This window comes from Tripterygium wilfordii, chromosome 12, assembly GCF_013401445.1.
Source record: "Tripterygium wilfordii isolate XIE 37 chromosome 12, ASM1340144v1, whole genome shotgun sequence".
Lineage (NCBI taxonomy): Eukaryota > Viridiplantae > Streptophyta > Magnoliopsida > Celastrales > Celastraceae > Tripterygium > Tripterygium wilfordii.
Genome location: NC_052243.1, coordinates 9,067,047 through 9,139,135, shown reverse-complemented (window position 1 = coordinate 9,139,135; position 72,089 = coordinate 9,067,047). Strand labels below are relative to the sequence as shown.

The 72,089-nt window shown below is 39.4% G+C and overlaps 5 protein-coding genes across 8 annotated transcripts; 2 read left to right on the top strand and 3 right to left on the bottom strand.

The window, feature by feature from the left end:
- Positions 1–9,891: 9,891 nt before the first annotated feature.
- On the bottom strand, positions 9,892–10,749 carry LOC120010530. Its single transcript, XM_038861319.1, has one exon. The coding sequence runs from the start codon at positions 10,747–10,749 to the stop codon at positions 9,892–9,894; it is 858 nt and encodes a 285-aa protein (XP_038717247.1).
- A 7,557-nt stretch (positions 10,750–18,306) lies between these two features.
- LOC120011228 (putative calcium-binding protein CML23) lies at positions 18,307–18,934 on the bottom strand. Its single transcript, XM_038862292.1, has one exon. The coding sequence runs from the start codon at positions 18,851–18,853 to the stop codon at positions 18,425–18,427; it is 429 nt and encodes a 142-aa protein (XP_038718220.1). The 5' UTR covers positions 18,854–18,934; the 3' UTR covers positions 18,307–18,424.
- An 8,377-nt stretch (positions 18,935–27,311) lies between these two features.
- LOC120010529 lies at positions 27,312–28,048 on the top strand. The gene is made up of 2 exons (XM_038861318.1): positions 27,312–27,377; positions 27,470–28,048. The coding sequence occupies exons 1-2, from the start codon at positions 27,312–27,314 to the stop codon at positions 28,046–28,048; spliced, it is 645 nt and encodes a 214-aa protein (XP_038717246.1).
- Positions 28,049–43,058: 15,010 nt separating this feature from the next.
- LOC120011226 (probable adenylate kinase 7, mitochondrial) lies at positions 43,059–45,721 on the top strand. Its single transcript, XM_038862290.1, has 4 exons — positions 43,059–43,461; positions 44,126–44,266; positions 44,520–44,696; positions 45,268–45,721. Exons 1-4 carry the CDS (start codon positions 43,111–43,113, stop codon positions 45,400–45,402), a joined length of 804 nt encoding a protein of 267 aa, XP_038718218.1. The 5' UTR covers positions 43,059–43,110; the 3' UTR covers positions 45,403–45,721.
- A 17,089-nt stretch (positions 45,722–62,810) lies between these two features.
- Positions 62,811–69,790, bottom strand: LOC120011024. 4 transcript variants are annotated; one of them, XM_038862032.1, is made up of 10 exons: positions 69,656–69,779; positions 69,050–69,159; positions 68,132–68,912; positions 66,434–67,569; positions 65,421–65,718; positions 64,984–65,208; positions 64,484–64,657; positions 63,683–63,880; positions 63,478–63,591; positions 62,811–63,301 (listed from the first exon to the last, which is right to left on the bottom strand). In XM_038862032.1, the coding sequence occupies exons 3-10, from the start codon at positions 68,831–68,833 to the stop codon at positions 62,987–62,989; spliced, it is 3,162 nt and encodes a 1,053-aa protein (XP_038717960.1). In that variant the 5' UTR covers positions 68,834–68,912; positions 69,050–69,159; positions 69,656–69,779; the 3' UTR covers positions 62,811–62,986. The 4 variants fall into 4 exon arrangements, with proteins under 4 accessions (XP_038717960.1, XP_038717959.1, XP_038717962.1 ...); XM_038862031.1 differs by lacking the exon at positions 69,050–69,159 and having other exon boundaries at positions 69,656–69,790; XM_038862034.1 differs by lacking the exon at positions 69,050–69,159 and having other exon boundaries at positions 62,811–63,298; positions 69,656–69,790.
- Positions 69,791–72,089: the final 2,299 nt, after the last annotated feature.

Here is a 72,089-nt window from a genome sequence, read left to right as displayed (position 1 = left end):
CAACTTTTAAGTTTTGTTCTTATGGATAAAAACCCCAAAAAAGAATATATATCTAATAGAAATTTTGTGTTCAGTTGGGGCAGTCTGCGTAAGTTCATGGACTGAAATAACAGAAGGAAAAAAGTGTAGGATTGATAGTTCATCAAAAACGTTCTTCTTTTCGGTATCATGATTATATTTTTATAGTGTTTGGTCTTGTGGTTAGAGCTAATCATGGTTGGATTGGTCGAGAACTTAGTTTATTTTATGTACTTCTTTGTAGTAAGTTTTGAACTAGGTGAATTTGAACAGGTGTCCAAACATTGTCATATAAGGATGTTTCAATTTATTTAATAAAGTTCGTTTCCATTTTGAAATGATAGATAGAGTACTACGTTAATTATATTATTAGATTTTGAGTTCAGTTTAAGAGATATTTTTCAGCCTTGCGTGCTTATGGGGTTACCAATTACTATTTGGTGTTGGCCCGTCTTTGACTTTCGAGTTGGGGGCGTGACACTCTGAGCCAGCCAAGGTGATATCCCTCCTTATGAGAAATTGAGGGAGCTAATTAAGATATTTAATATCATGACAAGATGAAAAGCTTCTTTGTGTCTTCGTGATCTTTGTTGAAGGTTCTGCAACATTCTAGGTTTCCAGCTTGATGAAGTATCGAATCAATTGTGGGCTTTGTTTATTTCAAGGCTCACTTATTTTATTCTAGTCTTGGGCTTCATGGGGCCTGCTTTCTTCTAGATGGCTTTCTGGTTTAAAAGTCTAATATCATTTTTTTTAGTACAAGTACAAACACAATATACGACATACCACCAGATCAAGCCTATGAAAGTACAGGTGTCAACAAGCCCCACGCAGGAGGCACAAATCAAGCCCACGCAGGGGCAGATTATCAAGCCCACGTAGGGGCAGACTAAGCCCACACACTTCCTTGTAAATATTTGGAAAAGGTGAGACTAGAACCCATGACCTCAGTCAGGGACATGCAAAGTCATTGCCACTCAACCAATGGCTCATTTGCAAAGTCTAATATCATTACATTTACTTGGATTAGATAAATGATATTGTTTTTCTACTGGTTATTGCTTTTGATCGTTTGTTCTTGTCGGCTCTATGCGCTTGCTATTTATAGTTTTATATCCTGTAATTTTCTATCTGCTAACAAGTTGAATCAAGTTCAAACTTGTTTATGTTCTTCTCTGAACTCCTCTCTATTTCTTCTTCCTCTTCTACTCCTACCAATCGTCTTATTCTGACCTGCACAAGGCAAATATAGAAAATCAATTTATATCATCTCAGTATAGGCAAGCCAGGTCATACTTGTTTTTGTCAATCTATGTATACTGCCTAGATTATGTAGATACCCGAATCTACAATCGTTGAATAGTCAACGTAATTTATATGGAGGCCTTCTACAGTGGGATCCTGAGAAACAAAGTAAGGCTGAGATCAAAGAACTTGGGGCACCGGTGGGGTACTTGCCAAAGAACCTCCGATGCTCAAGTCAGTCAACTGAAACCAGGTTGGTCAAAGCATAGATATAAGAATCGTAAATGCAAATGCTGGTATGGAAAACGAAGGATGCAGGGTGCAAGAGAGCTCTGAATGAGTTGAAGGTTGAAGAAAGTGAGAGAGTCAAGAGTTTTAGTGTTCCCCCTCGCGTCCCCTGCTCCCGAGGGGGAGGGAGCCTTTTATAGTGGGGTAACCAGCCGACCAAGACTGACATACTGGTACTGTAGTATAGTTCGCAGGAAGATATGGGGAGGTGGTGTCGAGTGTCAGGACACACGGCCTATTTTGGTTGGTTGAAGTCAGGGTTGTATAGTGGTCAGGCAGCTCGGTGTCTGGAGGTGGCTACAGACCGTCTGATACAGCTTGCTAGGCTGTCTGATTTGTCGGGGCCAGGTTTGACAACGATCTCAGACGACCGTTACCTCAGGGGAGCGGAGGCACGATGGCAAATAGTGGTTTAGGTGCACGATCAACATGGTACGGGGTATATGCATGTACAAATATATGTAAATATGATGCAGGACGTGTACTTGAGGTGTGCATGGTCTCTGTCTCCTGATTATCAGTCGTGTTAGACGTCTCCGGCTGGGGCACTCCTTCATGGGCCGCCAAGGGCGCTAGATGTAGATGGGCTCGTACGTCCTTCATGACACACCTATTGAATGGTTAAGCATAAATTTGGCGTTGGCCGTCCTATATTGTGTTGACCGTATTCTAATGTGTTGACCGTCCTGTATTACGTTGACCGTCCGGTATTGCGTCGAGTCAAATGACGATTTTTGGCCACTACAGTTTGTCCCCCACTCTTGGAGTAAGACGAAGTCTGTCTACGAGAGTAGCTCGTTGTTGTTTCGATGGGGTTTGCCGAAGTGACGGTGTTAATTAACCTGGTTGTTTAAATGATCGCGTCAGACCCAATTGGGTCGCTCAAGTGGTCCTGTTGACTGACTTGGATTGCTCAAGTGGCCCTGTTGACCGACTTGGATTGCCCAAGTGGTCTTGTTCACCGACTTGGATTGCCCAAGTGACCGTGTTGACCGACTTGGATTGCTCAAGTGGTGCTGTTGACCGACTTGGATTGTTCAAGTGTTCAAGGTTTGGAGATAGTAATGGTATGCATTGAATGACATACGTTATGAAGGGATAGGCATTGAATGCATCGAGGGATCGTGTCTTGAAATTTGGGGGCGTTAGCGATGAGGTTGACTGACGTGGCAAGCTGAGATTCGTGGTTTGCTGAAAAGACGGGTTGGAAGAGATGAGGATTTCGTGGGACGTGATTGATGGGCACCGTTTCATGGAACGACGTGCCCCATCATGGAATTTGATTAAGACCGTTCTGCCCCTGGTTTCTTTAGTATAAATAGTGGGGTCCTCCTCATTTTTACTTCATTCGTTTTAACTTTCACCTTTCTAGAAAGAGAAGGAGAGCGTTTTTAGAAAGAGGAAGTGTATTTCCCTTGAATATTATCCAGCCGTAGTTTCCCTTGTTTTCTATGAAGACGAAGATGTTGGGGCGCAAGAAAAGTTCGTCCGTCAAAGTTCGTGCATCTCCGAAGGAGGGCGGTCAAGTTAAGGCGGGATCTACCGCCGAGGAAGTGGATATACTAGAGTCTCTAAGGATTCTTCCTTCAATCCTCAATCCTGGGTCGTTGGTGGACTCAGAGTTTCTATCGACTTTAAGATCAGCGGCTAAGATACCGGATATCATAAGGCTTCGAGTGCCCAAATCATACGAGAAGGTTGACACTGATTGTGGGATGGAGGTGTCTCTTTACGGGGTAATGTTCAGGATAGGTTTTAACTTCCCAGTTCCGCCGTTGTTGGGGGGGATTTTAAGTGAGTTAGGCATATCACTTGGTGAATTCATGTCGAATTCTCTGAGAGTGATTTTGGGCGTTCAACATCTGAGTAGGAAGTTCAGCATCGAATTCGACGTAGAAGATTTCCTCTCGATATATGGTTTCAAAGAGCACAAGGACGAGAAGGGGCAGTGCATGGTCGTCACGCGGAGGAACGTTCCTCCTATCATATTGGACTATACTTCAAATGATCACGATACTTGGAAGACTGAGTTCTTCTTTGCCCAAGGGGCGGCCATATTCGGTGCTGAGAGTTTCGTGATGCGTTGGGTAAAACCTTCAAGTAAGTACGTTCATTTCGCCGTTCAATGAATAATTTCTACAGTATCCGACTTACATTTTGTTCGTTCCGTAGTTCCAAAGGATCCGCCGAGGAAGAAGGGTCAAGAGGATCGTCCTACTCTGGCGGCCAAGAAGATGAGGGATCTTCCAGACCATGAGAGGAGTTTAAAGAATATCATGGCGGAGCTTGTGCCTGATGTTGAAAAGTTTCCCAAGATTGTTGGTAAGGGCCAAGTCGAAATTAAATATGCATTGCACATGTTTAGATTGTCCCTAAAAGCGCGTTGTCTTACAAGAGTCAAGAAGGCGTCTAAAGAAAGGGTGTTAAAGGCCAAAGCTATCGTCGATCGAGGGACGTCACCACCTGGGGCGACCAAGGCTGCTAAGCGAGTTTTGGGTGAACGGGCATCCAAGATAAACGAGGCGACCGAGAGGGAGACTTTGGTTGGGGAGGATGACATCTACTCGATGGAGAGTTCTGCGCTATGAATAACTGTTGTAGCGTTGGAGGCGTCGAAGCATCTTTCACAGAAGTCAAAGCAGAAATCTGACGTTGGTAGAGGCCAAGTGTTAACTTCTCCCAAGGTGTTTAAGCCGTTCTATTCATTCAAGGAGTTAGCAAAGATGGCTCGATCGGAGGAAAGGGCGAAGGAAAAAGAGAGAGATTCGTTTCCAGTTTATGAGGAGATTCCTATGGTTGAGGACGTCGAGGGCATGGCCGCGTGGGAGTCCAAGATGAGGGCAGAAGCAATGGTTAGTGAGGAGGAGGAAGCGGCAATGAAGCGGAACGAAGAAGTTTCGCTTGCCTCTGCACGGGGGTCGTAGGGGAGATAGACATTTCGACGAGCGGTCCTGAGTTAGAGATTACAGAAGCAGTTGCGGATGTGGACAAACAGGATGTTGATGAAGGGATTGTGCGGGCAATGGAGGAAGAGGAAGAAAAGAGAAGAAAGGAAAGTCGGACGAAGAAAGGGTTAGATAGGGGAGAGGGTATAGTGGAGGATCAAGAGAAGGAAGCAAGGAAGAAGCGGAAGCGGGGATCCGAGGGTTATGTTAGGGCGAGCAAGAGGGCTCGCATTTTCAGAAGAATAGAATGCTCGTTTCCTGCGCTGGCATCGGTCCACGATCATTCCCCGATGCTTCCTACTGACACACGCCGCCTTCTTTTTCCCAGAGATAGACAAATTTTTGAGCGAAAGGGTTTGGCTAGGGTGGTTCTTGAGTCAGTTCATGATTCCTTTAAGCTTCTGCAAAGTAGCCTCTTCGTCGAGGATGAAATAGTACGGTTGCGGGCTGAGCTAGGAAAGTCTAAGGAAGAGACAGAAGAATTAAGGATATCGGTTGACCAAGCCAATAGTCGCGCGGAAACAGCAGAGGCCACTCTCACTTCGATCGCCACAAGAGTTGCACTGGAAATGGAGAAGTTAAGAGCGGAGGTCGAGCGCGTTAGGGCGGACGAACAAAGCGCGAGGGTGAATGAAGCCAGGGTCGTAGAAGAATTGAAAATTGCTGATGAGCAAATCCTTGCTTTCAAAAAGTATATGTCTGAGATGGACGTTGTTCTAGAAGAGTACCAGGCGACGAAAGACTTAGCAGAGGAGATGCGGAAAAGGCTGACGAATCAGCTCTTGATTTTTGAAAGGGAGAGAATAGAAGTCTTAGCAAATGCTCAGCGCGCAGAATCTGATTTGGCGGCTCTTACAAGCAAAATGGCGAAGAAGACCAAGAAATGGCACAAGCGAAAGGCTAAATTTGACAGCAAACTTAAGGTGGCGGAGGCCGCTAAGTTGGCTGTTGAAGCTGACCATAATGAGAAGGTGAAGATTGTCGGGGGTGTGGCAGGTGCCTTGGCTCGTCTTGAAATGCTAAAGGATTATAGAGATGGACGGGAAGCAACTTGGGATTGACGGAGGAGATAGCTGATTGTATAAGGCCATTGGAGGCGGCGAAGGGCACAACGAGGAACCTGGAGAAGGTGCTGAAGGGGAAGAGGAAGAAGTTGGTGTAGACGAAGGCGACGAAGGTGAAGGCGATGAAGGTGCTGATGATGGCGGGGATGATGACGGCGATGAAGGAAATGCAGGTGGCCCTAGGGGTGATGAAAGAGTGGGTGGTCAAGGCAAGAGCGGAGTTGGGGATCGGAATGATCCTAAGTAAATTTGTACTTAGCAATACTTTGTGCCTTTGTACTTAGCAATACTTTGTGCCTTTGTACTTAGTAATTTTGATATATGACAATGGCTTTTGTTTATTTGATTGGCTCTCGATATCTATTACCAACCATTATGGTATCGATATTTTTCGGCGTTAGAATTGGGTTTTAATAAATGGCTTGTAAATATAACATATCTATAAATGAAGTGGAATTTAGTGATACTTAGCTTGGGTTACCGCTGCCAATTTCGTTGTGCGTCGTTATCTCGTATCTCCGTCATTTTCACGCCTGCGCTCAAAGAAAAAGGTGAGGCTGGTTGACGGCGAACCGTCGACCCTCCGACGCTCAAGTCAGTATGACGCTCAAAATGAAATTGGAATCGAAACATAAGTTCAAGAGTTTGAAGATAATATTGATGGGCGTCATAGTCTTTAAGTTTTGTTACTCTTGTGCCTGCGCTCAAAGAAGAAGGTGAGAGTCCGTCGACCCTTCGACGCTCAAGTCAGTATCGTGCTCAAAATGAAATTGGAATTGAAACACAAGTTCAAGAGTTTGAAGAGAATACTGATTGGCGCCATTGTCTTTGAGTTTTGTTATTCTCGTACCTGCGCTCAAAGAAAAAGGTGAGAGTTCACCGTCGACCCTCCGACGCTCAAGTCAGTATAACGCTCAAAATGGAATTGGAATTGGGATTGAAAAAATGAGTTAAGTTTGAGGAAGATAAGTGTATATGTACTATCACCCCTTTTTTTTTTCTTTTTTTTTAGAATTTAAGAGTGGTACAATTTCAGGTGGATGGCGTTCCAGCTATTGGGAATGTTTCGGTTGTCCTGGTCTTGAAGTTTATAGGCGCCGTGCCCTACAACTTTAGTAATCTGATATGGAACTTCCCAGTTTGGTCCCAATTTTCCGGCTCCAACTTCTTTTGTATTCTGAAACACTTTCCGAAGGACTCGATCCCCAACCTTGAACTCTCTGGTACGGACATGTTTGTTGAAGTGTTGGGCAACTCTGGTCTGATAGGCCGCCATTCTGGTGAGTGCAGATTCCCCTAATTCATCGATGGTGTCAACTTGGTCATTCAATTGTTCCCAGTTAGTTTCTTCGTTCGCCCATTGATATCTAGCGGAGGGTAATCCAGCTTCGACGGGAATGACTGCTTCAGAACCGTAAGCTAACGAGAATGGGGTTTCTCCTGTCGGTGTTCTAGCCGTTGTTCTATATGACCAAAGAACTCCACGCAGTTCCTCTGCCCAAGCTCCCTTTGCTTGTTCTAGTCTTTTCTTCAAAGTGTTGATCAAAGTTTTGTTGGAAGCTTCAGCCTGCCCGTTTGATTGAGGGTGACGAGGTGTGGAGAAGAACAACTTAATTTTGAAGTCGGTGCAGAACCTCTTGAAACCGTAACTGATAAATTGGGAGCCATTGTCGCATATTATTTCCTTTGGGACTTCGAACCTGCAAATTATGTTTTTCCAAATGAATTTCTTGACTTCCGTGTCTCTAACTCGTCTGAAGGCTTCGGCTTCTATCCATTTGGTGAAGTAATTAGTGAGTGCTAGGAAATATATGCATTGACCAGATGCCGCTGGAAGGTGCCCAACGATATCCATTCCCCATTTCATGAAAGGCTATGCAGATAAAGTAGGTGTGAGCTTTTCTGGCGGTTGATGCTGTATTTGAGCAAACTTTTGACATTTATTGCATTTTCGGGCATAATCGGTGGCGTCGGCTCTCATCGTCGACCAATAATAACCCGCCGAAAGTGCACGGTGAGTTAGGCTTCGACCGCCGGAATGATTCCCACATTCTCCTTCATGTAGCTCGGCCAACACGTATTGGGCTTGCCTCGGCGTCACGCACCTGAGTAATGGGCCAGAATAAGATAGTTTGTAGAGCAATCCTCCGAACAAGGTGAACCTCACGGCTTTCGATTGGAGGCGACGAGCTTCATTCCGGTCATCAGGCAAAATCCCTTCTTGTATGTACTTCGCGATGGATATCATCCAATCATCACCGTTTTCACTGACCACTTCGGATGGGACAGACTCGATCGTCATTGTCCCTCATGAGTTTAGTATTGTTTCCAAATAGACGACCATTTCAAGTATGTTACCGGGATTGGTTGGCACTCCGTTGTTTGAATCGAGGATCCTAACTTTGCGAGTGCGTCCGCGTGGGCATTGTTCACCCTCGGTATGAGTGTTAGCGAGAACTCGTCGAACTGCTTCTGTAGTTCCTTGACTGTCTCAAGGTAGCTTGCCATCTTTGGATCCTTCGCTTGGTAGGACCCTCGCAATTGACTGACGATCAGTTGAGAATCTGAGTGGACTGCCAGGTTCTTAATCTTCATGCCCTCTGCAAGCTGAAGGTCGGCGATCAAAGCTTCATACTCGGCTTCATTGTTCGTCGCTGTAAATCCACATCATACGGATCTTTGAATGATACTCCCTTCTGGTGATATCAAGACTAAGCCTAGCCCGCTACCTTTACATTGCTCGATCCATCTACGTAGAGGGTCCACTTTCCCAGGATTGGCATGGCGATGCAGAGCAACTCTTTTTCAGCTTCATCTTGGATGGGTGGAGTGAAATCGGCGACAAAGTCTGCCAATACCTGAGATTTGACTGTTGTGCGAGGATGATAAGTGATATCGTGCTCGCTTAATTCGACCGCCCACTTCGTTAATCGTCCGGACAGTTCAGGCTTGTGTCGTATATTTCTCATAGGGAACGTGGTCACTACCACGAAGCTGTGGCTTTAGAAGTACGGTCTCAGCTTCTGGCGGCTGTTACGAGGGCAAGCGCGAGCTTTTCTATCTGGCTGTATCTGGTCTGGGCGTCCAAGAGGCTTTTGCTCACATAATATACGGGAAGTTGCCTCAATTCCTCTTCTCTGACCAACACTGGGCTGACGGCTGTTTCGGACATTGCGAGATAAACATACAGCTGTTCGTTTTCTCTAGGCTTGGACAAAAGTGGCGGTGAAGTCAAGTGCTCTTTCAGCTGCTGCAGCGCTTTCTCGCACTCGGCAGTCCATGCGAAGTCATTGGTTTTGCGAAGCGTTGTAAAGAACTGATGGAATTTGTCAGATGACCTAGATACGAATCTGTTGAGCGCCGCCACTCTCCCCGTCAATTTCTGCACTTCTTTTACTCATTTTGGCGAAGGGAGGTCGAGGATTGCTCTGATTTGGTCGGGATTTGCTTCGATGCCTCGTTGACTTACGATATTGCCCAGGAACTTCCCAGCGGTTACCCCAAATGAGCACTTGGTGGGATTCAATTTCATGCCATATTTGATCAATAAGTCGAACGCCTGCTGCAAATGATGCAAGTGTTGCTCGGCGACCAATGATTTGACTAGCATGTCGTCGATGTATACTTCCATTGTATCTCCTAGTAATCCGACGAACATTTGGTTGGCAAGTCGTTGGTATGTCGCGCCAACATTTTTTAAACCGAAGGGCATCACCTTGTAACAAAAAATGCCCTTCTGTGACAAACGCGGTTTTTTCTTGATCATCGGGATGCATGAGGATCTGATTATATCCAGAGAAGGCATCCATGAAACTCAACAGTTCGTGGCCAGCCGTGGCGTCGACCATCATATCAATGTGAGGTAGGGGGAACGGATCTTTTGGGCAAGCTTTGTTGAGATCGGTAAAGTCTATGCCAACTCGCCATTTGCCATTCTTCTTCTTCACTACCACCACGTTTGCCAACCAATCGGGATAGTTCACTTCTTTGACGAAACCATTATCAATCAGGTGCTGAACTTCTTCGTTAATGATTCGATTTCTTTCAGGGGTGAACTTCCTCCGTTTCTGTTTGACCGGCAGGTGATCAGGGTCTACTCTTAAGCGGTACATGGCCACATTTGGGTCAACTACCGTCATATCCGCATGAGGCCAAGCGAAGTAATGTCAGTGCTGGGACAGAAAGGTAATCAATTTTTCTCGCAACTCGGGAGGCAAGCGTGCTCCAATTTGAACCTTCTGTTTGGGGAACTCAGGAGAGATCGAAACTTCGTCTAACTCCTCCATTTCGGGCGTGCTTTGCCCGTCGGAGTCGGACGATTGCTGTAATTGCTATAACTGCTCTTTCTTCTTTTTGAGGCCATTTTGGTAACATTCTCTAGAGGCCAATTGTTCATCGTAGATTTCTTTGATACCAGCGGCCGTTGGGAATTTGACAACTTGATGATAAGTTGACGGGACTGCTTTCATCTCATGAATCCACGGACGCCCAAGGATTATGTTAAATGGTGAGTGACAGTCAAGGACGAGAAACTTTGTTTGGCAATTGACCCCTCCGACATATACGGGCAATGCTATTTCGCCTTCGGTGAATTTTTGTTCTCCGCCAAACCCGATTAGGATCGTCGATCGTCGTACAACATGATTTTCATCAATGTTCATCTTTTTTAGGGTGCTCAACATCAAGACGTTCGCCGAACTGCCGTTGTCGATCAACACCCGCTTGATTATACAATTTGCTACCTGGATGGAGATGACAAGGGCATCGTGGTGTGGATCTAACAGATCGGTGGCTTCACTATCGGTAAACATGATCACCTGATCGGAAGGAGTCTTCGTCGGCCGCCCCTTCCTTGCATCTAGATTGATGGCGGCTCTTGCACTTCTTTTGGCAGCCGAGTGAGAAATTCCACTAATCTCCGAACCCCCAATGATGACTGCAATAGTTTCGGTGGGCTCAGGTATACCATCTTCTGCGGCCTTTTCCTTTCTTTTTACTAAAAGAGCCTTTCCTCTTTCGGTCAGCAAGTCGTGCAAATGGCCGCGATTGACCAAGTCATTTACTTCGTAAAGTAAGGCCTTGCATTCGGTGGTTTTGTGCCCATGGACTTGATGAAAGCCGCACCATTTGGTGGTGTCTTTTTCTCTTCCATCGGTGTTCTTCAAGGGCCACTTCACTTTCTCCCCCATTTTCTTGAGTACAAGTACCGTCTCGTCATGTGCAATGTTCAAGTTATATTCAGCGCATTTTCATAGTATTCTCGTCTATTGAATCCCCTGTTGAACTGTCAGGGGTGGGCAGTGTTTCCTGGCGGTGGAGGCGCTGGTTGGTCTTCTCTTCTGCCGCGCTTCTCTCTATCATTGCTCGGCGGGGTCGGTTGCCATCGGGCATCCTCTTCCCATCTGATTTGGATTGTTGCGCGGGCTAGAGCATCTTCCATGTTCTAACAATCATACTTGGCTATTTCTTCATACAATCCTCTGTCGACAAGTAATCCATTCTTGAAGGCTCTAAACGCGGTCTTAGGATTACATCGAGGAATTGAGACTCTCTCTTTGTTGAAACGGGCTACGAAGTCTCTGGTTGATTCCTCATGGCGTTGGACGACTCTGAACAAGTCTTCTGAACATTTTTGAATTTTCTTGCTACTGGAGAAGTGCACAAGGAAGGTGTCCACTAGCTGGGCGAACGAGGAGATGTTGCCGTTGGGGAGACTAATGTACCATTGAAGAGCTGGCCCGGTCAATGTTGACCCGAACCCTCTGCACATGCACGCCTCTCGTAGATCTAATGGTATCGAAGTGGCGAACATTTTCTGTTTGTAGTATGCCACGTGCTCCTCGGGATCTTCGGTTCCATCGTATAACTTCATAATTGGTGCGGTGAACCTTGGCGGAGCCTCCGTCATGGCAATCGAAGGAGAGAAAGGGGAGTCTGCAAAGCTACTTTGTGGCGTCTTTTCCAGCGGTGCCACCACTCCTGGGACTTTGTTCATCCTGGATTCTAGTGTGGCGAGCCTTTGCATCCATTCTTCAAGTGGTGCTCCCATACTTGAGGATTGGAAGAGGGTGGAATGTAGGAAAATGCTGGGAACAATGGCGGCGTTCGTGGCTAGTTATGACCCTCGGGTTGGGCGCCGGTCGTCGGACTGGGATGGCCACCGATGGTCTGCGTAGGTGGGTCATTTTGCCTTGAACTTTGTCCGAGGGTGAAATATCTGCTCAGGCCGACGCTCAATGGGCGAGCATGTTGGTTGGAGGTTCCTTCTGGTGTGCCTTGTTCGAGGGGTGGCATGGAGCGCACGACACTTCTATCACGGATGGTTTGTTCATTCAACTCCAAGAGCTTCGCATTTTCGACCCTAACGACGTTGTTTTCGGCTTCCAAGACAACCATCTTTCTAGAATTTTCTAGGAGTTCCTCTCTGATGGCCGTCAGTTGGGCTAACACATCGACCATATGGTCCGATTCCGAGTGAGACATGGTGTTTCAAGATGGGTAAGGTTGTGGTTTTCGGCTTTGTCAGGCAAAGAGCTATAGAGGCCCCACGGTGGGCGCCAAATTGTAGATACCCGAATCTATAATCGTTGAATAGTCAACGTAATTTATATGGAGACCTTCTACAGTGGGATCCTGAGAAACAAAACAAGGCTGAGATCAAAGAACTTGGGCACCGGTGGGGTACCTGCCAAAGAACCTCCGACGCTCAAGTCAGTCAACCGGAACCAGGTTGATCAAAGCATAGATATAAGAATCGTAAATGCAAATGCTGGTATGGAAAACGAAGGATACAGGGTGCAAGAGAGCTCTGAATGAGTTGAAGGTTGAAGAAAGTGAGAGAGGCAAGAGTTTTAGTGTTCCCCTTTCCGTCTCATGCTACCGAGGGGGAGGGAGCCTTTTATAGTGGGGTAACCAGCCGACCAAGACTGACATACTGGGTACTGTAATACAGTTCGTGGGCAGATATGGGGAGGTGGTGTCGAGTGTCAGGACATGCGGCCTATTTTGGTTGGTTGAAGTCAGGGTTGTACAGTGGTCAGGCGGCTCAGTGTCAGGAGGTGGTTGTAGACCGTCTGATACGGCGTGCTAGGCTGTCTGATTTGTCGGGGCCAGGTTTGACAACGATCTCAGACGACCGTTACCTCAGGGGGGGCGGAGGCACGATAGGAAATAGTGGTTTAGGTGCACGATCAATATGGTACGGAGTATATGCATGTACAAATATATGTAAATATGATGCAGGACGTGTACCTGAGGTGTGCATGGTCTCTGTCTCCTGATGATCAGTCGTGTTAGACGTCTCCGGCTAAGGCACTCCTTCATGGGCCGCCGAGGGCGCTAGATGTAGATGGGCTCGTACGTCCTTCATGACACACCTATTGAATGGTTAAGCATAAATTTGGCGTTGGCCGTCCTATATTGTGTCGACCGTATTCTAATGTGTTGACCGTCCTGTATTACGTTGACCGTCCAGTATTGCGTCGAGTCAAATGATGATTTTTGACCACAACAGATTATCAATCCATGCATCTCCACTTTTAAGTGGTGCATGTAGCTCTGTGTAACATTGTACGCACACGGCACACCGATGGTAATTTTTTTTCCCATTCAGTACTGTGAACCGTGTCTCATCGAGGTTTCTTGTTTCTTGAAAGAACACAATTTGATTTGAACAAACCCTTGTTGCCCTTTTACATGCAAAATTCAGCATGGCATGGTATAGTGTATCATCTCATTTCTTACTGCAATGCGCGCTGTTTTACATGATCCATTTCATTATAGTGAAACAACTTCTATAACTCCTTAAAACTGTGTGCAGATGCATGTGCAAGACATTGGTAAAGCACACTTCTTGTCTGTGCAGATGCATGTTCCGAGCCCGAAAAGCTTTCTAAGATTAAGATTAATGAGTGTTTTAGCACGGGCTGTCGCCTTCTAAACACTTTCATCCATTGTTACTTGCTAAATGAATTATAATTCTTTATTCTTAAGTGGTAGATTAACAAAAGTTCAACTTGTTATTAAATATATCATCAGATTTCGTTATTCTTTTAAGTTATGATTCTTGTTTGATGATTTGTGTGCAAAAAATGTGATGTAGCCTGTACTTTTTGAGAGCAATAGGTGCTTTCTCAACTTGACGTATCACTCTGTAGACTGTAGCCTTTCCTTTCTTGTACTCACTTTTTACACTGCATAGGCGTCTCTTTAGTGTTTGCATCAGCTTTATCCTTTTTTGTTTTTTCCAGTTGATTCCCAAACTTCCACAATCTGCTAAACTTGTTATGATTCTGATTTTGATTTTTTACAAGAACATATGTGATATGCCTCGGTTGAATAGTTGTTAGTTTTACTTTTGGAGAGCTTTGTTCTTAGTCATCTGGTTTCTTGTTTCTCCAGTTGGACAGAACTTGCTAAGCTGCAAGACTACTTTCTCTGGATTCTTCTGGGTACCTTTGTAACGGAAATGAAGCAGAGGATCCATAGGAAGACAAGTGCCATTCTTCGCACTAATTCATACTACTCATCTCTTTACATCCTCAGATTTTACTTGGGATTGAATCGATTTGCGATTGCTGAAGCCAATGGGTTCTCTGCTGACACAGAGGTTCTTCCTATAGATAAGCCTTGTTGGGATTATGTCCTAAACGCGCTCTTGGTATTTTAGTTCGCAAAAAAAGGGATCATTGAAGGACTGGCTCCATGGAGGTTTGGCAATGAAGAATCAATTCATTGCCTAACCTCGTGTGATTGTGATGCAGTAGATATTACCTAAAGCCCAGATTTTCCAACATTGATAGGCCCAAGTAACATGAAGGCCCAATTCCAATATCTGGTGTCGAATTGGTTAAAAGAAAGGGTAGGAGGCAGAATACGCAGGTTGGATTTTGGTTAAAAGTTTAGGTTTTTAGTTTCTTTCTCGTTCGGACTCTTCAATCTCTTCCACAAGCGTTCAAGTGAAGTTTGGGGGTTTGCCCCATTGGTTTGTAATCTCTTCCTATCTTGATTTGTAATCACCCTTGTTTTGTATTTACATATAGTGGGAACCATGGATTTGTTAGTGTTTGCCGGAGATTAGATGCGTATTTGGGTTTCAGTTTAAAGTTGATATATTAGTCTGAATGACAGTGTTTGGCGTGGTGAACCATGGATTTGTTAGTGTTTGCCGGAGATTAGATGCGTATTTGGGTTTCAGTTTAAAGTTGATATATTAGTCTGAATGACAGTGTTTGGCGTGGTGATGTAGTGCAGGAACTTTGGGTTATCTGTCATTCGAGTGTAGATCTTATTTTAAAGTTATCGTTGGTGCACATAAGGTGTTCGACAAATGTTTTGACTCACTAACGCTGCATCAGTTTGGTATCAGAGGGAGGGATGAGCACGTGGGATGCCCGTGCTCACTATCTGAGGGGCTGGAGTAGGCATGATGAGGGAGATTATGATCGACTAACTCACCAAACCTATGGGCATAATCACGTTCATGACGAGAGTATGGAGTGGTACGAGCGACGCTACAACCAAATTTGGTACGATCTACCTCTTGCCGTGCGAGCTGAGCTATACGAACAACACTATGATCATCCTCAATCGGAACCCAAGCGGGTTAACCGGAATGAATGGCAAGATAACTGGTGTGATAGATCGTGCAAAACGGGCATTAACAAGTATGCTTATGAGAGAGACACCCGGTTTGATTGGCGTCAAGATAGCACAGAGAAACTACATTATAGGCCTCGACTTCACGACGATATGGCGGAAGGGTACCATGATAGACGTGATTGGCATGATCATAGAGACAATTGGCCTCTCAAGCAAAATCAATCTTGTGATGATAGAGCTGATTGTTGTGCTCGACGTTGTGAAGACAAAATTGACAAGAATGAACATTGGTCTGGTGGCAAGTCATTTTCTGTGAACCCTCATATGGCAGAGCAAGATTCACTCAGTTTGCTAAAAGGGGCAGTCGAAAACCTCAAGAGAATGATGAGTCGACAATTGGATACAATGGAACAAAAGCTGGATATGGTTGAGAAGGAATTAGATGTCAGAAGCTCCAATGTGCTCAAGGCTAAAGAGAAGTTGAGAACTCAGCAGGGTCATGTTGATCAGCTTCTGATTGATTTAGCTATTTCTAAGGAAAATGAAGCTTCATTGATTGTTGAAGGGAGGACAACTGGTGAGCAGTCTAACATGAAAGCTGACAACTGGAAGCTTAAAGTCCAAAACTCTATGAAGGAACGGCAAGCAAAAAAAGAAATCCATGTTGGTGTGAAAATGAATCTCATGCAAAGGTTAGCATGTATCTCCAAAATAAATGAAGTTGTTTCACTTGTTGAGGAGGTTGGAGATGACAATGGTAAGGACAGGGCTAATGAGTGCTCAGACAAGCCTCTCGTGGATCATTTTTCTAAGGGAAATTTAGTTAAAATTGGTTGTCATGATGTGGACAGGAATAAAGAGAAGGTGATGGGTTGTGCTGTTTTGTTAGCACCTCAATGTGAGCAAGGAAAGATAGGTACGAAGACAATCAAGGTCCTATGTCTCAAGATCAACTATCAACCATACATGATGTTCAAATACCCAAGTATAGGCTGGACAAGTTTCAGTAGCCTTCTTTGTACTAATGAAGTCAATATTCCCAAGTCAAATTTCAGGTGCTCTCCTTCTTACACATATCCAAGGAATGCGAAAGGGAACATGTTGGTTACTAGTGGGAAGCGTGGCCAAGAGTTTGGGTTGCTGGAAATGTCGATATTTGCAAACAAGTTTTATTGCGAGAGACTAAAGGATGCATATGAGTGGAAACTTGCTTCATTAGTTCTCTCTAGAGATGATGCTGTTGATAACATGGAATATGCTACCGCAGATAGTGCTTATGTCCTTGTTGCATCATACTTTGATATTGTCCTGCATGAATGGCCTAATTGTTTGAATAATGGTCTAGTGGTGGTGTTTGGTGTCCGCGGTTCTCGTCAAGGCCTTATCGGTATGATTCCTCTATCTCTAAAGTTAACCATTCCAAGAAGGCTACAATGGGATCCTGGTGGAGCTAGCTGTCTATCCTAATTCGACGAAGTCGAATTCTATGGAGAGAGAGGAAATGATGCAGTGGATATTACCTAAAGCCCAGGTTTTCCAACATTGATAGGCCCAAGTAACATGAAGGCCCAATTCCAATATCTGATGTCGAATTGGTTAAAAGAAAGGGTAGGAGGCAGAATACGCAGGTTGGATTTTGGTTAAAAGTTTAGGTTTTTAGTTTCTTTCTCGTTCGGACTCTTCAATCTCTTCCACAAGCGTTCAAGTGAAGTTTGGGGGTTTGCCCCATTGGTTTGTAATCTCTTCCTATCTTGATTTGTAATCACCCTTGTTTTGTATTTACATATATTGGGAACCATGGATTTGTTAGTGTTTGCCGGAGATTAGATGCGTATTTGGGTTTCAGTTTAAAGTTGATATATTAGTCTGAATGACAGTGTTTGGCGTGGTGATGTAGTGCAGGAACTTTGGGTTATCTGTCATTCGAGTGTAGATCTTATTTTAAAGTTATCATTGGTGCACATAAGGTGTTCGACAAATGTTTTGACTCACTAACGCTGCATCAGATTGTTTCTGGACATGGAACCAAAGACTGAGCATCTGTCTTGACTTAGCCTTGGCGATACAGTATATACACCACGCCATGACCCCGAGCTACGTTCATAGAAACATAAGGAGCCGTAATATCTTCCTGGACGAAGAACTCGACACCAAGATTGGAACTTTGGTATGGCAAGATATGTCAAGGCAGACACCAAGGACTCATAGGTTTATTTAACCAATCCTACATCTTGGAGTCTCTGGTATTTGGCTCCCGAGTATGTTGATCAAGGCGTTGTCTCCCCAAGCATGGATATATTCTTGTACGTGTCATTCTGCTTGACGTATTAATAGGGAAAACAACGATAATGAGGCCTAATAAGAAAGGAGAAATGAGCGTTTGGCTCTACGAGAGAATCAAATCCTGTAATGCAATCTGAAAATGCAGATGAACTCAGGGAATGAATGGACATTGGCCAATCTTGCTGGGGCTTGTGTGGAGGAAAATCCGTCTTTGAGACCAACTGCTGGAGAAGTTGTGGAAAAGCTGTCAAAGTTGGTGGGTGAAACTTGAAAGCTCTAGCAAACCTTTGGTGGTGGCAGCTGCACCAAGTCATTGAAGATTCTGAAATATCTGCACTAATTGTCCTATTACTGTTTTGAATCATTTGATAAGTCTTATAGATATTACAGCAGGTCCCGCTGTAATGCCCTCTATGGGTAATACAAAATTTTATTTTTATTTTTAAAAATCATAAATATATAGTATTTTTTCATAACGAATTCAACGGTATATTTTTTGTTTGAAACAAAAATCAAATTCGTTGTAATCAAAACATTGAATATTTTGAGTTTATATCCGATGGTTTAGAATTGTCGTGTCTTTTTCACGTTGAATTTGATTTTTGTTTCGAACAAAAAATATATCATTGTGTTCGTTGCAATAAACACTATATATTTATGATTTTTAAAAATAAAAAAAAAATTTTAATACCCAAAAAGGGTATTACAGCGGGACCTACTGTAATTTTATTACAGTAGATCCCGGGCACCCCTTATAGATAATAGTGGTGAGATGATGTACATATATTACAGAAAAGGCAGGCTTCTGGATTGTAGTTACTCTGTTTAATTTCCTAATTTATAACCATAATAGAAGGAGAAGATGGTAACAAAATTAATAGAAGTATCATTATAATCAATGAATGAATCCAACAGCCTATACTATATATGTGTACAAAATCAAAGAATTAATACAATGAATCATGTGAAACAAATTAATGATCAAAACATCATAACCTTAAACTCATCGAAATTGAGTACCCCATCCCCATCAAGATCAAACTTAACAATCATAGCTTTACATTCATCCACACTCTTTGGAAGCCCTAGTCTACTAAGCATCCTCTTCAAGCTCTTGGGTGTAATACACCCACTCCCATCCATCGCATACATCTTAAAAGCCTCTCTCAAGTCATTCTCCTTCTCTTCCTCTCCACCTCCCTCAACAAACCTCACAAAATCCTCCAACCCCAATAACCCATCTCCATCCACATCCAACAACTCCACCGCCGTCTCCGCCTCCGCCAACGTTAGCTCCCCGCCTATCGCCTCCACGCACTGTCTCAACTCCGGCGGCGATATCTTCCCGTCCCCGTTGCAATCAAAGTGCTTGAAAACTCTCTCGTATTGCCTTTCTTTGCTCATAACCATACTATCTCTTAGTCAATCTCTCCAAGGAAATGATATAATTCCCTCTAGCGAAGGTTTCAATTTTGAAATTTCAGTTTGAAGAAATGTTTGAGATCGTGTATTTATATATGTTGGTGTGAGCGCGTGCGTGTTGTTGACGCGTAAGTATGGATTGACCAAACGATAAACTTGTGTTGATAGGCATGACTTTTTAGATAGAGAGGATATCAAAGGGAGGAAAGAAGTTGGTATTTTCGTTAATATTAGAGGGAAGACCGTTTACTTTGTATGACGTCATGCATAAGGCTATTCATAATAGTGGTTCTACACCTTTTAATTTTTTTTTTTGTCTTTTTGTGAGACGATTAAAACATGGATTAATTATTGTGGGCACAACAAAACCGACTTCAATTTGTTCTAGAATTTTCCGGAAAATCTTGCCGTCAAAGATTCAACCACCATACAAAGGGGAAAAGTCTTGGCCCACTGGCTAAACCCGCTTGAGTACTCTTGACCACGAGACTGATGGTGACAAATCGTTTTGACAAAATATAACATTTGATCCCTCAACTATATCATTAGTTTCACTTTCATTTTTAAATTTTGTTGTTATTAAATTCGTCTTTCAATTACAGAAATGTATCTATTTCATCATTCAAGTAAGAGAATAGTCGGAAAAATCTAGCATGACATCTATTTGACATATCAAAAGAATTATAGCTGATAAACTTTGACAAATGTGAACGATATTATCCCTAATGAAATTATCGGGTGTTTGGATGATTTTTAAAATACTCGGGATAATATAACTTTATACAAAAGTGGTTCTCGACGATCATGATAGTCATTGTTGTGATTGGAGAAGTGGATGACTTTGCCTAACTTGATTGGAGGAGTTAGTGAGTTAGTGACTCACCTAAAAGATTAGTTTGCACATATCCTTTTTTACTGTTGATTTTTCGGCGATCCACCTGATACATGGCCTCTATTCAGCAACTACAAAAAATTTTGGAAATTAATATAAAAATAATAATAATAGTTAGAAAATATTTTTATATAATAAGATAATCTTGTATTTTTAATTTGTCAAACCATACCGAGTCAAGAGGATAAGTTTACCCCTTGAACAATAAAACTACTCATGTAATAGCCAAAAATCACATCTTCACCCTTCTCGATCACTTTGGGTTAAAATGCACACTCTGAGTTTTAGAGTCCTATAAACTGGTTGAGATTGCTGGTTTATTTTGCATCAACTTGGTATAGTGATGCAATAGAACCCCAGATGAGTCATATCATGCGGGCGGGAATAGGTGCAAGAGCTGGGCTTTCAAGCCAAGGAAAACGACATAGATACATAATATATGGGGTACATAAGATACATAATCTATGTGGCATGTCACATAGATTATTTTTTAAAAACCCTAAATCTTACATTCAACTTCCCGCTTCTCTCTCATCAAACTAGTTTTTTGGTTTTTTTTTTTTAACTTTTTTGTACTTCTTTCTTCTCTGTCCTACTTTCTTATTCTCTCTCCTCACCTCTTTTACTTAATCATTTTTTTCTACCGAGTTTGTTATTAGTGACTTGTAATTCTATTACAGTGTCAATTGTACATTGTAATAAATCATTGGACTAAATACACTGTAAATTGCACAGTGTAATAATAGATTGGGCTAAATACACTATCGATTACAATTGTAATAAGCCACTAAAGAGCTAAATACACTGTCAATTACACTGTGTAATAAGCCACTGAAAAGCTAAATAAGCAAGCAATGTCAAGTTTAATAACCAGTGGTTTATTGCTACTAAAGAACTTGACAAACTCATTTATAATTGTAAATAAAAACCCAATTACCTTGTTTGGCAGCAATAATGTAAATAAAAATGAATTTACACCAAAATCCTAATTACATTGGGCATTGAAAGTGTATTTAACTCTGTATATACCCATGACCTGAACCAACACCTTCAAACTAATCAAGCCCTTCAAACAACTTTGAAAGGGTATGAAGAATATGAGCAAACCAGGAGAAATTGCAATCTAAGGGAATAAAATAAAATCAAATCAAAAAATATCCCAATACAAGCATATCAAACTAGATAAGAGAACATCAAAAAGAAATCCAAACCCCCCCAACCAGAATCCACGTAGTCCTTCCCATGGCTCTGCCCTTCTTCACTGATTTCGTTTGACATCTCTCTCTAACGAGCTTGCTTTCTCAATAGGCTCTGTGTGTGATGAGTGCACAACATGTTTTGTGGATCTCTATTACACCAAATAAACTTGAACTCAAATCCCCATTTTGATAATTAAGATTTTTATGGACTAAATACACTATCAATTACACAGTGTAATAACATATTGGGCTAAATAAACTGTCGATTTTAGTGTAATAAGCCACCAGAGAGCTAAATACACTATCAATTGCACAGTGTAATAACATACTGGGCTAAATAAACTGTCGATTTTAGTGTAATAAGTCATCAGAGAGCTAAATACACTGTAAATTGCACAATGTAATAAGCCACTGGAAAGCTAAATAAGTAAGCAATGACAAATTTAATCACCAGTGGCTCATTGCTACTAAAGAACTTGACAAACTCATTTATAATTGTAAATAACAACCCAATTACCTTGTCCGGTAGCAACAATGTAAATCAAAATGAATTTACACCAAAATCCTAATTACATTGTGTATTGAAAGTGTATTTAACTTTGTATATACCCATGACCTAAACCAATACCTTCAAACAATTTCGAAAGGGTATGAAGAATATGAGCAAACCAGGAGAAATTGCAACCCAAGGGAATAAAAAATCAAATCAAAAAATATCCCAATACAAGCATATCAAACTAGATAAGAGGACATCAAAAAGAAATCCAAAACCCCCCACCAACCAGAATCCACGTAGTCCTTTCCATGGCTTTGCCCTTCTTCACTGACTTCATTCGACATCTCTCTCTCTAACGAGCTTGCTCTCTCTCAATAGGCTGTGTTTGTGATGAGTGCACAACATGTTATGTGGGTCTCTATCACACCAAAGAAACTTGAACTCAACTCCCCATCTTGATAAGTAATACTTTTCTTGACAGTGTAATTAATTTGTGATAGTGTAATAACGTAACGGAGCATACCTTGATGTGGGTCTCTATTTTCCGGAGGCCGTTTCGATTGACGAAGGGCTGGGCTGGGTGCTCCTCACGTAAGTGAGTCCATTGGTGGTGTCGGGTTGCCAAACCGACATCGGAATCAGCCGGATCTGTGATTTTTGTCCGATGGATACCCATGGCTTCATGATGGATTTTCGACAAAATTAATAACCGGTGACGGCAAGTGATGGCTGGACGTTGCTCCTGGGGGCCGGACGCTTCTTTTGGCTGCAACGGCAGTCATATCGGTGGTCGGACGACGGAGCTCCGTTTTTTACCGTGAGAGAAGATGAGAGAGTCGCGTGAGAGAAGGAGAGGAGAGATAGAGGAGAGAGAAAAGTGAGATTTGATGCAAACTAACAACCAAGGCCCAGCCTGCGCCCACACACACATGGGTCGGCTGTAACCAAGGCCTAGATCTAAGCCCAATCTCTGGGTTGGCCCGAAAACCTTGGCTATTAGTCTAAGGCAAGCCTCACGCATATATGGCGCAAAGCTTGCTCCCACTCTTCCGATGTGGGATAAGGGAAAGCTCCAGACATACTACATCATTCCCTCCGTCTTCACAACAACACGTGTCCCACGTGCAGGATTAACACACCTGGGCACAACTCGTGACCCGGGGCGAATTACTCGCCCACCCGAGGGCGCACATGCACCCACACACGGAAGCGAGCCTTAGCTCCGATACCAAATTGATGCAAACTAACAACCAAGGCCCAGCCTGCTCCCACACACACATGGGTCGGCTGTAACCAATGCCTAGATCCAAGCCCAATCTCTGGGTTGGCCCGAAAACCTTGGCTATTAGTCTAAGGCAAGCCTCACGCATAAATGGCGCAAAACTTGCTCCCACTCTTCCGATGTGGGATAAGGGAAAGCTCCAGACATACTGCATCAGTTTCTCTCTTCCTTTTCATCATCTCTCTCTTCATTATTCATCAACTATATATATACTCCAACTCTCAAGTATCATTTTTCCACAACTAAATTTTCAAGTGTCATTTTTCATCCATTGTGTGCATGTAGTGCTACTTGAAATACACTCCATTGTACCCATTGTGATGATATAGCACTATATTTATCCAAAAAGTGTTGTTAATAATGTTAAATATAGCACCATTGTGGATGCTCTAACGTAATAGTTTACGGGCTTTCATTTTAAGCCGTTTGATCTTAGGGACGGTTGAAATTGATTTGGGCTTTTAAAAAATAAAGACAAATACAGTATACACCATAACGGAAGTTCACGTCTAGGTCTCCTCGCACCAGCTCATCTTCTTCGCTCTAGTTCTTTCAATCTCCATCCTCACCTCGCGCCTGGGTTCTTGATGACTGAGTTCTTACTATTGTTGTTGATGACTCACCCGTCAGAAGGGGACCTTTGTCTTGTTGATTACTGCTTGCTTTCAAAAGAAAATCTGGTGCATATTTTTCGATATTACAAGATAGTCCATTTGATTGCTTGTCCAAAACTCAAGGAATGTTCGATGTTGGTGCTGGCGCGAAGAAGAGCAAGTTGCTGGTGCGAGGACGAAGGCGATTGGGAGAGACCCAGACGAAGAAGATGAACAACCCTGAACTTTCGTCTTTGTGTATGTTGTATTCGTCTTTTTTTTTTTCAAAAAAAAAACCTAACTCAATCGCAGCCGTCCCTAAGATCTAACGGCTTAAAATGAAAGCCCGTAAGGTTTACGTTAATGGGCGTGCGCACTTGAAAAGGGCTGAATACACATACAAACATATATATATATATATATATATATATATATATATATATATGCAATAGTATTTTTTTGACATTTGGGATGCTACAATCTTTTCTTTGAAGGATTTATGACTACATCATATCCAATAATCATAGGAAATTCATGTCCTTTGGTATCACAGTATAATGGTCAACAAAAGCAGACTATTTTTGACGCTCCATGATAAGCAAGCAATGTTCCTGTTCCTGGAGTGAGCCTTAGTTCCTCACCAAAAATATTTAATGATTTTATTAAGTTTATTTAATGATAACATCTATATAACGGCTAGTTTAGGGGACACTACTGGATCACTTTCATAGTAAATTTTAAAAAATCAATTAAAATACCAAAATGCCCATCCCAACAACTATAAATGACTATTTTTGAGGGCATTCTTATCCATACACTAAGTTCTCAAACTCTAATTCCCGTTTGTTTGGTCCAATGGTTTGAGGACTAACGGGATACTCGTCCACCCCAGGTTCGAGTTGAAACATTTGTATTAATGCGCCGTGGACGTTTGGACAAGTGTGGGTTAGTGGCCTGCTGGGTCTTGGGCCTCTAGGATCGGCAAGTGACTTTCCCAGAGGTTCGATGGGGGTTTACAATATAGGGCTCGACCCAAAAGACGTGGTGGTTCCCAGTGGTTACAAAAAAAAAAGTTCTCAAACTCTATAAATACTATTTCATTCTTCACCATTTCTCACAACATACTCTCAACTTTCACTTCTTTCTAATTCTCTCAAGATGAGGACGATTTGCACCACTGACTTAACTAGGTACACCACATTCTAAACAAACCCTAGCTAAAAACATAACATTTATGAGTACACCCCAATTTTATTTTTTCACAAAAACACCATCTGCACCCCTTGAACCCTAATTCCCAATCCCTTCAAAAATGCCATCCTTGACTGCAATCCCTTCAAAAATGACATCCTTGATTGTAGTTTCTAGATCTAGCACCTGCTCAACAAAGACCACTCAAAAATCTCAAAGGCCACCAAAAATATGTTGGGCTTAATGGGTTTAGAACATATGCAAGGCCCATGGTGCAGCCTATTATGATTTAGCATGGTACAACTTATAAGCTCATATTGGACAGGAAGAGAAGCCCAATTGCTGGGAAGCATGGCCCAGGAAGGAATGTGTTGAGAATGACCAGTGTAAAGTGGAAGAGGTTGTGGCAGTTACAACAAGGTGGTCCAGGTGGCAACACATGAGAGAAGTGAGGGAAGTTGTTGTGAGAAGGTGGTAGTGGCTTCTTACTGACAAAATATGGTACAAATAAGGGAATAACTGCAACAAGATCATGGTTTATGGAGGGAGAATTTCGTGCAAGACAGGAATCATATAAGCTGGTAGATAGACAAAAAGAAGGAACACACAAATAGTTAGACAGACAGACAAAAAACTCAAGCCCAAAGACACTTTCAAGCTTCCGAGCATTCTAGCATTCTAATTACTTTCCAAATCCTTGTCAATTTAGCGCAAGTATCATGTTGTTCATTCCAAATTCCTTTGTATTTATTCCTTGTCAAGTTTTAATGCAAACTATCGTTGTGTAAATTGTTCTTGGTTTATATCTATTTTTGTTCATTCCAATCTCAACAAAGCGCACTTCAGTGGAGTTGGGGAACCTAGAACTATTGAAATCCCAAGATAGTTCGTTCAATCGTCTAGATAAAAGTTTTATTTACATAGAGTGTATTTCATTCAAATGAGTGTACGAAACTATAAATCTTGGCACACTTGCAATTCATCCCCACCTTTGATCACTTTTTGGTGACAACAGAGAGAAAAGGATAATGACAAAGATAGTAGTGATCGGCTACCATTTGACTAGTAGCAATGTGTTTCAAGACTATCTCTTTCTTTGCAATCATATCTCATATTCGTAGGAAATTTTTTTTATTGCTTAAAATAGAGAAGCCCAAGTAACACTCGGGGGCCTCATGAGGAGCCCACTAATTGGGCTAGAGATCAAACTCCATGCCCGTAATTAGTACTAATTTGACAACGCTTCTTCAGTTCAGAACTCTACCTCTGCTTTCCACTTTCGATCTACGAAGAGAAATTTTGTTTGTGGTTGATGGTGTTGAAGAGGTGAATGGAGATATGCTTGTATGGCTCGATAGTGGACGACACTCGGCTACTCTAGCTAGAGGACATATTGGTGTGTACCATGAGCTATTTGTTGCAGGACAGGAGAATGTAATCACAATACCATGCGACCAAAACAAAGTCGCCAAATGGGCCCCCAGTATTTTCCAAGTCAGCACATGCACTAATATATTTAAAGCCCACAAATCAGGCCCAATAAAAAATTAATGTCATGTACGTGGGCCTGGGCATGTAGCAATTGTATGAAAGTATATTGGCCTTTCTACTGACAAGGTCCACTTATACTCCAAGATGGGCACTCATCCGGCTCAATCTATCATCAGTGCATCAAGTTTACTTATCAAGGCAAGATCTACCGTGTGTTCAACGATGAGCCATCTGAAGACTACAAAAGTGACAACCTTCCTAATCTCCCGATCATCTCATCAAAGAAGTCACAACAGGCATGTGTGAGCCTCACTGCATCAAACCCTAATCCTATTTTCATGGAATCATCTAAGTCGACCGCTGTCAGATCTTTCCCTATGTTAGTTCCCACGGCTAGGGCTGTGCACGGTCCGGTTAACCGGACCGTGGAGGCCAAACCGTCACCAATCCGGAAATTACGGATTTGTATTTTCTGAAACCAAAACCAATCCAAAATCATCAAAACCCGTTACTACGGTTAACCGACTAACCGGTTCGGTTTCGGTCCGGTTATGGTTTTTCGTAAAATATCTATTTTGTAAGCAAATCTTAAAGGATTGATAAAAATGTTTCAAAAAAAATCTCAAGGAATGATATATATTATATTAATATTTCATAGTTAATCACTTAATGTCTTAATCTAATGGTACATAACATTAGTAATTATATATTATATCTCAATGGTCCATATTTAAAGACATTATAGTATTAAATATTATATATTATATATACCGGTCCGGTCCGGTTAACCGGTGGTTACAAAAATTTCAAACCATATCCAGACCGACTTAACTCGGTTGGTTTCGGTTTTTGAAACCGTTTGACCAAACTCGGTCAACTAACCGATCCAAACCGGACCGACCGGTCAGGTTACCGGTTTTGATCCGGTTTTCGGTTTCATTTGCACAGCCCTACCCACAGCTGACCTCAATCCACCACCACTTGCTTCCGCCCCTCCTTTCTCAACTACTTCTGTGCCCATCTCCTCACTCACCATGCCTTTGACCTCTCTTGGTCATGAACAACCAGCAGCCCCCATAATTAGCACTCTTGGTTCTGTACCTCCTATCTTGCCCACATCACCTCTTTATTCATACCCATATGTCACTTCTTCTCTTTATTCTTTTTCGTCTTCGACTTTGCCCACCTCCATTCGTCCTCAACATCAATCCCCGGATCCCTTGCCATCCCCTTCCATTCCTTAACCTTTCTCTCTCAATGTCACCAATATCGTTACCACGAAACTTGAACATGCTGACGATTATGCCTTATGGCGTACCCAAATTCATGGACTTCCTTTACAATACGATCTTCTTGGGTATATTGATGGTACTATTATTCCACCGCCCTCCACAATCTCCAATTCTCTTAATCAACTAGTCTGCAATCCTCTTTATTCTATATGGCTTCGCACTGATCAGACTGTGCGTAACTGGATTCATGCTACTCTGGCACGTCCAGTCCTTGCAGATGTTCACACTATTGACACTGCTATTATTCTTTGGCAAACTTTACAACAACGATATCGAGATGTCTCCATGGCCCGACAACTGGAGTTACGTCAACATTTTCACTCTTTTCGTAAAGAGTCCTTATCGCCTGATGTTTACTGTCGCGATCTCAAGTCTTTGGCGGATCAGTTACGTGATCTAAATATTTCTATAGCTGAGACGGATTTAATTGCACAAGCTTTGGCTGGTCTTGACTCTGATTATAAAGATTTTGTAACCATGGTTGCTAATTTGGAGACTACTATTACGTATCAGAATTTTCGGTGCCGACTTGTTGCATATGATGATCGTCGTCTACGTATGGACTCTCTTATTTCGTCTCCTAATGAACATAAAGCTTTAACTACAGCTGCTATCCCTCCATCAAACTCTATTGCTCCTATTTCAAATTATAGGAGTTGTGGGAGTGGTAGTAGAGGAAGGGGGAGAAGCGGTAGGGGAGGAGGTCGGTATTTTAGTACTGGGCGTGGAGGCTCTTCTTCTAGTTAGAGTTTTTCACCGGCAAATTACTTCCATACAAGTCCTCGTCCCACTGGTTCTTCTACTGGTCCCAATTTTGGTCTCCCTAATTCCTCTTCTCCAGCATCGGGTATTCTTGGTTCAACTTCTCAGGCCACTTCATGTCAGATTTGTTATATACCCGGACATAGTGCTGATCAATGTTACCACAGATATAACACTGCTTATACTCCAACAGATTTACCAATATCCTTTGCAGCTATGTCTGTTTCTAACTCTTCTGATTCTGCCTGATATCCTAATTCAGGGGCCTCTGCTCACATGACACCACATGAAGGTAACTTATCCTGTATTTCTTCTTATTCTGGTAACAATAAAGTATTGGTAGGGAATGGCTAACTGCTTGATATTAGTAAGGTTGGTACTGCTGTTCTTCACACACCTATCAAACCATTGACTTTTCGTAATGTGTTTCATGTTCCCCATCTTTCTGCAAATTTACTCTCAATTAAAAGACTATGTCATGACAATAATTGTTTCATCACACATTTGATGGTTCTGTGTTTTGTATTAAGGACAAGAGCACGGGAACCACACTCCTTTGATGCACCAGTAATGATGATCTTTATCCCATTCCTGCCTTATATGTTCAACCATTCCTCTCTGCATTGCATATTTCTACAACTTCTGCTGATCTTTGGCATAGTAGATTGGGTCATCCTCATTCAGAAGTTCTCCAGAGTCTTCGCAAATTATGTCCATAATTAGGAGTTATGTCTTCTCGTTTGAGTTGTGTAGCTTGTAATTTGGGAAAATCTCATAGATTGCCTTTTTCTTTAAATTCTCATAAAACTACTACACCTCTTCAATTAATACATTCTGATGTTTGGCAATCGCCTATTTTGTCTCCTTCTGGATATCAATATTATGTTGTTTTTATTGATGACTTCTCTCGTTATTCTTGGTTATTTTTCATGAGACAAAAATCTGAAGCGTATACTCATTTTTGCACTTTTCAAAATCTTGTTGAAAATCAATTCTCTTGTAAAATCAAAGCATTCCAAAGTGATGGGGGTCGTGAATTTGACAATCACAATTTTCTCGCTCTTTTCTCTCGATGTGGCATTGTATTAATCGAAAATCTTGTTGAAGACTTTTGGTTGTGAATGTTTTCCTAATCTAAGTGCCACGATCCCACACAAACTTTCTCCCCGGTCAATTCGTTGTATCTTCATTGGATATGCCTCCCATTACAAAGGGTATTTTTGTCTCGATCCGGTCACAAATCGTGCTTACATAAGTCGTCTGTTATTTTTCATGAATATAAATTTCCATACACTGAACTTACAACTTCTTTGACACCTCCTTCATCACACACATCCCCTATCTATCTTTCTCTGCCTTCGGCCCATATCTCTCCTCCTTCAATATGGTCTTCTAACAATGTTGAATCTTCAACCCCTGTCCCAACTACCACCCTACCACTGACCCTACATTCCACCTCTCCACCCTCCACTCTATCACACGCTATAAACTTATCCCCAAATATGCCTAGCACTTTCTCACCCAATATTTCCAATACACCTCAACCATCCACTACCGTAACTTCAACTCACCCCACACTACCTGCTGTTGTAACATCATCTCAACTCACACCTGCCAACCCTACCTCGACAACAGCTCCACCTTCTTCCCTTCCTACCACAACTTCCAATGTCCATATCATGCAAACAAGAGCAAAATCTAGCATCGCAAAACCTCGGAAATTTTTTTCTCTTGTCGCCACAGTTGATCCAATAGAACCTACTTGTTATTTTCAAGCAGTTAAAAATCCCAAGTGGCAATCAGCCATGGCTGATGAATACAATGCACTCATATTCAATGCCACTTGGGATTTGGTTCGGTTTACTATCGGTACTAACATTGTTGGCTGTAAGTGGATCTATAGGATCAAGTACAATTCTGATGGTTCGGTTGAGCGGTACAAAGCCAGATTGGTGGCTCAGGGTTTTCATCAGAGACCAGGTATTGATTATCATTAGACGTTCAGTCCTGTTGTTAAACCCACAACTATCCGCACAGTTTTATCTATTGCTATTGCGGCTAACTGGCCGATTCGGCAACTTGATGTCAAAAATGCCTTTCTCCATGGTCATTTACTTGAGGATGTATTTATGAGACAACCTCCAGGCTATGTACACCCGAAATTTCCTGATCATGTATGCAAGCTTCGGAAAGCTATTTATGGTCTCAAACAGGCACCTCGAGCATGGTTTCAACACTTCAATACTTTTCTACTTGCTAATGGTTTTCACTGTAGCCAATCCGATACTTCCATGTTTGTGAATCACTATTCATCGGGTACTTTGGTCCTCTTATTATATGTGGATGATATTATCGTCACTAGCACCCATTCTTTAGCTCTACATGCTTTTATTGGCATATTGTCGAAATAATTTGCTATGAAGGACCTTGGTGATTTACATTATTTTCTTGGCATTCAGGCCAACAGGTCCGCACAGGGCCTGCATCTCAGTCAGGAGAAATATCTCACAGATTTATTGCATCGGTTCTCTTTTAGCTGGACCATGTTATCTCTACTTGATGGTGACCTTCTGTCAGAACCTACTTTTTATCGAAGTATGGTAGGTGCCTTACAATATATCACAATCACTCGTCCTGACATCACCTATGCCGTCAATGTTGTTTCTCAATTCATGCATGCTCCTCGTACATCTCACCTATAGGCTGTTAAACGGATTTATCGGTATCTCAAGGGTACTCCACGACTTGGTCTCTTGATTCGTCCCTCCAAATTCTTCACTCTTACAGCACATACTGATGCGGACTGAGCTGGTTGTCCTGATAGTCGTAGATCTACCTCGGGTTATGCTATTTTTCTGGGTCCTAATCTCATATCTTGGCGTGCTAAGAAGCAACTCACCGTGTCTCGCTCCTCTACTGAGAGTGAGTACCAAGCTGTTGCCTATGCTGTTGCTGAAACAGTTTAGATACGCCAATTGCTTTGGGATCATGGAATTTTCTTGTCTTATCCTGTCAAGGTACTTTGTGATAATGTCAGTGCTACATGCTTGACTGCCAATCCTGTTTTTCATGAGCATACTAAACATATTGGGGTTGATTATCACTTTGTTTGGGAATGCATCTTACGTAAAGATATTGTTGTTCGCTTTGTTCTTTCCCGGGAGCAACTGGCAAATGTCTTCACTAAAGGTCTTTCTGCTCCACAGTTTACTATGCTTCGGGACAATCTGTCCGTAGTGTCCTTACGAGTAAATGTGTACAAAGGGTCTTATGTAATCTTATATGGTATACACACTCATATATACACAATGACAGGGCACTCAGTTGAGTAAGCCAAACATAAAACTCTTCAATACATAATACATATACCTGCATATACGTGATATATGCAAGGTATATTGACAATTTCTATAGCTAAAGACATGAAAGTGCACAGGAACTCCAAGCATGGAATTTGTTTGTTGTAATATCTATCCAGGAAAAGTCCAAGTATATGCTGCCTGCAAACTATTTGTTTTGAATGGGAAGCGTTGCGATTCTACTTTCAAATCGAACAACTAGTAAGAATTCACCTCTTGGTTTAGGCCCCGTTTGATACACAATTTTGTGGACAATATATTGTTAGCCATTAGCATATGGGTGTGTTTGGTGCACAATTTTGCACCACAATATGTGCTACTAGTAGTTTATATTGTGGTGTAAAAATGTGGGGGCACCAACAACATTTTTTTGGCACAAACTCTCTGTAACGCCCCGACCCAGAATGCGTTACTTTTGGTACCACCTAAATCAAACCCTAATAAATTCAATCATCGCACCACCGGAAATTTCGACAGCTCCTCTTATGGAGGATGCCAACCTGGAGTAAACACGCAGCAAAATCACAAATATTTTTACAACCTAGACAGGGCCTCTGGCCATCTAACAATTCATAACACAGTTAAATTCTCAAATCTAAGCAGGGCCTCCGGCCTCCTAGCATGTCATATCATCAATCAATTTCACATCTAAGTAGGGACTCAGGCCACCTAACAGTCACACATAATTTCTCCACACAACAACATATATAATCAACATCCAGCACGAATAGCAATCCAGCAAACATAAGAAGTCGTCAAGACACAAAGTCCACAAACCCGGTTCGGGAGTCCCGATCACACGGAGTACCCTCCCTATCGTCCATCCCATAATCAAGAATGGGGATATCACACAACGTCTCAACTAAGAAATATAGATACGACCAAAATGGTAATAACATAATTCAAGTTTAGAACTATCTAGTCCTATCACTCTCCAGGGGTCCATCCATGTCACGCACCCTCCTCCTGATCCGCGACCCTGGTACCGAAACTAGACTCACCTGCGAGGAGGAAATAGGAGAAAGAAAAGGGTGAGCGAAAGGCCCAATAGGGAATAATAAAGAGTAAGTGAATAATATAAGGCTGAAATATTAAAGAAAGGCACAAATGCAACAATATGATAGCTAACATCATGTACACCAAACACAAGTAGATAACCACACAATACGAGATCCTAACTTGGCCCACCAACATCCCTACACATATCGGGACCCCGAACAGCCCAACGGCATCATCGCATGGTGTTTCAAGCACATATGGAATCCTAATCCGGCCCACCAACATTCCCGTAGTCATGGGAACCCTGAACAGCCCAACGGCATTCCACATTTCACATCAATCACAACTAGGAGATATATGGATCCATACCCGACATCTTCCATGCAATTACAATGCATGTCCAACATGGTTATGCAATAGAGTAAACCTACAACCTACATATACTACTACATGATGCATGTTCAAGGGTAATTCATGCTCAATGGAAGATTGAACAAGTAAGTTATGCAATATAATTCAAATCATACAATGAAGAAATCACAAAGTGTGGTTATTCTCCCTTAGGCACAATTAAGACGAGAACGCATCATGTGAACAATGGGGAAGGATAAATGTTCTCAATAGGACGACATATTCAAAGAGAATAACAAAGGGTGGAATTTCCCTACCTTGTACTCCAAAAATTAGCTATGTAAATCGATACTCAACCTTGAATTTTCCCTGCCCCAACCAACCTATTAATCGGTAAGCTCATCCTCCAAATCAATATACAAACAGCTTCAATTTCACATATCTAACATAAATTACTCTAATAAATCAAGAACCCATTACCTTCTCTTACCCAACACTTTCCAAGTTCTTGAACTTCACCTACTCAAGCTTGCTACTCCAATCAACAATAGAATCTAGCAATACAACCATAAACAAGTCTAAATCAACCTATTAAATCATTAATTTCATCTAATTTTGAGATTTTTCCCCAAATCTACAAAACCCACAAAACCTTAGAATCCCAAATCACCCAATCTCTAAATACTACCTTTTGGGTTTAAGAAAACTTACCAAGGTTGTAGAAACAAGTAGAAGGAAGAGATTCAAGCTTCCTTTAGGCCTCAAATGATGTAGGAACTCATGGATTTGAGTTTGGGTTCAAACCTTGAAAGATTAGAACAAAGAGGGGAATTTAAGAATATGTAAGCTAGAGAGAGAAATCATGAATCCAACTTGCAACAACTTGAAAGAGGACAATCTTACCTTGATTGCTAATCTTAGGTTGATGGGAGGAAGGAAATTTGAGAGAAAATGGGGTTTAGAGCTTGTCTAGATCGGGTATGTTAAAAGGATTCTCGAAATGGGTGTTTAAAACAATCCTCGGGGTGCAAATTTTAGGGAGGTGTCCGGACACCTATGCCTAAAAATCTCCCTGTTCCGTTTTCTTCTATATCTGTAGTCAAAATTTTCAGTTTTAAAACCACTCGTACACCCCCCAAATCACTCGGTATTAATTTCTAATGATTATATATATATATATATATATATATATATACATACTCAACACGTGTTTGTCATACCTAATTTCTAAAAGAAAAGAAGTTTGGAGTATTACACTCTCAGGTAGTTTTTGGGACAATAATATTGCACTTTCAAAATGGTGCTCTTTTGGACAATTTATAACATTTTTACCACAATTTTCCATTTATGTCCAATAGTTTAATTGATTTTTCGATTTTGTCCTTATATAAATGAGGACTTGTAGCAAGGTTTTAATTAACTTATTAATATTAATAAATTATTTATTAAATCTGATAATTTTTCAAATGGTATTAATTTATTAAATTTGATAAATATTTATTAAAAAATATATAATTTTATTATTTATCTTATTTAATTAATTTAATATTGTTATTAGTATTGGATATTTTTGTTTACTATTTTGCTATTTATTTAAATTTGTTACAATTTACATCTATAATACCCCTACAAATAATTTGTCACAACAATTTTAACACTAATATGCTACCAGTAAAAGTACAACCAAACAACTACCAGCATTTCATGAATCATATATGATTGGTGCACACTAAACAACCATTTCATTGCTCCAATTCCGAGATAGTTTTGAGACCATATATGGTCAATCGGAAATTGTGCCATTTCAAACCATTTTGGAACTATTTTGACATTGATTCCAAAATAACACTCATGTAATTATCAAACTGTCCAAAATACCCTCATTTTCTCCCCATCTCTTCACCTCTTTCTCTCTCGTTGGTGGTAGGGATGACAATTTGTCATCGACCCGTCCTGCCCCGACCTGTGTGGATTTTCCAGGATTTGAAGCTTGTGCGGGGCGGGCACGGGGTAAAAAATCTCAACCCACTGCGAGGCGGGGATGGGTATGCCTCCCAACCCGCCCCACCCCACAATACATGTTCATATATATATATGAAACATAATATAGATAAATATTTATTTGTCTAAACATATATTAATTTGATATTATTATTAAAATCAAAATAACCCCTAAACTTGTTTGGTAAGTCTAAACCCTAAAGACTCTAAACCCTAAACCCTAAAGACTCTAACCCTATACCCTAAACCCCAAAACCCTAAAGACCCTAAACCTAAGCACTAAACCCTAAAGCCATAATATGACCCTAAATAATCCCTAAACCTAAGCACAAACCCCTAAATAATCCCTAAACCCGGTTTAGCACAAAACCCTAATTGAAAGTTGATTATTGGTATTTAATAATTGAAAGAAATATGTTTAATATTTAATAGTTGGTAAGTAAAACTAACATTATTTAATTGTGTTAAAAATATAATAGGTGGTATGTAAAGATAATATTATAATTAGTTGGCAAGTGTAACAAAAAAAATAGCTTTGGTATGTTGCTTAGTCCAATACTTTACCACCTAGAAGTCTCAAGTTTGAATCCTAAGATGGTTCGGTTTAATTTTTCAATTTTCAAAGATGTTGAATTGGGGTGGGGTGAGGGACCCGCGAGGTGGTATGACGTGGCCGCGCGGGGACGGGGCGACCTTAATCCGCCCCAGCACCGCCCCATTGCCTTCCCTAGTCGACGACACAACTAGCAGCTCTTCATCTCTCTCTTTCTCTCTAGTCGATGGCACAACCAATTGGTTTTCACCTCCCTCCCTTTTCCTCTCTCGTCAACGGCACAACCAACAACTCTTCCTCTCTCGTCAACCAACACAACCAGTCATAGCAGCCCCAATGCACACCCTTGTTCGAAACATCCTTTTCCTTCTTTTTGGCCCACATGGAGACGTTTTTTTTTTTTGAAAAGGTCTATAGACCTGAATATATTCAATAATCCAGCCAATCTGGGATCTGAACTGGAGGCCAAAAAGGGCACTCGTGCCACCACTAGGTGGATTACAATAGGAAAACTATCAAACTAAGGAACACAAATACTTCAATAAAAACAACAAATGAGTTAACTTAAATATGATGAATTTGGCTAAGCAAACTCTCCATTGCATGATAACTTCTCCTCCTCAATTCTTGATAATATCTGACTTGGTGCATCTTCAATCCACACTCTGAATTGTTGGCTCTGAACAGCAACTTTTGCTAACAAGTGAGCTGCCATATTAATATCTCGTTTCACATGACAAATAGACCAAGCAACGAAGTTAGGCAAAAGTCTTTGAATCTCCAAAATTACAACCCTCCATGTCGTAGGAGACAACTCACCACCTTTGATAGCTTCAACCACAGATATAGAATCACTTTCTAGAACAAGCTTATAAAAACCCAACTCTGCCGCTAACTTTATAGCATGTAACGCCCCCAAAGCCTCGGCAAGTGTTGGTTCAAGATCCGTCGGAAGCACAAATGTACTACATGCCATCACATCTCCTATACAATCCCTATAAATCACTCCCACACCAGTACACTTACCTCTACTATCAACAGAAGCATCCCAATTAACCTTAATGAAATCTTGTGGAGGCCTCCTCCAACCTTGAAAAACCATCTCAGTATTGGGCATCTTAGACACACTATCACCTTGTTCAACCTGAGCTAGGAGAAACTCATCTGCCATACATAATCCTTGCTTGGCAATTTGGCTTGGATGCAAAAAATCACCCTCATGGACAAACTTGTTCCGTCTTTGCCAAATCAAACGCATGGTAATGGCTAAAATAGCTTGTTCTTTCGGGCAAAAAATCCTACATAATTATCGACCAAAACTGATAAAATGATCCCGTGAAGGTCACACTCCTTTTTTGTAAACGCTTGATGCTCACACTATATACATCTCTTGCTGAAGGACACTCCCACAAGGCATGCCTAATAGTTTCATCAGAACATAAACATAAAGGGAAAGTAGCATAAGGACTAATGTGACGTTGCATAAGAAGATACTGACAAGGTAGAATACCATGCACAGCTCTCCAAATGAACACTCTAGTAGAAGGAGGGACTTGGAGTGACCAAATAGACTCCCATAAATGTTTTTCAGAATTAAAAGTAGATCCTGAAGTTGTGGCCAAGTTTCTATTTCTAATCTCCATTGCTCTGTGATAGCCACTCTTTACCGAATATTGTCCATTTGATGTACCTGTCCAACAAAGGGAATCATTTATTAACTGAGAACCCAGAGATTGCTGCAAAATCATTTGAACATCCTCCTTATCAAACAATTGCTCCAGTAAGGGAATGTTCCACCATCTGATTTCCCAGTCAATAAGAGAGCTCACTGAGGAATTTTCAAAGAAGCCTAATGCCAGAGCATTAGCTCCAAAAATAACTGTACGAGGAAGCCAACAACTCTTCCAAATCTTTACCTTCACACCATTACCTATTCTCCATCTAATACCATCATGCAGCAAACTCCTAGCTTCCAGAAAGCTTGACCACAAGTAAGATGAATGCCTACACTTAGCCACTGTTAGGAAGTCAGAATTTCTAAAATATTTTGCTCTCAACACCTTACTAGCTAAAGAGTCTGGATTAGTCAAGATTCTCCATCCTTGCTTAGCAAGCAAGGCAACGTTAAATGCTTCAAAGTCCCTAAAGCCCATACGACCTTCAGACTTCGGTGTACACATTTTAGTCCAAGAAAGCCAACAATGAAATTGCTCTTTAGAACCATTCCCCCACCATACTTGCCTCATCAATTTATCAATGTCATGACATAAGCTTTTAGGAAACTTGAACAATTGCATGGCATAGGTAGGTATAGCTTGCAATACTGACTTTACAAAAACCTGCTTCCCTGCTTGTGAAAGATTACGATGGGACCAACTTGTGATCTTCTTCCTAATCTTCTCCAATAAATAACTAAAAGCACTACGTCGCGATCTCCCAACAATGGCAGGTAATCCCAAATACCGATCGTAACGAAAAGCTTCTGCTGCACCAATTAGAGAGATCAAACTACTTCGCAATAGCGTAGAAGTAAATCGGCTAAAATAAATACTTGTCTTGGTATAATTGATAAGTTGACCTGAGACTTTACCATAATTATCCAAGATAGCGAATATACACTTCCAATCGTCTTCACTAGCCCGACAAAAAAGCAGACTATCATCAGCAAACAAAAGATGGGAAACTCACAACCGACCTCTTCCAAATGGAATTCCTCTGAAAAAATTCCTATCATGGGCAGCCTGTAAATTCTTGCTAAGTGCCTCAGTACAAATAACAAAGAGCAGTGGTGAAATCGGATCTCCTTGTCGAATACCCCTAGAGGGATAGATCACATCCGTAGAAGAATCATTCACCATCACTCTATAGGAGACTGTAGAGATACATTGCTTAATCCAATTTTGCCATTGTGATGAGAAACCCATACGTGACATCACTTCCATAAGAAAATTCCATTCTACCCTATCATAGGCTTTACTCATATCTAACTTCACTGCCATATAATTTGTTCTGCTCCGAGCTAACGTACTCATAGAATGCAGTGCCTCATAAGCCACAATCACATTGTCTGTTATTAATCTCCCTTTAATAAAAGCTTATTAATTCCCTTGAATGATCTTATGTAAAATAGAGCCTAATCTGGTAGACAAGATTTTCGAGATTATTTTGTAGGACACATTACACAAACTAATTGGACGGTAATCTGTGACACTGGCAGCCCCAACCTTTTTAGGAATTAATACAATAGAAGTACTATTCATTTCTGAATCCATACAACTACTTTCTAGAAAATGATTCACTGCCTCAAAAACATCATCACCCACAGTAGTCCAGTGTTGCATATAGAATCCTGCAGAAAAGCCGTTAGGCCCAGGAGCTTTACTTGCACTAATACTTTGCACAGCCTTCCAAACCTCCGCTCGAGACACCTTACGGCACAACAATTCATTCATGTCAGGAGTAACCACAGATGAAATACAATCTAGAAAGGCATAATCAGTCGGAGCTGTCCCTGAAGTAAAAAGACCGAAAAAATACTCATGAAATGTAGACCCAATATCAGCCTCCGATTCCCTGATATTACCACCGTTATCCACAACCTGATTAATAAGATTGAATCTTCTTCGTTGCTTTATACTCCTGTGGAAAAAGCTTGTATTTTGATCTCCTTCTTTTAGCCAATGCTGCTTACTTTGGAGCTTCAACACTTTTTCTTCTTCATCACGTAAACGATTCGCCTCATGTCAAACTAAGGCAATTTCGTCTTGATTAGCATGTGTCTCTACCGCTACTAAATCATCCAATTTCGCATTCAAACTCTTCAATTTAGCCCCCTTTTCCTGCCTATCCTTTACCACCCAAATCTGGAGCTCCGAACCACAACCATACAAGTTACTGCGAAGATGGGATAAAGCATTCTGTGAAGAATTGGTCACTGATTTTTTAACCCAATGCTGCCGCACTAAGTTCTGGCAAACCAATGAACCACCCCACCTTGGTTCATATTTAAACTTCCTCTTAACTCTTTGCTTCAGGAAAAAACTAGGATTCCAACAAATATAAACACAACTATGATCAGACGAGGTTGTGTTAATATTTTGGACCATATACTGATCCCACCTGTCAAGCCACTCTTGATTCGCCAAGGCTCTATCCAATCTTTCTTTGATAAATAGTGAAGGATCTCTCCTCCGATTACTCCATGTAAACTTATTCCCCTTAAAACCCAAATCTTGCAGCTGACAATCCATAATAACATCGTTAAAATCTTGAATCTGAGTATCATTACTAACTCTTCCATCGACTTTTTCAGATAAACTCATTATAGCATTAAAATCACCAACACACAACCATGGGGTAGCTGCTGAGTTTTTTAGGGAGCGAAGTAAATCCCATGAATATCTTCTCTGACTAGCCTCAGGATGGCCATAAAAAAAAGTCAAGCGCCAAGGTTCACTCCTATTATCATCAATTAAGACATGTATGTGACGTGAGGAATAAGAAACAACTGAAACTCCAACATCCTCTTTCCACAACAACATCAAGCCACCACTCAATCCTATTGCATCCACTGCCAAACCATGTTTAAAATGCAACTCATTTCTAACTGAATCAATTCTTGAAGAATGTACTTTGGTTTCAATTAAGAAACACATATCGGGGGACTTTGATTTAACCAAATGGCTAAGTTCCTGAATTGTAGATTGGTTCCCAAGCCCTCTACAATTCCAAGCTAATAAACTCATTGATCATGGCGGGGCTGCTCAACAGCCTCCGCCTCATTAATTTTTTGTTTCTTGTATGCAACAACTTCATCCACCACCAACCACTTACCCGAACCTTTCACTCCAAGCATATTATCCTCGACTCCCTCCATTTTAGAATCTGTCTCCAGCAACCTCCTTGCCCGACGCTTCCAACTGGTCTTTTGTCCTTTTTGCACAAGTGAAGATATCGTAGATGGTACACCACTGTCAGCTTGACTATCACCATCGACACATGTATTAGGAGTGGCATTTAACTTCAAATTAATATTGGTTGGTGGGTCCACCTCCTTTGCTACAATATCACCAGTATTATATTTGACATTATCACCCACATAAATAGGAGAATTATTTTCCATACCGGGATACCCACCACTTCAATTACCGGAATACTCGCATTAATAGGGGGATCGGCTTGAGCAGTTGACACAACATCCTCATCAAAATCCTTCTCACATGGGATACTCGGCTGATTTTTTGACGAACCTTTCCTAAAATCTTCATCCATCGCCGGACTCTTCTGACTACCGGAAGATGATTTTTTCCGACGAGAAAAATCACCGTTAACATCAGGCTGACGCTTTTGATTCATCTGAGCCCGCATCCAACTTCCATATTCCATATCAACCTCCGTTGCATGAAAGCGGCTAGATGTGATGTGGCTACAGCCCCCTTTACCATGGACAATACAATCACACTTAAAGCAAAATTTTGGAAGATACTCGTACGAAAACCCTACAGTGATGGTGCGACCTGGGATTGTAATCTTCTTGCCTCTGGGGAGCGGCTTGCATAAAGATAACCAGACCCGGATACGTAGAAAGGGACCCCATCCCAAACCATCCTTCTGTGTATCAACCTCCACACACTCACCAATTGAATTGCCAATAATATGCCCTACTTTCTCTGACATGGCTGCCAGTGGAAGATTATGTACCTGTACCCATAACAACTTCGTATCGAAAGGAATCTCCTTAAGAGGAACTTTACTTTGCATCTCTTGCAATACTAGTAAATGTTGATCAAACAGCCATGGACGTCCTTCCATAATCCTCTTCTTATCCTTTTCATTCTCAAAACTAATGGCAAATAGATTTTTACCAAGAGTTTTAAAGATAGGATGAACCTTCAACTTCCAGATCTCCTTCAATGTATTCGACAACACTTCCTTCAAAATACTTCTCTCGTAATGCAACCTTCCCAGAAGACTAAGAGAGCCTTGAACTGATGTTTGGTCTAGATCCTCCACTCCCAAGTTAATATCCAATTCTTCAACACCAGTAAGAGTCAACTTATCCCACTTCTCTGCAAGATCCTCCATCATCAAAGCCCACAGATTGGAACTTTAAACGTATGACAAATCACACAAAAAGACTCGCACCGCTTTACCTCCCCGTTGAGAGTAGAAAACCACTCCCTTAGAGAGAAAAGGACTTTTTTATTCAGCCGCGTGGAGACCTTCGGTTCTCGATTTGGAGGGTTTTTTTAAAATGTATTATTTTACATATTAATTATTTAATTATTCTGTAAATTTAAATTTTGAATAAACTAACAATTTAATTATCTAAATATGTATAATTATTTTAATTAGTTATGTTTGTTTTATAAATTATTTTTAATTTATTTCACTACTTTTTTTACATCTGTTACAACTAAAATCCATATTTCCCTCAATGTAATTTACCACAACAATTACAAACCATATATGTTACCTGCAAAAATTTAACCAAACACTATCAATATTTCATATAGCATATCTGCTACCACCATATATGCTACTCCCAAAATTTTTTGTCAAATGGACCATTAATATTATCTTAATAAAAGAAAAGAAGAAATGCAAAAAAAATGTGAAAAGAAGAAAAGAAAAGAAAAAACGATCATAAGTTAAAAATAAGTTACAATTTGGAGTGTTTTTTAACATATTAAAACGTATAAGTTAACTTATTTGGGGTGTGTGACAAAGCAGAGTTTTTATCATGCCTGCAACATTTAAGTTCACAATTTGGCTGCATGCTCAAAATAATGGTAATACCACATATATTATAAGAAAACAATTAAGGTAGGAGAAATTATTATGTGGACCTGGCACACTGCGTCAAAAGCTGATGTTGTGTACCCAGGCCAATACAATTGTTACATATAAGTTGTCAGTGACAACTCATGTATAATATCTATAAGAAAACAATTTTCTTCGGTCGCACAATAAAGAAATTCCATCGCATATCTGTTTTACGATGAAATTTGCGACGAGAGAAAAACATGAAATAAAAATCACACGAAACGCGAATATACAACTAGTTAATAATAAGATTATTAGAAAAATGGGATGGGAGATGCTCCAATTCTTAGCTTCAATTCTCTATCAAAACTCATGTTAAATCATGATTTTTTTTTTATTTTGAAAATGACATATTAGATTTTAGGAGTCAAGAATTAGTGTTTAGGGTTTATATTTTAGGGTTTATGCCTTAATTTTTAATTTTTAGGGTTTAGAGTATAAGATTTATGTTTTATAATTTAAAATTTAGTATTTAGAAATTTTTTTCCCAAAATCTATTATATTCTAACATTATGAATACCGAAAATATTCAATCACATATTTTAATTCATGATTTAACATGAGTTTTGATAAAAAATTTGAATCAAAATTGGAGCAAATATTATAAACACTAAAATACTTAATCACAAGTATTTTACTTTGCTCTCCATACACATGACATTAATATTAAAACACTAGTCCTCCAAGTTCTGTGGACTTAACAAGACAAACGTGACTATCACTTTTGTCCGCCTGAAATTTCCCTCTTTCTTGCTACGACTTCTGAGAAAAAGGACGCGTGGCGAGGTCTTCTTTCTATGAGGCAGTAGCATTATCGTAATTAAGTTGACAGTCTGGGACATTTTACGGATCTTCTGTTTTTGATCCTCTGGAAACCTGATTTTCTTCTTCGCATATATAAAGCCGCACATTGCTATTCTCTCTTCCCTCTTCACTTCTCTCCGTCGCCGCCAGCATTGATGGCTGGAATGAGCCGACTGGGGGCAGCAGTTGCATCGCCAATTCGAATCATACGCAGCGGGATTGAGCTTCTCTCCACGCGTCGGTGCTACGGCTCTGCGTTGGCGGTCCAATACGATTACTGCGACGAGGAGGAGGATCACGATAATGTGTGGGAGCGGAAGCCGTGGCCGGAGTCTTCGGTTGGGTCGGAGTCGGGCAGGGGAGTTCAGTGGGTGATGATTGGAGAACCGGGAGCTAAGAAGCACGTGTACGCAGATAGGCTGTCAAAGCTTCTGGAAGTTCCTCACATTTCTATGGGTTCCCTTGTTCGAAAAGAGCTTAATCGGCGCTCTTCTCTTTACAAGAAGGTAGCATTCCTTCTTTCACTCTCTGGTTCTTTGTGTAAAGAATGGTTGCTGTTAGTTTTGGGCCTGTATGATTTATGGAGGATTTGGCAAATGATAAAAATGTTGTTAAAATGGGTATTGATTTTAGTTTTATTTTGCACCATTGTTAGGGTTTTAGGCTGATAAAACACAATATCGCAGCATGTTTAGATAATCTTTTTTAATTTAGTAGTGGTTCTTCGGTACTTAATAGCTAATTTAAGCATTGAAATTACTATCTAATTTTAGTTTGTGGAGTTTTGCTTTCTTTGGGTAGGGTGCTGAATTGCTGATAGAATTTCCTAGGAGCGTCATGGAAGATGAAATCATAAGGCATTAACATCCTGGGCAACATCAAGGTGTAGCAGTGATGAAATTAATATGAGGAAGTATAATCCTAAGAAAATTAGTCTCTTTAAATAATGACCAATATTCGTTATCTACTATAGGGTTTAACTAAGTATAGGATAGTAGTATAATCACTCAATTATCTTTATGATCATTTGAGAATCACTACCCTTGCTTGTGGCCCCTTGTCATGTTTTTTGTTCTTCTAACTTCTTTCTTTGTGGAGCATTGATCAGGTACTTTTGGTTTTCATCTTTGCCATTCTTAGTTTCTTACACTTTTCAATTGGTCATTTTAGATAGCACATGCTCTTAATGAAGGAAAGCTTGTTCCAGAGGATGTGATTTTTGAGTTGTTGACAAAGAGGCTGGAAGAAGGGTACTGCAAAGGTGAAACAGGGTTCATTCTGGAAGGCATTCCCCGAACTAGGATCCAGGCTGTAAGTATGAAGTGTTGTGATTTTGGCATTTCCATCCTCATTTCTACTTTTTCCATATGAATGCAGGCTTGCATGTATAGTCAACATTATTATCGTAATGTTCATCACTGCCTTTAAATGCAATCTGTATACATCTTTCTAGTACTTAAACTTAGTTATGTCTGTTAAAGCAGTAGTAAAAACTTAGATGATGATTCCAATCATTTAACTTAGTTATACATTTTTTTTATGAGATTCTTTCTTTGTGTTGCAGGAAATAGTTCACCAAATTACTGATATTGATCTAGTTGTGAATTTTAAATGGAAAACAAGTGCTTTGAGTGAAAACTTCTCTCCTTGCCAAGAACTTTTTGGGATCGGCAACACTGAATGCACCACCTCTAATCTTGCAAATGCCTGGAAAGAAAAAATACGCATCTATGCGGAGCAGGTACTACATATTTTTTTCTAGATTCGTAGAACTTGGATTTCTCAAATTTATGGTGTTCTCCATTCAAAATTCCCTCACATGTGTTATTCTGCGAGGGTCATTACATTCCTCAGTCTCATTTGCGTATAAAATATTTTAGATCGACTCCCACTCCATATTTAAAACCCTGAGAAGTGCCACTTCCTATATCTTTTTCGTTATTGTTTCATGTGGTAGTTGTACTGTGGTACCTATTTTCCCATGGAAGTTATTACCTCATAGCTATTACAAACAATCTTATTAGAGTTATCTTTTGCTGCCCTACGTAGCTCTGTTTTTATACTGTTTATTCTGATTCCTTGGGTCTTTCTTATAGAACATAATATATTGATTATATTTTGATTGATTAAACTCCATAGGATGTGGTTGTTTGTCAAAAACATTGACCCAAGTTCTAACGTTGCATGAATGTTCATACTTCGTTTTGCTAAGAAGTGAATATCAAGCTTCATGCCTTAACTTCTACGAATCTTTAAAAGTAGAACAAAAATGGAACCAATGAAATAATCACTACTTACATAACTTGTTTCAGGCCAAGCCATTGGAAGATTACTACAGGAAACAAAAGAAACTTCTTGATTTTCAAGTGGCAGGGGCACCTGGAGAAACCTGGCAAGGGCTTTTAGCTGCATTACATCTCCAACATATGAATGCCGTTCCTTCCTAACAGCAGCCGACTTCATGATTTTGAGTCAATGGCTGCCGTTTCTTTCATATATCAAGAAGTATGGTAGAATATATATACATATGTACAAGTGCCGTAGGGTGAGTTTGAGTTTCACTTGGCGATAGTTAAAAGTCAATTTTGAATATTTATGGTGCTTTAAGATACAGTAGTCTGAATGTCCTGAACTTACAGGAGTACAATATGTAATCCTATTCTATTTTTGTGAGAGTAGGTGAGGACAAGAACGGCGACATGTATAACCATTATCCAGACGTGAGAGTGTGTGTGTTGATTAATTACTCTTTCATTATTGCTTCTAGATGTGCCTTGTATGTCACGAGTTTGATCTTTTAACCACATCAACATCATGTACATTGTAATATAGACTGTGAATGTGTTTATAGGGCCAGGGTTTCCTATAAAAACATACGAGGGACCAGGACTGTGAATTTGTTAATGGCTTATGGTGATCAGGACATGAAAAAGGTGACTAAGGGATACGTTAATGTAGAGTATCTAAAGAGCATTTGTAATGGAATTTTTAAAGTAAAGCTAAAATAAAAATGAAAATATACAAATTTGTTTCAAAAACAGGGTAAATTATCATTAGATCCATTAAGTTTCTTCCCAAAAGGTCCATGCCATTTCTTTTTGTTCAATAAAGTACATGACGTTTTAGACCATATTCCACTAAGAACAACAAATTGTAAATACTAATTTTATTGACGAAAGTGTCCTCATCACACACGTTCTTCTATTTTCTGTGGTGTCTTTTCATTTTACACATAAACTGAAATCATCCATTTTATTTTATTTTTACTTTTTAAAAAAAGAAACCAAACATCAAAACATTTTCTCAATAAAACACATGATAAATTTTGAAAACAAAAATTATATCTGAAATCAGCATGGAAAACTCTTTCAAATAATACTCATTCTTTCAAATAATACTCATTGTAGATATTTTCAGAGTCGAAAAATCAGACAGATAAATTTCAACAAATAAAATTTGGATAGATAAAATAATTTGGAAAGATAAAATTTTAACAGGGAAAAAATTTCAACAAAACAGATAAAATGATTAAAGATAAAATTGAATAGATAAATTGTTGACAGATTAAATTGAACATATAAATTTAAACAGATAAATTTGAAAAGAAAAAATTTAGACACACATAAAAACTGGACAGAAAATTGATTAGATAAATTGTTAACATATAAATTTCAACAGATAAAATTGAATAAACGACCATAAAAACCAATACAAAAACAAGTTGAACAAAGAAAGTTAAAAAGATAAATTGTTAATCTAAGCTGCTAAGTACTTTTTTCAGTCCAAGAACGGATGTTTCGATTAGTTTTCGGTCACTTTTAGTATTTTTACTGTTTTTAAGGTTTCCTGTTTGAATGTTTGTTAGTAAAAAATACTGAATTAAACAGACAAAATTGAACAGATAAATTGTTGAACATAAAAGCTTTCAACATATAAAATATCGACAATACGTCTTGTTGGGAAAAGATTTCTGTGCTGATTCTAGATACATAATTTTTTCAACATTCGATATGTATTTTGACAAAAAATAATTTGAAATTTCTTTAAGGAAAAAAAAAGAGTAAAAATATTGTTGTATTATCTACTGATGTCAACTTTCATGGCAGGACGGGAAAACACATAAAACATTCAAAATAAGAGTTTTAAAGAAGGCAAATGTCTTGGACATCCCTTGTGGTTGTGGTCATTTTTACATGCATCTTTCATTTTGAGTTTATAAGAATTGGACTCCCTGTGCTTTGATTTCGTGTCATCGCAAGTCTTTTCGTCCTTTGATCATCATTTGACCAACGACGGATATCAAAACTGCGTCGTTTTAACTTAATAAAATTGAAAACAAACCCCAAATAAAATATTATTTACTCATGTTGCACTCTCCAATATCTCTCCTTCATAGCCCTCAAATCCCCATACACTCTCCGATCCCTCTCCTTCACAAACTGTCCTTCCACTCTCCAATCCAGTCTCTCATATTGTCAATGTACGCAAACAGAGTACCCAAGCTGGCTCCTTGCGATGAGTCCAATTGCGATTGAGATGAGGTCGGTGGGGTGATTTGTGGTGCTGGCAGAGAAGAGCAGGCGGCGCGGATTGGGAAGTTGGTTTCTTTGGTGAGTGGAGAGAAAGACAATTTGGGGATTATGCGTGAAGAGAATGATCGTTGAGCGGAGATTGAAATTGAACGAGACGGAGAAGATTTAGAGAAGGGTTTTACTAATCTGTAGTGGAGGAAGGCGGCGCGTGTGAGAGGAGAGAGAGAGAGGGAATTGCGAAGCTCTCCATGTTTGTGTTGTGTATTGGGAGGGAGAGACTTGAGAGAGAGGGAAGTGCGCAAATCTGTATATGAGAGTTCACGTTCGTACGATCCGACAAGTGAAAATTGTGTTTTAGTGATAATTTTCTGGTTATAGTGATAATTGTTATAATTTCATCCAATAGAAGTCACTTTGGGGTTTGAGTAAATAGTGTTAAATTTGGGTTTTTTTCAATTTAATTAAGTTAAAAACGCACCGTTTTATCATCCACCGTTAATCAAATAATGGTCCATATCCGGATGGAGGGACTTACGGTATAGCTAAAACAAAGAACAAGAGGGTCCAATTCCTACGAATTTAAAACGAGGGGTACACCTAAAAATGACCCTAACCATATGGGTGTCCATGAGATTTGGCCTTTAGACAAATAAGAGTATATTGGTATTTCAAAATTTTAGTCATTACTTCTAACTTTTTTATCAATGGACGGACCTATTAGAACATGTCACCGCATTTTTGTCATTTTCTCAAATTTTTTCAAAAAAATCATGTAAGAAGCAGGGATGTATCTAGGACTCAGAACGAGAGTGGGCCCTATAGGGGTACTGCCCCCTTTTTCTTTTTTCTTTTTTGCTATTGATATGTTGTTTGTTAATGATAAGTTTGATAAATGCAACTAGTTCTGTAGAATTAGGGGTGTCAAAAATAACTAAGAAAATCGAACCGCCCGATTGGCCGATTCCTATAATACACATACATGAAAACCGAATTAATCGATTTACTTAAGACTTAAAAACCGAATGTCTGGTTGGTCCAGTAGTGAACCGAGGTGAATCAACCGATATATTATATTAATAAATATTAATAATATATATGTAATATTGTAAATATATTATATATTTAATGGCTTAATGGAATCTGGACCATTGATTTTTGAATCAATGGCCAAGATCTTAGGGAAATTAGTATTACAAATTGCCTTTTAGGCTTTCCTCTTCTCACTTTCTCTTTCTCAGTCTCAGCCTGTTATGGAGTTGTTGGAGCAAGTCCTTAGGCTTGGTAATAGTAGAATAAGTTCCAACGTGAAAGTAGCTAGTTTGAATAATTCCAAGAAGTTATGATTTGGTAGGAGATTTTCTTGGTTATTTGTTGCTTGAATTTAGGTGAAGTCTGTTATTTCTATTTGGCTTGTTCCTATATAATGTAATTTCCTTGATGAATAATGCAAGCAGAATTATTACCTTGCACAACTCAGTGTTGTTTGGGAGGCTTGGGTTTTCCTCGAACTAAACCTCTATCTCTCACCTTACATTGCATCTTTATCCAGTTAATTGCTTATTCTTTCTAGCATCATTATCAAAAATAGGTAAACAGAAGAACAAAAGCCTTTCCCAAAACCAGACCGCAACCCCTCTTAGACCCATCACACGTTCAGTCTCTCTGGAACGTAACAAATTGGTATTAGAGGCAGGCATGGAGGAGCAACGGTTGGGACGATTGGAGAAGGATGTCAGCTTGTTAAGTGCTGGGCAAGAATGAATTTTTAAGGAGATGCAGGAGATGTTTTCCGTCATGAATACTAGATTGGATCAAATTTCTGCCAGCCAAGTTCAGGATACCAGGGAGAGTTCTCATGCTCAAAATCGGAATACCAAGGGCCGAGCTGTTGGAAACGGAGGAACCAACCGTGAAGGCTCCACCACCCAATATTTCCCTAAGCCAGTGAAGCTTGATTTCCCACGCTTCAATGGGTCAGAGGACCCAACGAGTTGGCTTTGTCGTGCTGATCAGTTCTTTGAACTCCATCAAACTTCGGAAGAAGAAAAAGTCCAATTAGCTTCATTTTATTTGGATAGGGAGAATTCAAACAGAGTCTACACTGTAGGTATGGTCCAACCTTATACCAAGACTCCTTTGGTGAATTAACGAAGCTGCAGCAGACTGGTTCTGTAAGAGAGTATCAAACGCGTTTCGAAAAATTACTAATTCGGGCAGGGAAGTTGACTATGGCGCAACAAGTGAGTTGCTTCATCAGTGGATTGAAGGACAATATCAAAGCTGATGTTCAAGCTGGCAAACCAGATACTCTGTCGGCAACCATTGGGCTAGCAAGATTATACGAGGCCAGGAACCAATCCCAACGACGCTTCACTCAATCTGAAGGACGCAAACCAATTTCTGAACGTCCTCCAGCCTCTAATTCCAGTCCCATGCCTATTAAGCGGTTAAGTCCAACAGAACTTCAAGAAAGAAGGAGCAAGGGTTTATGTTTTAATTGCAATGATAAATTTGGTCCAGGACATCGATGCAAGAAATTGTTTTTGATTGAAGGATGCTGGACAGACAATGATGATGATGTAGAGATGGAGATCGAACAAAATGAGGCCTTGGAAACCCCTGAAATCTCAATTCATGCCATGTATGGTGCACGGGCTTCGTAGACCATGAAGGTGCGTGGACAGGTGGGCCAAAATCAAATCACTCTCTTGATTGATTCTGGAAGCACGCATAATTTTTTGGATAATGAAATTGCTAAAAAGCTCAACATATCTCCCAACTTAGAAGGAAGGTTTGAAGTTGCCGTAGCCAACGGAGAAAAGATTCAAAGCTCCGGCCGTTGTAAGGGAGTTTGTAATCTAAGTCAAGGGGTGCCCATAACCACAGATTATTTCTTGCTGCCATTGGTAGGTTGTGACGCGGTTTTGGGTGCACAATGGTTGAGAACATTGGGACCCATCACATGGGATTTTTCTAAGCTCCAAATGAACTTCATGTCAGAAGGCAAAGAGGTGGTGCTCACTGGTATAGTTGTCCCAGAGAATAAGATGGTGGACGGGGAAGAAATCAAACAGGAGCTTAAAAAAATGAAGGAAGGAGCCCTGTTGCAGATTTATTCTCTATCACTACAAAAAGGTAACCATTTTGCTGATTCTAAGATGGAATTACTAATGCCAAAAATGCAGTCTATCTTGCAGTCTTATGAAGATGTGTTCAAAGAGCCCCATGGTTTACCTCCCCAAAGGACCCAAGACCACAAGATTCCCTTGAAGTAAGGAAGTGGTACAGTTTGTGCAAGGCCATACAGGTACCCTCATTACCAAAAAAATGAGATTGAGAAATTGGTGACAGATATGCTGAATTCAGGTGTGATTAGACCAAGCCAAAGTCCGTATTCATCCCCAGTTTTATTAGTAAGGAAGCATGATGGGTCATGGAGATTTTGTGTTGACTATAGAAGCTTGAATCAGATTACAATTAAAGACAAATTTCCCATACCAGTCATTGATGAATTGCTGGATGAACTCCATGGAGCCAAATTCTTCACCAAGTTGGACCTAAGATCCGGGTACCACCAAATAAGGGTGCATTCTGATGACATTCCAAAGACTGTGTTCCGGACACATCAAGGACACTACGAATTCATGGTAATGCCCTTTGGACTCACCAATGCGCCATCCACCTTTCAATCTCTAATGAATGAAATTTTCGAGGCATATCTTCGTAAGTTCATCTTAGTTTTTTTTGATGACATATTAATTTACAGCAAGTCTTGGGAGGAACATATGAAGCATGTTAAGATTACATTAGGTATTTTGAAAACTCACCAGTTGTTTGTGAAAAAAGAGAAATGCACATTTGCTCAACAGGAAGTGAAGTATTTGGGGCACATAATATCCGCGGAAGGAGTGGCAATGGATCCTGAAAAAATTGCAACAATGCAAAAGTGGCCCAAACCAAAGACAGTTAAGGCATTGCGAGGATTCCTCGGGTTGACCGGATACTACCGCAAGTTCATTTATAATTATGGCAAGATAGCAAGGCCATTGACTCAAATGCTGAAAAAGGGCTATTTCACATGGAGTCTCAAGTCTGAAGAGTCATTTGAACAACTCAAGAAGGCCATGACACAAGCGCCTGTGCTAGCCCTTCCAGACTTCAACCAACCATTTGTTGTTGAATGTGATGCGTCTGGGTCAAGGATTGGAGGAGTTTTAATGCAGGAAAAAAGGCCAATCGCTTTTTACAGCCATGCTTTGCAAGGAAAAAATTTATTATTGTCAACTTATGAGAAAGAAATGTTGGCTTTAATTCTTGCAGTTAAAAAATGGAGGCCATACTTGTTGGGAAGGAAATTCATTGTTCGAACTGATCAGCGGAGCCTGAAGCATCTATGGGAGCAGAAAATCACTACTGCAGCACAAGAGAAATGGTTAATGAAGCTTATGGGGTTTGAATTCATCATTGAGTACAAGAAGGGGAAGGAGAATCATGTAACCGATGCACTTTCACGTAGAAATGAAGATGGAGAATTAATGGCTTTGACTACACCAATTCCAACTTGGCTGGAACCTATCAGGGAGGAAGTGGCAAAAAATCATAATTTGCAGCGGCTAGTAAAGCTATACCAGCAGGGAGAAGCTGTTGGACCATGGGATTATAGAGAAGGTATTCTTTTCTTCAAGAATAAAATTTACTTGTTGGCTGATTCTGTATTGGTTCCGGTTATAGTTAAAGAAATGCACGACAGCACTCACGAAGGATATCACAAGACATTGCAGCGAATAAGGTCAGTTTTTTATTGGCAAGGAATGAGAAAATTTATTCGTGAATTCATCAAGAATTGTGAAACGTGCCAGAGACACAAAGGAGAGAATCTTAACCCAGCAGGGCTCTTGCAACCACTGCCGATTCCTAACCAAGTCTGGGTTGATATATCAATGGACTTTGTGGAAGGTCTTCCCAACTCCAAGGGGAAGTCTGTTATTTTTGTCGTTGTCAATAGGCTCTCTAAGTTTGCACACTTCATCCCTATTTCCCATCCATATTCAGCTGCCTCCATAGCTCAAATATTTTTTGAACACATATTTAAGTTGTATGGCATGCCTAAAAGCATTGTCTGTGATCGAGACGTCATTTTCACTAGCATCTTCTGGAAAGAGCTTTTTAAGTTGCAGGGGACTAGTTTCAACTTCAGCTCTTCATACCACCCAGAGACGGATGGCCAAACTGAAGTGGTCAACCGAACACTGGAGATGTACCTTCGTTGCTTCACGAGCCATAGGCCAACCGAATGGACGCGATGGATTCCTTGGGTCGAGTATTGCTATAATACTAGCACCCATTCTTCCACCAGGAGAACTCCCTATGAGATTGTGTATGGTAAGCTGCCACCTACACTTCTATCTTATGTTCCAGGCACTTCTCCAGTGGAAGCGGTAGATCAAGAATTGAAGGATAGGGAGCTTGTTATCAAAGAGCTGCGAGACCAATTGAATGTGGCACAACAACGAATGAAAAAATTTCATGACATCCACAGGTCTGAAAGAAGTTTTGATGTTGGAGAGTTTGTGTATCTCAGATTGCAACCTTATCGGCAAGCTTCGTTAACCCTTCGTAGAAATCTCAAATTATCTCCAAAATATTATGGACCATTTGAGATTATTGAACGAATAGGGGCAGTGGCATACAAGCTCAAGTTGCTTGAAAACTCAAAGCTACATCCAGTATTTCATGTTTCTTTGCTTAAGAAGAAGGTTGGAACGAAGGTCACAGTTCAAGATCCTCTGCCCATCATTCCTCAGGAGGGGGGCTCCCCTGTTCCAATGCCTCAAGCAGTTCTCGGTCGGCGGCGGAAGAAAGGCAACGACGAAGTTTTAATTCATTGGCAAGGTTTATCACCAGCGGATGCGACATGGGAAAATCTTTATGATCTCAAGGTGCGGTTTCCTGAGGCTACCCTGGAGGACAAGGGTGTTTTGTAGGGGGAAGGAATGTTATGAAGTTGTTGGAGCAAGTCCTTAGGCTTGGTAATAGTTGAATAAGTTCCAACATGAAAGTAGCTAGTTTGAATAATTCCAAGAAGTTATGATTTGGTAGGAGATTTTCTTGGTTATTTGTTGCTTGAGTTTAGGTGAAGTCTGTTATTTCTATTTGGCTTGTTCCTATATAATGTAATTTCCTTGATGAATAATGCAAGCAGAATTATTACCTTGCACAACTCAGTGTTGTTTGGGAGGCTTGGGTTTTCCTCGAACTAAACCTCTATCTCTCACCTTACATTCCATCTTTATCCAGTTAATTGCTTATTCTTTCTAGCATCATTATCAAAAATAGGTAAACAGAAGAACAAAAGCCTTTCCCAAAACCAGACCGCAACCCCTCTTAGACCCATCACACGTTCAGTCTCTCTGGAACGTAACACAGCCTGTCATCTGTGACTCTATTCCACAGTTCGAGTCTTCTTCTTCAGTTCTTGTCTTCTTGATATCTCTTACGAAGCAGCCCTCACTGACTCACAATTCACAGCGACGACATCACTCACACAGTCATGTCCTCCCCCGTCACTATTGTCTACGACTCTGCGCTCTCGGACTCACCGCTTAACGCTCACTCCATAACCTCTCAGTCTCTCTCACAGATTCACTGCTCACGACACATCTCATCTGGAGTTCTCACAGTCGACTCAACCTCTCAGTCACTTTTCTCAACAGTCAGCTCAATCACAATTTAGGGTTAGTCTCAACTTTCTAATTTCTATGCCTATGTGATTTTGGTAGTTTACAGTTTTAATTGATAGTTTGCAATTAGAGGGAAAATGGAAGTAATTTGCTTTTGTCAAATGTGGTGAGACACATAGTTCTTAAGAAAAAAAGAGAGGGGTGCATACTGGGTGTAATAGCAAGATCACACAATAGAGGTGAAGGTCCAGGGAGGAGTTCGAATTTAGGGGAAAGACAGAGACATATGGCTTTGGTTAAACAAGTTGGTTGGAAGAAGAACATGTTCAGTTGTTTGCATTTACTGTTGATACTTGATAACATGTATTGTTGCTTATTGTACAGGTGCAGTATTGTTGATTACATGTATAGGTATAGACTGTACAGTACATGGATAGGAATAGATATTGGATAGGCCTTGTTATTAATTTTTTAGGCCCAGTCGAAATCTATAACTGACCAAAACCCACCGAAACCAACCAAACCGAATGATCGGTTTTTCGGTAACCATATTCATGTTTGGGTGGTTTGTGGTTTGTCACAAACAAAAAACTAAAAAATTCGGCCTAGGGATACATATCATAAATAACCAACCAATTCAGACCCTATACATAATTATAACAATAGCTATTATAAATTATTATGTTGATATTACTTATAAAAATGTTACAAATTACAACTCTTCGCGACGATTTTTCATTTTTCGATTGGACACCCCCTACTAATACCTATAAAATTGTGTATAATACATTTTTTTGATATTTGAATGTTTTAGAGGTCAAGTCGAGACTCAAAATTTGCACGTTGGAGCTCTGAATCGTGTAAATATAATTCTACACTAAACTAGTATGCATGCACTAAATTTATCTATACTAAATTTATCTGCACCAAGTTTTTATGTACGAAATTTATCTACATTATCTATTATGCAGTATTTAATGTGATTTTTTTATGGTTAGTATATATTGAAATTTATCTACACTACCCCTAAATTACTGTGATTTTGTTATGGTTAGTATATATTAAAATTTATCTACACTATCCCTAAATTTATATACGTTGTAGATAAACAAAAGTGCTACACATCCCATCATTTATCATCCCAAAAGCATCCTAACAGTGTGTGACACTCATTCTTTGAGTGTGGTGACATCATATCAAGAGCTTCATCAAAAATCACACCCAATCAATGAGTGTGATGTATTGCTGAGATGCTTTTGGGATGATAAATGTTGAGATCTTTATCATTTTTGGCAGATAAATTTATTTGTACTAAATTTTTATGTGAGATTTTTCATCTCAGAATATATCGATGATGAATCTCGTTTGAAAGAGTTTTCTACGTTGATTTAGAATATATAAAAAAAAATTTTAAAATCTATCACGTATTTTGAGAGAAATCATTTGAAATTTCTTTTAGTAAAAGAACTGATGATGTCATGCAAATGTGTGTTGGAGAAAATGTGGGAGAGTGAATGAAGAAAAGTGCCAATTAACACTTTGTCATTTTATTAATGAAAAATGATGTATGGGTAATTTAATGAGTTATGTTCTTATCAATAAAAAATTTTAGCTTCTACTTATAGGAACATGTTTTTCCAATCGTGTTCTTAGTGGTAATTGTTGGTTACGAAAATAAATTTTAGACATCAGCGGAAGCGTATTACGATCAGCTTAGCATACGTACAAATCAAAATTTAACAAATGATACCCTACAACCCTAGTGTACCCCACGGCCCAAGTATGTATTTCGCCTAGCATCCATCTAAAAAATGTTATTCGATTACATATAATATTTTAACATGTTAACCGAACACACAAGATCAAGTTATGAACTTTTATAAATAATCCTAGCATACTTCTAGGTTTATATGTAAACAAAATAAAAAACTAGATCTAGCACTCAAAGGTGGCATCAAGAAAGTATAGAAATCAACCAATCTCCTTGATTTCGAGGTCCTACGCTTTCTTCAATTCTTGAACGCACAAACCACCACTTCGAGAATGCCTACATCGTTTCCTTGGTATTCCCCTCAGCGTGGTGCTGGGCCATGCGGCCCAGCGCACAGCATTGGTTATGCGACAACGCTGTCTACGCACTTGCTCTAGGCCTTGGTCCAACAAGCCATTCCAGTGCTATGCGCTGGACTGCTCCCTTGCTTTTCTCCTTGGGCTACGACACCTTGTTCGGCCTGCACGCACCCAGTCTGAGTCTAAACCACGTATCTGAATTAAATTCATGTATCTTTATTTTATTAATAAATACTAGTTACAAGGAATTTCTATATCTTTACAAAATTAATTTTATTCTTAGGTTTTCTTTGGTAAACCAAAACCCATAAAATTAAACTTATTGTAATACAAAACCTTTCCTTAAGTTTCTAAGCATAGCCAATAGTGACTTTGAGATTCTTGTCAATCTTCCTTTAATAGGATGCGAGACTAAAGCGGAGGTACCAAGGGCACTTTGCAGGACATACAAATCTAAACTCCCGAAATATTATCCTTTACTGCCAAGCCCTATGACTAGGAATAATATTTCAATCCAATGTCCGTCTGACACCACCTGAATTATGCATGAACTCCTAGAGATGTACGATTCTTACATTGAGACTTTTCTTATTTAAAAACATGTCCCTGACCTGTGAGATGTGTACAAGTATATCCTCCGTGCAACACCCGATAAGTTGGAATGAGAGTTTGTGTACTATCAAACACTTCAAAGTCCATATTTCCCTTGAACTCTCAGTTCCTTTGTATCTATCCACTAAGTGTATTAGATTGACTCATCGATCAAACTAAATACTAACTCTTGATCCATAAGGACAAGTATACATAGTTTTTGAATAGATTAATTTTATAAAACCCTAGATTTTGGAGGGGTCTAGATGAACTAAATTTTAAATTTTAAGGAGATTGAAAACTTGGAAATAAGGGCATGAATGTAATAAAAATAAACTTTTGGGTAAAGGAACGAATGAAGCACTAATTTGGAAATACTAGAAAATACCTAAACCTAGTTTACTTTATAAATACACATCTCTTACCGATTTTCTTTCTTAAAAAAACCCTAAATACCAATACTGGGCAGTCGCACAAACCTGTTAGCCAAGCCAATGAGGTGATCACCGAAGTCATCTTGGTGATCGATAATTTTGGGAACGCAAGGATTTGAAGTGTGGACAGAGTTGTGTGCATGTGCGGGGTCTTCGGATAAATGAGGAAAAGAAAGAAAGAAAGAAAGAAATTATCTTGCGAGATCGAGAAGACGTAGTAGATGTGGAGGACGCTTAGTTTTGTCTGCACTGCCATTGAGGTAGGGGTTCTCACATTTTTGGCCTCTAGTGCCCGACATTCTTTTCTCGTATGATTCTGTGAATCGCTCTTTTGCTTGACTAGTACTTGATATTTGTTCTCGATTGTTTCATGTTCCGTTCTTGGAAATCATGGTCATTTCTTGTTTCGTCTTATCGTTCGTGATCTCTATTCATTCATCTTGCAGTAGTACACCCGTTGATAAATTCCTTTCCGTATTCTTGATTGTTCTTGATTGTTCTTGATTGTAATTGTGCTTTGATATGATATTCGATTGGTTGTTTGGATTTGATTATCCTTGTAGTTGGTTATTTTGTGCGATTGATTCTCTTGACTTGTAAACTTGGCATGAAACCGTTTTGGTACTTTCAATTGTTAGAAAATGTTTTAAATAAGCAAATTTTATTCTAAAACATTTTTGCCTTAACATAAAATATTGAAAAATATTATTTATATTTCTTTATAAGTTTTATGTGTAAATCACATAATAATATTTTGAATTTTATTAGGTTCTTCATAGAGCCTTGCATCATATTTTAGAAAATAAAATATATTTTCTAAACAAAGATTGAATCATTTAGCGTGCATGAAAATTTCTATTGAAGACATGCATCATGATTGATTGGTTGGCATTAATACGATAACATTGTTGTTTGTCTAGTTGTTGAGGAATTGGGGTGTTCGCTTTGTTGTTGTTAATTTGTGGTTTGTTGTTAGCTATATGTTATTGTCATCTGGTCGGTTGTGGTTTGTGGAGTTGTATGGATGGTTGTTGGTGCCACGGTCTCCGATGGTTGTTCTGGACTATCATGTACTGCTTTTGAGAATTGTGGATGGTTTTATGTGCCACGACCTCCGACGATTTTCCAGAGTGTCGGGTGCTGCTTCTTTGAGATTTATGGATGGTTTTGAGTACCATGACCTCCGATGGTTGTTTCGGACTGCCATGCGCTGTCTTTGAGAGACGTGGATGGTTTTGAGTGTCATGGCCTCCGCTGGTTGTTTCGGACTGTCGTGCACTGTCTTTGAGAGAGGTGGATGGTTTGATGCCACGACCTCCGATGGTTGTTCCGGATTGCCGTGTGCTACGATTGATTGTTGTGTTAGATGGATGGTTGTGTTGGAGCTGTGATGTGTATGATTGCATGAATATATTGCTGGTTCATATAAAATGTCTTGTGGGTATTGACTGTGAAATGATTATATTGATTATTGTTTGCCATTTTTATTTTGATTGTTTTAGATTCGTTTGTGTGATTGTTGTGCACCTACCACATAGGTATCTGGGGTCCTATCGGATATTTACCCCTATTGGGCTTTATAGCTCACCCTCTCTTTCTTTGTTCTCCCCACTTTCAAGTGAGTTTGTTGATGGTGTCCAGCTTTCGATGGCGTGATCATGGTGACATGGATACTAGGATCTGCTGGGTTATGGGTAGTTGTGTTAGGTTGTTGTCAATTAAGCTTTCGCGTATTTAATTTGGTTGATTGTTTTGAATATTTTTATTATTTATTTAAATAATAAATGCATTGTGAGGATTTTGGCAAAAAAATTGGTAGTCGAGGTTAGTTTGGTCTTTTCGTAGATCCTCCCAACGGGACAGGTCGTTACAAATTTGAACCTCTCAAGTGGCTGCTTACACTTCTGTAACTCAAAAGTACATGAATGACTATAATGTAGATGTGCTCTCATATCCTAGTGGCATACTCCCAATCCATCAAATATATCAATAATAACAAATTTAGTGACACTCGGACAATAACCAAGTAATGTATGTTTTGTGGTTCCATTCATATGTGCACACTAAAAGAAACATTATTTTACTCTCTTTTTTTCATTTTAGAATGTTGATTATTGTACTTGATAAAAGTGACAAATAGTCATGACAAGTCATAATCACTAACCAACCTAATCATTCATTTTTTTATTTTTTTTGGTGACAATGTCAAGCCGGTACTTATTAGTGTACTTTTAGACATTTAGATTTAACAAAAAAACACATGGACATAAAAATACTCATGGAATGATCATTTACCTTTATACCCCCTACTTCTTTCTTCTCTTTATTTTCTTTCTTTCTTCTCCATCTCTCTTTCATCTTTTTCTCTCTCTTCTTCTTCTTCGTCTCTTTCTCTTTCTTCTTCTTCTTCTTCTTCTTCTTCCCCTCTCTCTCTTTCTAGATCGCTCTCTCTAGAATTGTTTTTTCACAATTTAAAGCTTAAAAAACTTTAAATCTATTGTTTCTATTATTCTTTACTTTTATTTAGGTGTAAATGTTGGGTACATGATTTTCGTTCATGATTTCATTGAGTTTATGAGTGCTAAATCTTAAATAAGTAACCTGCCAAGTTCTGCAAAATCATTCAGACATGTTCGTATTATTGTTTCATAATAAACAAAACCCTTGTCATATTTCTTAATGGAGTAAATGATCTTAAAAAAATACTCAATCTATAGTACATGGTTCTGCATTACAACGTCAATACATTAACATGATAATGTAGGTCAATATTAGTCTAATATTAATTTTTGAAACAGTAACATTAAAGAAAAAGTCTCAAATCCAAACGATATCGACAACGGTTCGCTACATCACCACCGCCATTAGACTCCCCTCACTGAGACGCACAATGCCCAACCAAATTTTGTCCAAAATGGCCACTGGAAAGGGACACACGAAGTTGGTACGTTTTGCATATGATCTCATATTTGTATGATCTCAGATCTGAACTCAGATTACAATCTCATATCTCATATTACAATCTCATATATCATATTACATCTCAGATCTAACAAGATAAAGATGAAAACTAATAAAAATAAAAAGAAGGATAATAAAAAATGAAGAAGATGATTGTGGCGGTGCGATGGTGGTGGAGGAGCGACGGCGTTGGTGGAGATGAACACGGACAGTGGCAATGGTGGAGATGGAGGCAAACATGACAATGGTAGAGATGGAGAGTAGGTGTCTTAGATATATATATATATTTAAATTCATGTCTATTGAAGAACGGTAAATATGAGATTATGTAATAATTAATTTTTAAGAGGTACTCAAGTGGAAAAAAATATACTTATATGTAAAAGAGAATTTTTGTTTGATTGATGTGTCAAACATTTGTCAAGTGGGTATTAAAATAACATTTTCCGTTTTTTTTTGCATGATTATCACATGGTATCTGTTGAATCGTCTTGCAATGATGACATAGTTTCATTTGTAAGAAAGGATGAAAGTGAAAGAAATCAACTTTTCTCTTACGTCCTTTTGGGAGGTTTAGACCATACACAACATAACTCTTAACAAAAACTCTAAATCTATAATAAAAGTACACTTTTCACAAATTTTACAGTTTTTTTAACATACTCACCACACAACATATACTCTAAACCAAACTCTAAATCATTTAAATATTCAATTTGATTCTCTAAACTCAATTCTTTTTAATTTAAATCAATTGACATAATAATAAATCTAATATTAATATATTTCTAAAATTAAATATATTTTAACAATTTGATCTTTGTCCTTTATAAACAAAATGACCGGTGCATGGGTGCAGTGTATATTATATATTGTTTTATAAACAAATTACTTTATTTATGATATTAATAAATTTAATATGCAATTTGTTGAAATCATTAAATTTAAAAAATACATATGAAAAGATAAAGGATATTAATCGATGCGGGGGACCTACACCAATTAAAAAACTATTAAAAACACTTACAGTTGCTACAGTTGCTACAGTAGCTTGTACATTTACTGTGCTACTGTAGCAAGCTCCAGCTTTGGAGGAGTTTTTACAGTCACTGATGAGCACATTTTTCGACCAAAAAGTACTTAAAAACTGGATACTTAGAGCATCCACATCAGATTACCTAAACATGAGTCTGTCTGTAAAATTTAGAGATTTTGTCAAAATAGAGCTCTGCATCAGATTACCTAGAGGTTCCCTATTTTACAGAATATGAACAGTAGTTCCCTACATCTAGAGAACCACTATTCACTTCCCTAAACATAAAATAATATTTTTTACTACTTTATTTTCTCCTCTCTCCTCTCTCCTCATTTTTTCCCTCCTCTCTCTCCTCACTCCTTTCTTTCTCTCTCTTCTTTCTCTCTCCTCTCCTCACATTTTGACTCCTTTCTCTCTCCTCACTTTTTCTCTCTCTCTTCTTTCTCTCTCCTCACTCTCTCCTCTCTCTCCTCACTCCTTTCTTTCTCTCTCCTCTTTCTCTCCTCACTTTTTCTCTCTCTTCTTTCTCTCTCCTCAATTTTTTTTTCTAATTTTTAATAACATTAATTTATTATTTTAATTAATATATTGTTTTAAATGTAACTAATTTATTATTTTAAATAGAAGTAGTTTATATGAATAGAATAAATAAAGGAAAGAGAAATAAATATTATTTTAATGCAATAAAGAATATGATAGGTAATCTGATGCAGTGTTGATTGGATAGGGAATCTGTAAAATAGGGGAAAGTGACATTTTGTCTGTATTTTAGGGAATCTGTTAAGAGAAACTGATGCAGATGCTCTTAGAGTGTGTTTAGAGCATCCATATTATCACTCCAAATCTCTGAATATTTGTCACTATTAAGTACTAGATTACAATACAACCACATTGATGAGACTCTTGAGCTGAAGAAAGTGTTTGATGGGGGGAGAGAAAAAAAGAGAATAAGAAAAGTAGAAAAACAGAAAAGAGAGAAAAATATGTGACATTCTCTGATTGATTGTGTTTATCACTATTCATCCATTTAGACACACTCTAAATATGAAGTGTTGAGTAAATTTCTATATATTTAGAAGTGTCAAATATTGACTATTGTGAGCAACTAACACTATATTTCACCATAAAGTTATAATTCAAGCACTCCAAACTCTTATCATTGTGGATGCTCTTGTAGATTGAAGGATTTAGAGAGAAGAGAAGTGAAGGGAAAGAAAGGGCAACTACATTTATCTCATGTTTGGTTAGATAAAAAAGAAATGAAAGAAAAAAGACTTAATTTACTAATTTACCCTTACTTTTTATGTTTAAGTATTATATATGTACAATGTTAAAATAGATTTTTAACTTATAAATAACTTAATTAATCATTTTTTCCCTCCAAATGATCCCATTTTAAGAGGAAGAATTTTGACAACAATTTAATAAAATCTTCCTCTCAAATGCCCTCAAATCTAAGGAAACTAACTCACTTTCCATTCCCTTGTCTTTCCCCCAAATCCCTCAATCCAGACACACCCTTAGAGTTCAGTGTGTGTTTACAGCTGCTGCTGTGGGTGCTCTAACACCTTGGTTCACCATACCATACCATGTATTTGACAAAGTAATTCCGTACATCATCACATGGACAAACCTTAAGACTAAAACTTGACTACATATTTACAGCTCAATAGGAAAATAAGAAGAAGCACTGATTCTTTACATATATTGGTAACTAACTCGAACCATTACTCGCTGCTGGTCCATATGTCCCGGAGGAGTTCATATCGGATAGCATTTCCTTCTCTCTTTGGCTTTACTGGTAAAAGTAAAGGCTCCGAGGCATTAATGAAGAGTGACTCCAATGGCGAATTCAGCTCATCAAGCTCATCGTCACTTGTGTATGATTTTCTAACCACCGAAGACCCGCTTCTCCTCAGTTTGCACCGACTTCCTTCCTCTCCAATAAGAACAGAAATGGAAGTAGCTGAAGGTGATGAATAGACTGGAGCTGCAGCACTGAGTGGGAAATTTGTGACAGAGTCCTCAGCCTCCAAAGTCTCCTAAAGCAAAATAAGCTACATCGGTTCAGATATCTATTATGAGCTCGGATATCTAAGCACAGTACATAGATTTGCTACTTCATCATAACAAGAATAGTATTTGCACTAATACAGGTCCAGGGTAAAGAAAACAAATATTGCAGAATCAAAATAGTGTAACTTTAGAATGGCCAGACCTCAGAGTTTATAGCTTCAAACACATCATCTGGAATCGGGTCTGGGCAAAATTCGTCTGGGACAAAGTTGTCAAGAACCATCTTGATCAATGGTGTACCAAATGTTGGGCAAACCTTCAAAAATTGAATATTTAGCATGTTGAGCAAGGACCACAAAGTATTGCCTACAAATATGCATAGAAGCATATGTGTTAGCATGTCATACCTCTTTTCTGACGGATCTGCTTAGGAGCATGTCCTTAGGAAGCATCATGAGATCGCTTAGTGCATTGAGGAGATGGAATGACTTGAAGGATGTATCTTGCCTCACTTCTTCATTCTCAGTAACATCATGCTCATTGTCAAGTGATTCCTCATCATCCATACCAAAAAGGTCAGTCAGCCATCTAGACCAAGTTCCAACCTGATGTCCACATGAGATGATGGAGAAGATATGTTTAATTGAAAAGAAAAGTCGTGAAATGCACTCATAACTATTAATATATCTTAAGGTTGTCAAAACTAAATAGAAATATAGAATCAGGATTTACTTTGTTGGATTTCAAAAGTAGTTTCCTCTAAATACTATTTACAAAAATGAATACGATATCTTATTTGGAATGCCCCATTGACCTAGTATTCGGAAGAAAAAAAGGAAAATAAAAAAAGAAAGAGGAGAAATGAAGAAAAGAACACGAGAATCAGAGTCAAAAAGTTTTATTGATAACGACAATTACATATGTATATGTGTTGCTCATAGGTTTCAGATCAGGGGTAGCAAGCGGTCTTCCTTACCGCAGTAGGACTTTCAACGGCAACAATCAGGAGAGGAAAAAAAAGAAGAAGATAGATCAATCAAAGTCTTCAAATATAAGAGTTCCCAATATGATGAGCTTTTTTTGTGGAAAAATATATCTCAGCTCAGACCAACCCACAAGCAAAAAAAGAAAAAGAGAGGTGGACTTTATAGTGGAAACGTAAATTAGAATTAACTATGAAATAAAAGTTTGCACTTTGCACTGCTGACCGCATTTTTTAGTTGTGCACCGGATCCAAAGCTTGTTTTCCCAGCTTGAATAGGCAGAACCTTGGAGTTGCTTATGGGGTCAGACACAGGATCAGTTGGTATCTCATCAGCAGATTCACGAAGAATGGCATTGAACATGGCCACATCTAATCTCGCAATGCACTGCTCCATTACCTGGACATATTATAAAACATAATATATTGGTTCTCACTTGGCAGAAACATGCAGGAAAAGTAAACAGAAAACAAGTAAACCACTCACAGAAAACAACTCCCAAATTTCATCCTTACCCATAAAAATAAGCATTCTGAGTGACTGGAATTACCCTTTCTTCCTTCTATATACAATTAGCAATGTGTATTATTTTCCGAGTAATTGTCTTCAAAAATTTTCCAATGCATTTCCAAAATTCCTCGGATGCTCATATATATATATAATATAAAGATGTGATATTTTCAAATGCACTATTCACGAAGAGAAATCGTAAAAGAAATGAATACCATTCTAGCCAGCACAGGCAAGCAGCCACACTCATGCCCTCCAGCTCGAACAGGACAAAGTCTTTCACTGGCGTCCTTGAAAGCATTCTTCCAATGGTCTAATGAGAAGTTCTCCTGTTCTTGATCACATGAATCAGGTGTCCTTCCACATATATTCCTTGAGCCATAACCAAGACCTTCATCAAATGACTTTGTGGTAGCAGAATGCATGTGTGGAGTCAGGGTCTGGAAAAAAAAAATGGAGAAACACAAGAGCACGTGAGTTTATATAGCTAATGGATGATTATGATTTTTGTCTTCCAAGATATGATAGAAAGTATAAGAGCCCATACCCAAAGATAATATCATATAACCAAATTGATGGATTGTAGAATGGGCTAAGACTTCTCATTATAAATTAATAGCTCAAAGAAGAAGAGAAAGAATCAAGGTATTACCTGCCACCAGATAGACTCAACAGCTCGGGAGAAGATCCAAGCTTCAACTTTTTCCAATGCAGACATAAATGTCTGTGGATCCTCCCAGTTGCTAACACTTCCATACAAAAAACCTGAGCTATCCTTTACACTGGGAGAAGACTTCTTCCATTTTAAAGGGGATGATGATGCTTTGTTTCCCTCTCCAGGACCATTCTTTGCTGCATGTGAGCCAGCAGAAGATGGAAGCTCCGCATCCTTGACTTCTCGGCTTAATATTGCTCTCAAGGCAACAGAATTTGATAACCAAAAAGTCAACCTGTCATTAAAATATAGAAATCGTTAACAAGCTCAAGAAGAATTTCTCAAAATTTACTTAACAAGCAGACACAATTAGACTTCATGCTTCTGCAGCTACGGTTTAGTAACATGGGGACAACAATCTCTCCTTAACAACCTCATGATGCTTTCCCAGGAAATTTAACCATTTATTAATTTAAAAGGTAAATAAGTGAATTCAGTCACATTACGAAATGCATGAATTGCATTACAATGGAGCTAATTTAGTGTTCGCACAGCACCTGCCCCTTTTCCCACTATCAATAAAAAGGGAAGACTATTTTTGTGGTTGACTAAGAGCTATTAGATTCCAACATTCGTGCCAGATAATGATTATCACTTTAAATCATTAAACCACGTGACATCAAAACAGCAGGGAACTTAAATGGCAATACTAAAGAACCTCCATTCTCCAAATGGCATATAAACTAAGGGCTTGCCCGTTTAGAGGGTTGGGGGGTGTTCGTTCCCAACACCTCCCAAACCTTGACCGTTTCAGGCTTTCGGGACTGTTGGGACAAAACCTCTCTATAAGGTTATCTATAAAATCCCAACACCTCCCAACCAACACCCCCCCAACCCTCCAAACGGGCAAACCCTAAAGGTAGGAGTTTAGAGCATTATAAAGGTAGATATTTAAATCATGAAGAATATAGCACGGAAAATGCTAAAAGAGACTAAGTTTTTGTAAATACCTGGGGACGTCATTTCCGCATGCTTTTGCAACCAGAACTAACCCTGAAACAGCACTTCTAGCTGAACTAGCTCTTCTTAATTGGGAGCTTTCCCTGCAAGCATGAAGATACAGCCTAGAAAGGCGTCGTGCTGGAGCATGGACCTTACTCATTGAACTTCCATGCTCGGCAACCACCGAGTAAAGAGCGGCCTCAATCGCAGCAGCTTCTCTTAACTCTCCCTCGAGCATCTTTATTTTATGCTCCAGATGCTGGACATTGCTGTCTAAATTGGAGACGGCAGTAAGCTTTGGATAAATCTTAGCATCTTTTACGTCATTGCTTCTGAGGCTTCCTGCACCATTGTGCAAGTATCCAGAATTGTTGACGTGCTTCCCTCCACTTTGCTGATTACCATCACAGCTCCTGGCCACATCTGATAGCGACCGAACAGACTTCCCATGCTTTAACCTCTCTGTTTTAAGGATATTTTCACTGGTGAAAGGAAGTGCATCATTTCCCAGTGAAGTTTGATTTCTGATAGCCTCTTCTGATGATATATTTAATGATGTATCTTGCAAAGCATGCTTGCTCATTTCAAAATTTTGTTTCTCATGTCCATCTTGTTGTTTGATTTCATCTATATCCTCCACGAAATCATTATTCATATGATCAGGAGCTGTTGCATCCTCTGGGGAACCTGTTCCAGATGCCATCTCCTCAACCACCTCAGAACTGTCATGTAAGGACTGCACTGCCACTGGAGAATAAAAAGATGAGTTATTACAGCTCTGGTGAGCATCACGCTCCTGACTAAATTCTCCATTATTGTTCTTTTCCAGGATGGCAATACTCTCGTCCTCTTTGTTCTCATAAGTGAAAGATGATGAAGATGAATGAAGACCATGGCCAATGCCATTTTCCAGGATTGATATTGGAGAAGAATTAGGAGAGCTTGCCATAGACACATGATGATTTTCTGCACTGCCAAGATCAGAAAACAAGTCTACAGAAGTAGCTGAATATGATTTCCTCTCCAGGTTTTCATGTGATGCATTCCGCAACATCATATGTGAATTTACAGAGCCCACCTTTGAAGCCAAGGAATGTTGTATGCTAGCCACTCTGTTGCTCTCTTTCAGTTTGTTTAATCCATTCTGCAATATGGATCCAATATCAGTTGATTTTTTATTCTACATGATAATTAAGACAAAATTGATGTTTCAAGTTTCTTTTTCCACTATGCTCAGTTGCGGTCCCAAGTAAAGCCCGAAAATCTAGCAATTTAAAAATCTACTGAGCCGGGAACAGTGGCACCACATGACTTCAACTGTTTAATAGTATAGCAATTCACCGGCAGATAAAGGGAGGTTATTCATTTCATCTTCCCTGCAGGATCTTGTCCACATAACAATTAATCAAGCAGCTCATGTGTGGCTCAGCATATATATTTCCACATAAAAGTCAGGATTAATCGAGAAGGCCGGTTGAATCTACCCTAACTATAGTTTTAACCAATAGCTGGGCACAAACACGACATAACTTGGGACGTTAACGTAAGCTATAGATTTATTAACTGCTGGGAAAAATCACTACAGTATCAGTAGTATCGGATTCAGCAGTAGAAAGCTGATTGAAGTCTATAAATTAGTTTAGTTATAATATAATCAAATAAAGAATTCTTAGTCAAGAGAAAAAAGAAAGACGAACAATACATACCTCTTTACTTTGAAGTGGTAATTCCCCATTAGACTGGAAAGCAGAAGAAGCTGCCTGAGAAGTGTGTGAGGAAATATCATCATCTTGGAAAGAGGCATTTCCAGCTTCCTTAGTGTATTCCTCATTCATCATGGCAGAGACAGATTCAAGACCATTTTTGTCCAGCAAGGCTTCCTTTTTCAAGCTGTCTCTTAAAGAAGAGCTCGTGGAACCCTTTTCAACGGGATTGATTTTTATGTACAAGACCGGTTCAGACGTGTTCTTAAAGCTCCTCTTGCTGTTCATTGGCGCACTTAAGCTTAAGGTCTCTTTAACAACGCCATATTCTGCCAAGTCTATAACAGAAGTTGCCAACAACATATTCTTATCCCTCCGAGGCTCATACAAATGGAATTCTAAACAGTTCTTCTGGAATGTCTCACTATCCCTACCTCTGATTGGCATTTCCCTCAGAAGAGTCACGGGTAGCCTAAAAGACTGATTAAACTCAATTTTTCCTTCACCAACAACAGACCCAAGTGATGGTACAACAGTGTTAGTAGACCCTGTATTGCGGTCACCATTTTCCCACTGAATGAGGACATTGCGAAGCGATCTCAGGGATTGTGATGGGGGCCAAGGTTTTATCTCCTGAATGTGGATAAGATAGTCAACCTGAACAAAGGAACCTTTCTTGTTTTTCACATTCAGACCAAGAACCATTGTGGCACTAACACTTTGAGCTGAAGGTGGGAACTGTTGCAATGTGATTCAACGTTTACAATCTCAAGAATCCTAAATACTGCAGGTTAGAAACCCAAAATCAGGTGTATGTATTCTACAAAAAAAAAAAAAATTCAACATACAAATTCACAGAAAATACAGGGAATATCAGTTTGAAAATATGTGTAAAGTTCAAAAAGAGTGCTCTTCACTTGCCTCATACGAGTTAAAACCCAAAATTGATAGCAACTTAAGCTTTCTTCTTCTTTTTTTCTTGAAATCTCAAGAGAACGAGCAGACTAAGAAGTAAATTCTACAGATCCTCACTGGAACAACAAGCCGAGATTATTTTACAAAAGAGGGAGAAATAAGAAATAAAAATAACAAAAATGGAAGAATCAGAGCAATAAATGCCTTCACGTTGTATAAAGTAGCCAATTATGACCAATTACAAGCAGCAAAGCTGAAAGGATTGCTAAAGAAAGATCACAAAAAAGTAGAGAAAATGAAAAAGAATTGTATTCCATTAAATCACTGGAGAAACTAATCAAGGAGAAATTTTTGCTCGCCGAACACACCCACAAAGAAAGCTACAAACCCAAAGTAACAATGTTTTTCTCACTTAATACAGATCGATTACATTAGATCCAGCTGAAGTAAAGTTAGAAAAAAGAAAGAAATAAGTTTTTGAGCAACTACTACCACAGAAAACAGAGTGTAATCACAATGCAGGCATCAATTTAACCAAACACGAAACAGAAAAGCAGAAAGCTTCATTGAATTTCTACACAGAAATCAGTTCTACAAAGAGAGACATTTTACCTACAAATGCAGTGTATCAAACAACAGAGAAGAAAGCGAGCAAAAATGGGTTGGTCTCGGTTTGTCGGTCATCGAAAGACTGAACAAGTACGTGAGTGTAGAATCTGCGGAGGGGTTTGAATGAGTGACTGATAGAGATGACCAAAGAGAATTTTTGCTATAAATATATTAATACATACATAATTATATATATATATATATATATATATATATATATATATATATATATATTAGTTTTAGAATTCGGACCCACAGTTTTGGGCTTAGAGCCATTAGAGAAGCACCACCAGACGGTGTCGTTTGTAAAGGACTTCTGTCGTTGTGCTCTTGCTTTTGTGAATTCTGCAAACGAATGGTCCCCAGCTCAGCTGCACCCTAATTTTCATGGACGGTGTAACATACGCGATTTTAAGGCATGTGTCAAACACGCAAACTAATTATATTACACTTGGAGAGAAATTGCATGTGTCAATACAACGAGCCCTAAGAGATTAAGAGTCGATATAAAATCAAGTATAAATAACTACTGGCTTGATATTCTATTGGTGAATCTATATGGTATCAAATCGTGTGAACTCGAAAGATTCCAAGCTCAATTCTTAATGACAATAATATTCTTGTCTCCATAATCTCGATTTTGACTTAATTTATCATAAATTATGTGTGCAGTCCTAACGACCCATTTTGTATGTCATTATTGTATTTTCATAATTATGTTGAGTATTTATGATAACCAATCAATTAGGTCTAATTAGTCTAAATTAATTATATACTCAAGATAATTAGAAGATTAAATCAAATGACACAATTTGTTTTTTTTTTTTTTTGAAAATGATTGAAACCACAATATTGCATTCCATGAGAGCAAATGTTAAATTTCGCGCCACGAAAGCAGTCTAGAAAATTATAAACACCAAACAACATCGAACTACAACGAACTATATCGTATTACACCAAAATACATTGGACCATACCATAATATACCCAAGGAGCCTAGGAAATGACAAAATTTGTTAGTCTCCATATATTAATGTTTTATTTGTAATTTTAAATTATGAATTAAAAATTATTCAAATTGAGACTTTATTCTCCACAAATTGTTGACAATAATATACTTTTTTGCACGTATTAATTTAATTTGTGTTAAAAGTATTAGTCATGACAAAACGTGGCAAAACTTTGATAGGAAATAGGAGGAAAAAGAAAGATTGATTAAATGCTGAATATGTTGATGCGCGTGGGAACACGTTGAGCTTGATGCGCGTCATTTCAGGCAAGGTTGGCACGTGGTAATTGCCGACATGATTCTGGTGCCACCAATATTCCCTACCTTTTCTTCTACCCATTAAATAACAATAAATAGTTTGTTATAATACTACAAACTTGAAACTGCAAGCATTGATGGAAGTTTAAAGTCGAAGAAATCTCTGGTTCAACAACAGCATGTCAGCAACAAACAGAAAGAAGAAGAAGAAGAAGAGGTTCAAGTGTCCATTCTCAATGTCATTCCAACTTGAAACAAACTTCACCAATTCAAATAACTAACTACTCAATATTCCACAACAACTGTCACTAACTGAATATTCTTCCTAACGTAATTCTCAATTTCTCATCTTCAACCAATCTTTCATTCAACTTCAACTACGAAAGTACCAAATACCATTCATGCTTAGATTTTTCAGCTCTACCATATATACTCTGCATAAATGCTCACGACCCACTGGTCTCTATTTTAAGCTAACCTTGTAACAAGAAATCTAAATGTAAGGCAATCAGAAAATTTATGGCATTGACAAACTTCTTCACGTTTCTATTTCAACAGACAGCAACCAATGTCCAGATCCACCGTATGAATGATCATCTCATTGTCCTATGGAGAATGGGTAACAGACATCATTCATCATAATTCATGAGCATGTTTGACCCGAAATGAAGTTTAGGGGCTCAATCGACTCAGTGATCAAAGTTCAGGGGCTTTTTTTATTCTTCTCCTTTGTATTAATAAGCTGAACATGTATGGGCTTTGGCCATGTCTAGGCTACATTATAATGTATTAAAATGCCCTTTTCCTCTAAAATGTGATGCTCGTCTTGTACAATATAACTCCTAGAACATAGTTTATAACCTCACTCAAACACCAACTTTGATGATGTCTGAAACAGGTCTACCCTATTAGACGAATCAGCGAAGTCAGACTGGGTAGGAATAACTTATTTCTCCTTTGTTGGTACTTGATCTCTTCCTTTCTTTCTGCACAAGAAGCGAACGTAAGCTTCAGTAGGGCCCGAGGGTGTACTCGGGGGGACCTCTCCGACGCTTAAGTCAGTACAGTACTAAACTTGGGAGGATGGCTCGTTGCTTCGAGCGTTGCTTCTTGCTCAGTAAGTATTTTAGAGTGCAGGAGTTAGAGTGCCTACCAGAGGGCAAAGGTTCC

Excerpts from the sequence above, each read along its gene's own strand:
- LOC120010530 (XM_038861319.1), bottom strand. The coding sequence starts at position 10,749 with ATGGGGGAGAAAGTGAAGTGGCCCTTGAAGAACACCGATGGAAGAGAA.
- LOC120011228 (XM_038862292.1), bottom strand. The coding sequence starts at position 18,853 with ATGGTTATGAGCAAAGAAAGGCAATACGAGAGAGTTTTCAAGCACTTT.
- LOC120010529 (XM_038861318.1), top strand. The coding sequence starts at position 27,312 with ATGCCTTATGGCGTACCCAAATTCATGGACTTCCTTTACAATACGATC. Across the intron at positions 27,378-27,469 it reads TCTTCTTGGGTATATTGATG|ACTGTGCGTAACTGGATTCA; the intron begins GTACTATTATTC and ends CGCACTGATCAG.
- LOC120011226 (XM_038862290.1), top strand. The coding sequence starts at position 43,111 with ATGGCTGGAATGAGCCGACTGGGGGCAGCAGTTGCATCGCCAATTCGA. Across the intron at positions 43,462-44,125 it reads GCTCTTCTCTTTACAAGAAG|ATAGCACATGCTCTTAATGA; the intron begins GTAGCATTCCTT and ends TGGTCATTTTAG. Across the intron at positions 44,697-45,267 it reads TACGCATCTATGCGGAGCAG|GCCAAGCCATTGGAAGATTA; the intron begins GTACTACATATT and ends AACTTGTTTCAG.
- LOC120011024 (XM_038862031.1), bottom strand. The coding sequence starts at position 68,833 with ATGGTTCTTGGTCTGAATGTGAAAAACAAGAAAGGTTCCTTTGTTCAG. Across the intron at positions 63,592-63,682 it reads GCAGATCCGTCAGAAAAGAG|GTTTGCCCAACATTTGGTAC; the intron begins GTATGACATGCT and ends CAATTTTTGAAG. Across the intron at positions 63,302-63,477 it reads TTGAAGCTATAAACTCTGAG|GAGACTTTGGAGGCTGAGGA; the intron begins GTCTGGCCATTC and ends ATTTTGCTTTAG.